The sequence below is a fragment of the Trachemys scripta genome, chromosome 1 (genome assembly GCF_013100865.1).
Source record: "Trachemys scripta elegans isolate TJP31775 chromosome 1, CAS_Tse_1.0, whole genome shotgun sequence".
In the NCBI taxonomy this organism is placed as follows: domain Eukaryota; kingdom Metazoa; phylum Chordata; order Testudines; family Emydidae; genus Trachemys; species Trachemys scripta.
Window position 1 is genome coordinate 172,434,461 of NC_048298.1, and position 72,089 is coordinate 172,506,549.

The following is a 72,089-nucleotide window of genomic DNA, read 5'->3' on the forward strand; positions in this document are numbered from 1 at the left end:
TTGTGAAATATGTATCTTTTACTGAGAGGTCCAAGTCTAGCTGGAGTTAGCTTTAAAAAGTCACAGATAGAATACAAACATCAAAGTGGCAGTGTAAATGTATTTACAATATAAAGTGTATTGGTTGCCATCTGTAAACAAGCTATAGCTGTTGGATACAAACCTGTATGGCAACTCCAGCCTCTTTATGTAAACCAGGGAACTACATTATCCTATAATATGCCCTGCAGATAAATATATATTTTAATACATCTAAAGACTATTTTGTATAGGAAGCTATAATTAAAGCTAATTAGGGTAAGGTGATGAAAATGGTCTTCTTTGTCAATGTACTTCTGAATTGACAATCTTGGAAAAACATCAATCACCTGTTTTACAGCAATATGTAGAATAAGACATGAAATATTAATCGATATTTTCCTTTGCAGTGGACATTTCAAGGATTCTATCAGTTAAAGTTACTGACTTGTTTATTATAGAAAATTTAAAATCAGAAATGGGCTTACACTGCTTTTCTAATAAATGCAAAATATTTATTTGAAATACACCAAATCACTTTACGGTGATTTGTATAGTTGGTACAATCTTACAAACCCTTAGCCACACTGCTTATAATTTATTCACTGGAGCATTCCCATTGAAGTCAATAGACTGCTTAATATAGGGAAGGCTGGTACTACTGCTTTTTAAGATTGCCGAACATGTCCCATTATAAGACCCTGTTTAAACTTGGGCGAAGCTGGGGGTCAGTCTCAGTCTGAATTGTTTTAGAAATTTCAGCCAAAACGGTTCAGCAATTTCTAAGAACACATTTTGCCTATATTAAAAAATCCTGGCAACTAGTTGAGAAGCTCTGTTGCCACCATGGTTTGGAGAAGTGACTTGAAATTTGGCAGGGAGTAGCCTTTGTGGCAGGGACGCTCCTTTTGCATTCCCTGTGAAAATCCACCTACATTTGGACAAGTTATAAATCCTTGAAAAAATTGCAGTTTGCCCGTCCTGTTTCAGCATGGGAAACATTCTAGATGACTTCCTGAGGAACCTTTCAGCCCTACATGTCTATGACTCTCTGCTCAGCAGAGACATGCTAAGGTTTAGCAGGTTAATTCCCCCAAACAATCTATCTGTACTGGGCATGCTCCAGCATGGATTAGAGATTGCTGAGCAGGATTTCCCCTGCAATGGCAGTTCCCGGCTGGCCCAGGATGTGCCAGGTCTAGGTCCAGGCACTAGAAGTGAGATCACTTCTCTCTCCTGTGTTCTCAATGGTCCCCTGCTGGACACAGGCAGTGAGAACAAGGAAACTGGCAGAATTGAACAGAGTTAGTTCAAGTAACAAGTGTGGGCAGTAGATCTAGTGGTTCTAACTTTACTGATGACCGATGTGGGTGATATTATGATACCACCTTATGAAATTTCTGTGTTGTCATTTTGCTTTTTTAAAAACCTAGGAAATTACCCAGAGAGAAAATACATTCAAAGAACATTATTAAGTTTTCCAACTGAAGCACTCAAAAAACTTAGGAAATGACAGAATTAAGATTGCCCTGCTGCATCCCCAAAGCAGGTCCTCCCGAACACTGAATACGGCAGGGGTCATGTTGAAAAAATAGTATGTGACCATGTAATTAAAGACAGTCTCAAGGGGCCTGAATTAAGATTCCACATGCAACCTTAATTCTGGCTTTTCCTAACTTTGAGTGTTCAACTTCACATAATAATGCTCTTTGAATCTATTTTTTAAAGTGTAATATCAGTAAAGATTTGCAGACTCCAATCCTATATTTAAAAGGTTCTCTTCACCCCACTGAATTGCAGCCCCCTTTTGGGTGTCAGGCTAGTTAATAGCACAGCTCAGTATATCACATAGCAGTTTAGGACAGCACACGTGACCTTAGGCAAGCACTCACTCTCAGTTTTCCTTCTGCAAAAATCTCCCTATCATAGAATCATAGGACTGGAAGGGACCTCAAGAGGGCATCTACTCCAGTCCCCTACACTCATGGCAGGACTAAGTATTATCTAGACCATCCCTAACAGGTGTTTGTCTAACCTGCTCTTAAAAATCTCCAATGATGGGGATTCCACAACCTCCCTAGGCAATTTATTCCAGTGTTTAACCATCGTGACAGTTAGGAGGTTTTCCTAATGTCCAAACTAAATCTCCCTTGCTACAATTCAACTCCACTGCTTGTCCTATCCTCAGAGGTTAAGAACAATTTTTCTCCCTCCTCCTTGTAAGGACCTTTTACGTACTTGAAAACTGTTATGTCCCCTATCTGTCTTCTCTTTTTCAGACTAAACAAATCCAATTTTTTCCAATCTTCCAATCAAAAGCTTTACTAAATTTAAGATATACCCCATCTACTGCTTCCCTCACATCCACAAGGTTTGCTACCCTGTCAAAGAAAGCTATCAGGTTGGTTGGACAAGATTTGTTCTTGGCAAATGCATGCTGTTACTTACCTTCTAGATGTTTGCAAATTCATTGTTTAATTATTTGCATCATTGTCTTTCCAGGTACAGAAGCGAGATATCCAGCAGAAACCACAGGGGAGAACTGAGGTAGGTAGCTCCCCAAAGTGGAATTTGGCCAAGACCACTCACACTGTTGTTGAACGTGGCATGAGATCTTCAATGTCCACAAGTGTCCAGGACATTATGTAACCCACACACCTCCTGGGTGTGGTGCTCTGTCCCATCTAGTGGAACCAAGACCACATAGAGAGAGATTAATAAGTCTGCTCTACAGCCTTAGCTAAGGGCTGTATGGCTTTTAGCTCATGCAGTAAGCTCCAGAGATCCCACGTTCAATCCCAACAACCAGGGTCTGTCGCTGTTACAATAACTCTTTAAATCTCATCTAAAAAATGGCTCACTGAACTGCATGCTGCCTTCCTGTGACTGTTCTCAATATTGGTTCATTATTGACTCAGCTATAGGCTTCACTCTGTATGTATGGTATGGAAGAGAGGTGAAAGGCATACAATGTGTGGAGGTTAGTCAGAGGGCCACACTGAAGGGAAAGTTCCATGAGTAGTATGCTCTGTCTCTGCATGAGTTCCTCTCCTCTTTGCAATCAGTGAAATGATGCTCCTCTTCATGCAGCTGAGGGCATCAAGTCAGTTAAGGGGTGTCAGGGACTATATTTTGCATGTTCCCCCTTTAGGTAGTCAGGATTTATAATTTATTTACCATCATGAATTACTGCTACTCAAATCAGCAACAATTCTCCTGGTGTAGCTTTTCCACAGTGAGTGGGAAGATGGGTAAAGCAGAAGGGAGAGGGGATATCTCTCTGTGTAGAAAGAAGTGCAGAAAGAAGCCATATTACTGGATGTAGGCTATGTATAGAGGCTACATCCCTCCGGTGGAAGTTCAGTAGATTTCAATCCCAGTCTCCACAATTTTGGTAAACTATGCAGTTCCCCAGACCCACTTCAGAAATGGCTCCATCTTCAATGGAGGAAACTGTGACTGAGTAATGGAAGCTTAAGAGCTGTGGATCTTTCTTTCCCTTTCCAAGGTGTTTAACTTGTTTGGTAGGGAGCCATCTGTTTCATCAACACCACCACTTCCTGAATCATGTGAGTTGTCCTCAATGTGTTCCCATTCAAGTACTGAGCAAGCCCAACCCTGCTTAGCTTATGAGGTCTCATATAGTGTAAGACCAGGTTGGTATGGCTGTAGATGAGTTAAAATATGCATTGGCTATTAGTTTTGGTAGAGTGCAGTAATGTTTAGCCAAGAGCAATATCAAGACAAGAAAAAAACTGAATTAATCTAACAAGATTTTTGACACACATTGTACCTCCAGTTTCTGCAATCACAATTCATTAATTGTGTAAAAGCCTTTAAAATATCTATAATCTACTTTTGTCACAATTTTTGACTATTTTACCTACAAAATCATATGGAATTTGCTTACTTTTTAAATGACATTTTAACAGGCATATAGGCACAAGTGTTTATATAGTAATTAAAATGATAACACGTAATGGACAACTATGGATTGTTGAGGGTCTTACACACTATTCATAACTCTCCTAGAAAAGAAAATATGCTGCAATCAAGACAGTAAAAGAACTTGGCCCCAGTGCCACCTCTTGTGGGTTGTAGCGGACAACACACTGGCCATAGAGATAAAAAAACAGTATGGATCCTGCCGACTACGCCACTGTGATGGGTTGGATCACAGAAACCCCCCTGGGAGCTGCCACCTAATGTGCAAAGACTACCCCTGCTCCTGTTTTCCCTGCCAGCTCAGGACTCCACCACCCTGTCTTGCTGAGCCAGACTCTGCCGTCTGGCTCCAGACACAGACCCAGAGTCTGAATCACTTGTCCCAAAGCTGCAAGTTTACCTGAAAACAGCTCACAGAAGTGTGCTTGTCTTTAGCACTCAGATGCCCAACTCCCAATGGGGTCTAACCCCAAATAAATCCGTTTTACCCTGCATAAAGCTTATGCAGGGCAAACTCATAAATTGTTCGCCCTCTATAACACTGATAGAGAGCTGTTTGCTCCCCCGGGTATTAATACATACTCTGAGTTAATTAATAAGTAAAAAGTGATTTTATTAAATACAGAAAGTAGGATTTAAGTGGTTCCAAGTAGTAACAGACAGAACAAAGTAAGTCACCAAGCAAAATAAAATAAAATGTGCAAATCTATGCCTAATCAAACTGAATACAGATAATCTCACCTTCAGAGATGCTTTAGTAAGTTTTTTCTCAGATTGGACACCTTCCAGGCCTGGACACAATTCTTTCCCCTGGTACAGCTCTTGTTGCAGCTCAGGTGATAGCTAGGGGATTCTTCATGATGGCTCCTTCCTCCCCTTGTTCTCTTCCACCCCTTTATATATCTTTTGCATAAGGCGGGAACCCTTTGTCCCTCTGGGTTTCCACCCCCCACCCCCTCTCACTGGAAAAGCACCAGGTTAAAGATGGATTCCAGTTCAGGTGACATGATCACACGTCACTGCAAGACTTCATTACTCACTTGCCAGCACACACATATACAGGAAGACTCACAGGTAAATACAGCCATCTGCAGACAATGGGAGTCATCAAGATTCCAAACCATCCTTAATGGCCCATACTTTACATAATTACAATAGGCCCTCAGAATTATGTTTTATATTTCTAGTTTTAGATACAAGAGTGGCACATTTCTCTAAATAGGATGATCACACTCAGTAGATTATGAGCTTTGTAATGATACCTTACAAGAGACCTTTTGCATGAAGCATATCCCAGTTACATTATTCACTTATATTTTTATAAAACCATATAGACTGCACAACATCACAGGAGGACTTTGGCTTCCTCAACCATGGGATCTTGTTCTAAGGAGGACTGCTGAGCAGAGATGGGGTTCACTTGTGAAGGAAGGGGAAGAGTACTTTAGGATACAGACTAGCTAACCTAGTGAAGAAAGCTTTAAACTAGATTCAATGAGGGCAAGGGACAAAAGCCCACAGGTAAGTCCAAGACATGGTCACTTGCGTGAAGGATCGGAATCGGGGGAGGGGGGAGAGCATAGGAAAGAACAGCATAGACAAAGGAGAGACAAGAAGGAATATAGACGGGAAATTAATAAACATTATAGATGTCTGTGTCCTAATGCAAGAAATATGGGGAATAAACAGTGAAGTACTAGAAATACTAATGAAATAATCACAAATACAACATAATTAGCATCACAGAATCTTGGTAGGAAAAATTGGAATCACAGAAACTTGGCCTGTTCAGGAAGAACGGAGGAAAAGGGAGGTGGTATTGCATTTATATCAATGATGTATACACTTTCACTGAGGTTGAGATAGAAGTGAAGGCAGACCTGTTGAAAATCTCTCGGTAAGGATAAAAGGTTAAAAAAAAAAAACCCCAAGGGTGATGTCATGTAAAGGGCTTACTTTAGACCACCTAACCAGGAAGAAAGGGTGGATGAGACTATTTAAACAACTAACAAAATCATCAAAAGCACAGGACTTGGTGATAATGGGGGACTTCAACTACCCAGACATCTGTTGAGAAAATAATACAGCAAGGCACAGACTGGAATGCATTGGAGTCTACTTTTTATTATAGAAGGCGTAGAAAGTGACTACAGGAGATGCTACTTTGTATTTGATTCTGACAAACAGGGAGGCACTAGTTGAGAATCTGAAGGTGGAAAACAGCTTGGGTGCAAATGAATAATATATTACAAGAGTTCATGATTTTAAGGAATGGTAGGAGGGAAAGCAGCAGAATAGAGACAACAGACTTCAGGAAATTCAGAGAATTGGTTGGTAAGATCCCATGGGAAGCAAGTCTAAGGGAAAAAAGAATTCAGGAGAGTTGGTAGTGTTTAAAGGGACATTATTAATGGCACAAGAGCAAACTATACCAATGCATAGGTAAGAGGCCACCCTGGCTTAACCAAGAGATCTTCAGTGATCTGAAACTCAAAAAAAAAACAAAAAACACACACACACACACATCAAGAAGGGGAAACTAGGTCAAATGATAAAGGATGAATATAAAAAGAAACAAGCATGGAATGACAAAATTAGAAACGCCAAGGCACAAAACAAGGTTAAACTAGTTAGGGACAAAGGGTAAAAAGAAATACATGGGAAGAAAAAGGAAGACCAGAGACATGGTGGGCCCATTACTAAATGAGGAGGAAAAGACAATAACAGAAAATGCAGGAATGACTGAAGTGTTAAATGCCTTTTTTGTTTCAGTTTTCACCAAAACAGTTAGCAATGATTGGATGATTAACATAGTGAATATCACTGTAAGTGGGACAGGAGCGGAGGCTAAAATAGGAAAGTAGCAAGTTAAGAATTACTTAGACAAGCTAGAGGTCTTCAAGTCATCAGGGCCTGAAGTATTCTAGGGTGTAACTGGCTGAAGAGATCTCTGAGTCATTAGCAATTATCTTTGAGAACTCATGGAGGAAGGGAGAGATACCTGAGGACTGGAATAGGACAAATGTAGTACCTATCTATAAAAAGGAGAATAAGGACAACCCTGGGGGACTTAAAGATCAATCAGTTTAACTTCGGTACCTGGAAAGATAATGGAGCAAATCAATCAATCAGTTTGTAAGTACCTAAAAGAAAATAAGGTAATAAGTAACAGTCAACACAGATTTATCAAGAACAAATCATGTCAAACCTTCTTTGACAGGGTAACAAGCCCTGTGGATGGAGGAAAGCAGTAGATGTCATATACGTCTACTTTAGTAAGGCTTTTGATCCTGTCTCATGACCTTCCGATAAACAAACTAGAGAAATGTAGTCTGGATGAACCTACTATAAGGTGGGTGTCCAACTGGCTGGAAAACCATACTCAGAGTAGTTATCAATGCTTCATAACAATCAAGCTGGAAGGGCACATTAAGTAGGATCCCACCGGGACCTGTCCTGGGTCTGGTTCTATTCAATATCTTCATAAATAATTTGAATAATGGCAGAGTGTACACACTTATAAAGTTTGCAGATGATACCAAGCTGGGAGGGGTTTCAAGCGTTTTAGAGGTTAAGATTAACATTCAAAATGATCTTGACAAACAAGAGACAAAAACGTTATTCAATAAGATGAAATTCAATAAGGAAAAATGCAGTGTACTACACTTAGGAAGGAATAATCAATTGCACAAGTATAAAATGAGAAATGACTGCCTAGGAAGGAGTACTGCATAAAAGGATCACGGGGTCATAGTGAGTCACAAACAAAATATGGATCAATGGTGTAACACTGTTGCAAAAAAATGAACATTATTATGGGATGTATTAGCAGAAGTGCTGTAAACAAAAACACAAGAAGTAATTCTTCCACTCTACTCAGCAGTGATAAGACCTCAATTGGAATATTGTGTCCAGTGCTGGGTATCACACTTCAGGAAAGATGTAGACAAATTGGAGAAAGAGAACAAAAATTCTTAAAGATCTAGAAAACATGATATCTGAGAAAAGATTGAAAAATTGGGTTTGTTTAATCTGGAGAAAAGAAAACTGAAGGGGGACATGATAATAGTCTTCAAGTAAAAGGTGTTAAAGAGAAAGATGATAAATTGTTCTCCTTTGCCACTGTGGACAGGGCTTAAATTGCAGCAAGGGAGATTTAGGTTAGACATCAGAAAAAACTTCTTAACTGCAAGGGTAGTTAAGTACCGGAACAAATTACCTAGGGAGGTTGTGGAATCTCCATCATATGGAGGTTTTTAATAACAGGTTAGACAAATACCTGTCAGGGATCATCTAGTTAATACTTAGTCCTGCCTCAGTGCAGGGGACTGGACCAGATTACCTATCGAGATCCCTTCTAGTCTTACATTTCTGTGATTCTATGATTTTGCTGGTTGGACAGAGTCCCAGGAATCACAAGTACATTTTAGTAAAAGAATGTATGATATGTTAAAAAAAAGGGAGGGTTTTTTTAGGGGAGTGGTAGAGGGAGAGTTGTCAGGGGAGGAGTGGAGTGTTCATACAAGAATTGTTTACCTCCCTAAGGAGTGCAAGACTATATTTCCCTATTTAGAAAAAGGTGGCAGTATATTGTCCTGAGAGATATGCTGAGCTGGAGTTGCAGAGAGCAGTAGCGTTTTTACAACAGAATACAAATGTCATTCATTAGAACTCCGTGACTATAACCTACAACAGTATTGGCTAAAATTGATAGTCTGCAGAAGGAAAGGTACAATACCTGTCATCCTAATAAATACAAAAAACTATGTTTCAAGAATGTTGAGCTCGTATTGACTGTAAACTCTTGAAGGCAAAGCCACGTATAGATAACTCTGAGCCCAGAGGACAAAATTTTCCATATGTTAGCTGTTTAAACAGACAGAAGTCCTGATTTCTGCAGTCTTATGAAGTAACTGCACACAAATAAGCTGTTACCAATTGCTTGATTTTTCTCAAACTTAATCAACTAGTGACATTCTTTGCAATTTCCAGGGGCTTTGTTTGTTGATGTCTCCTATTGAGAGCTAGATAATCAAAGGTAAAGGAAAGGTTGGCATTCTGCCAACCTTCCCCTAACTATCTAGAAGTAAAAATTTCTTGCAGATATAAGAAAATCCCAGGTCTCCTCCTTCACCATTTTTCCTTTAAGCAAGAGGATTTATATAGACAGTACAGTCTAAACTGCACTCTTTACCAGTCTATAGCATGCTCACCACACTAGAAAACAAAATAGAAGGTATTTCTAAACTAGCTACTCTGGCAGGGCTGGCTCCAGGCACCAGCCTGGCAAGCAGGTGCTTGGGGCGGCTGCTTCGGAGAGGGGCGGCACGTCCAGATATTCGGCGGCAATTCGGAGCTCGGAGCAAAGGACCTCCTGCCAACTTGCCGCCGCAGATCACGATCGCGGCTTCTTTTTTTTTTGGCCACTTGGAGCAGCCAAAACCCTGGAGCCTGCCCTGCACTCTGGAAAGCTGCAAAGAGAATTTAAAACGAGAGAACTGCACACTTCATTACTTCTGTAGACTAAGCTCACTGCACAAACCAGGGGCTCCTTTCATTCTTCCCCACAAGCTCCATGTGTGCCACCTTCCCATCCCCCACTATTTCAGAGGCTCCCTCCATCCCCTTTCTCCCCTCACTCAAGCCAGGGGCTCTGTGTCTCCCCCTTTTCCTCCTCCCCTCCATGCCAGAGGTTCTTTGTATCACCCATTCGCTCCTCCCATCCCCTAATACCCTGGTCCCTCATTCTCCCCTTCCCCCCATTCTAGGGTCCCCCATTGCTCCTAACATCATTATTTATTTTCTGTCTGGGAAACAGACATTTAGGATGTCAACATTTTAAGATCTATTGGGTCAGTGGGCAGAGTTTGTTTTGGGGTGGTTGTTATGCTGGAAGGTCTTAGTGACTGCAATCAACCAGTTCTTTGATCAGCTGTCGGCAATTTCGGACCTGATTGAAGCTGATGGCTATACTAACCAGATGCCAGGGGCTCCATGCGTCTCCCAATTTCCCTTTCTGGTTTTCCAATTTACCCCAAAAATCAATATAGCGTTCTGCCCTTTGAACACTCCCTGAAATTTTGGTATTGATTGAATTCAGGGGTCAGAGATTATCTATTGTGTTACATCCTAACAGACAGACTGACAAACAAACAGAGAAATGCCATCAAGTTGAGTTGTAGGATCTTGTTTTGCTTGACCAAATAAATATTCTGAATGAAAAAAAAAAGTATATATCTGAACATTTCCGTGCAAACAACCACAAACGAACTTGTCAATGGGGAACATGATTAATGACACAGGATGATATTTTAGATCCCGAAATGCTCAAGTGCTAGGCTACCATATTGACAAAAGAGATACAGTACTGATTTTCTTTCTTGTGTAGATGAACCAGTGCTTAATAGTTTGAAAGTTAATATTCAAGAAGAACCGATTTACATATGAAAGAGTTTGAGATGTCATAGAAAAATGAATGTAAAGAGTAAAGTTGGGAAGACTGTCAATCTCTCTGATATATTCTCATGCCAATTACAGGAACTGAACCTGGCAAGCAGCAAAATAAATCATGGACATTCATTTTGTGGGACAAACTCTTAATTTTCCTGGATTTTAGCCCTACCACAGTCTAGCTGGGAAGCTTTGGCCCCCATCAAAAAGAGGGCTCTGAAGAAAAGGTAGAAAAGTCCCACCAAATTGAAAATCATGCATGGGTGGAAAGGCCAGATCTTCTTTTGATAGGCTGCAGAAAATCATGTACCACAGAAGACTATAAATCAAGTGTTTTGTTGTTTTGTTTTTTAAAGCCTCAGAAAAGGAAGACTCAGAAATGTCTGATTGGCCAGCTTACCTTGGGAAACTTGTGTTGCAGCCAGAGACCCTTAATTCTGAGGCCATAGACTTCTATGTGAGACCTCAGTACTGCTTATACGGATTGTTTCAAACCTCTGCCATTACTGAAATTAGCACACTTGAAAATTGTACTAATAATGCTTTCCCACCTTTGCAAAGTATTCTCCAAATTAAAAAAATACAAAGTATAAATCATCACTATTGCACATGTTTTCTGATAGGGTAACAAAGGCCCAGGGGAGTCATTGGAGAGAGTTGGGGAGTTGCAAAGAGTTAGGTGACATCCACTATTCATTTAATTTGCTCAAGTGTTTTTAGTATATTTTACAGATGTTTTACATGAAGGAAAGCTGTCCTGCACATACATGCCTGAATAAGTTAGCTACAAAGAGCCAGACTCTAATAGATCTTTATTCATATTTCTAATTCACTGATATAAAAAAAGAGAGCTCACTTGTGTAGTAAGATGTTCTTCCACATGAGTATGGACATCAGAATTGGAGCCACAGTGAACATGAATACCTGAGCATTATTGCATTGTTCCTTCATTCTTTTACTTTAATAAATTCTGGTGACCTGTCCAACCCATTTTTAAAAAGTTGAACAAAATTATCCTGTCTGTATTTACTTACAAAATAGAAATAAAATGAAAATTGCAAAAAACAAAAAGCCTACACCAGGGGTCGGCAACATTCGGCACGCAGCTCGGGCCAGTTTATTTACCTGCTGACGCAGCAGGTTCAGCCAATCCCAGCCCCCACTGGGGTTCGCCGTCCTGGGCCAATGGGGGCGGCAAGAAGCGGCGCAGGCGAGCGATGTGCTGGCCGCAGCTTCTCGCCGCCCCCATTGGCCCAAGACGGTGAACCGCGGCCAGTGGGGGCCGCGATCGGTCGAACCTGCCACGTCAGCAGGTAAATAAACTGGCCCGGCCCGCCAGGGTGCTTACCCTGGCGAGCCGCGTGCTGAACATTGCCGACCCCCGGCCTACACACTTATGAAATTCCAACAAGAACAAAACCATAATTTCAAAAAAAAGAGTTAAGGTTGCTAAGTGACCACAATATAATCATTACATCAACCATAAAACCCAAATATCAAGGAAACGTAGGAGGGCATTACATTTTACACTGCCTAAATGAGAGAGATAAACATATCATGCTTACAAAGTAAGAATGCAAATTTCATCACAGCCACACCACCACCTTAATGTTGACCAACAATAAATACTATTCTTGTATCAGTGAATGCCAAACACCACAAAACCTAATGAATGACAAATATATGTACATACTGACACACTAATAAGTCTCAAAGTGAAGCCCACCCATACACTTACATAAATCAATAATGTTAATGTTATACACTTTCTTATTAAACTACATATGCAACATTCTCAGTAGCTATTGTGTGAGCTTGAAAATATAATTTTTGGTTAATTGCTAATCATATTAGCTGATATTTACCATTTACTTATCTCTCAAAATAAAAAGATATTGTTTATGCATGTTTACATGTATCTATACTTCATAGGTCAGAGGTTTCTGTGATGTGAAATGTGTGTTTATTTCTTCTTGACGGTATAATATGTTTATGTTAATCATGGGCAATGCAAGATGTATTATGTCATTAAGTATCCAGTTCCTTCCTGTTAACAGCATGAGTACTGGAAATAACATGATAGGTAAGTACAGTATTGTCTTTTAGTCTGAAATGTTTTTTGAAATTATGTTCTTTGGAGTAAGTTACTTGTTGTGTAGTAGCCTCTCACCCTCAAATCCTCTGTGTTATCACTTTCATGGTGTCAAGTATCAGGGGGTAGCCGTGTTAGTCTGTATCTACAAAAACAACAAGGAGTCTGGTGGCACCTTAAAGACTAACAGATTTATTTGGGCATAAGCTTTCGTGGGTAAAAACCTCACTTCTTCAGATGCATAGAGTGAAAGTTACAGATGCAGGCATTATATACTGACACAGAGAGAAAAGGGAGTTACTTCGCAAGTGGAGAACCAGTGTTGACAGGGCCAAATCAATCAGGGTGGATGTAGTCCACTCCCACTAATAGATGAGGAGGTGTCAATTCCAGGAGAGGAAAAGCTGCTTCTGTAATGAGCCAGCCACTCCCAGTCCCTATTCAAGGCCAAATTAATGGTGTTAAATTTGCAAATGAATTTTAGTTCCGCTGTTTCTCTTTGAAGTCTGTTTCTGAAGTTTTTTTGTTCAATGATAGCGACTTTTAAATCTGTAATAGAATGACCAGGGAGATTGAAGTGTTCATTTACTGGCTTTTGTATGTTAACTCTGAAGAAGTGAGGTTTTTACCCATGAAAGCTTATGCCCAAATAAATCTGTCAGTCTTTAAGGTGCCACCAGACTCCTTGTTGTTTGTTTTATCACTGGCTTCTGAAGGGTCTTCAGCTTTGTCACATTACTGCATACTATGATTTTTTCTAGGTTAAGGTCCTCAATTGTAATAATTTATTAGCTAGATCACGGATCTGGTGTGACACACTGCAGCTCCTGGTTTATGAAGATGTCAACCCCTGTGAATTTGGTCCATCAGCGTATTAGCAGCCATAACAGCATTAGAGACCCTTGCCTGGTTCTAGTGGTGGGCTGTAATCCTTGCATCAGGCAAGGATTCTTTTTTGCAATATGATGCTGTCAACACTTTTGTCATCAGTTACACATATCAGTGGATTATTAACAATATTATTTGTCAGATGTCTATATTAGTTTTGTCCCAGAGCAGCCTTGCCTCACTTCAGCAACAGAATTACTTTTTACATTGTCTCCAGAAAGGCTTTTAAATTAAAATTGATGTTTCAGTCAGATGATTTTTTTCCCATTGCTGATGTAATTTAGTTTTCTATCTAAATTTTTCATATAGCTGTAGGATTTATTTTTTAAAACATGATGCTGCTAAACAAAAATGAAGCACTACTGTACCACTACTGTGGGGAAAATTGCCTCCTGTACATGATAAACTAAACAAGTGCTCTTGACTGTAACAATTTTCCAAAGGAAACTTTCTCCTAGAGAGGAACAATCTGAAAGTTTAACCCAAACAGCAGCATAGTGGATTAAACTATTTCATTCATTCATATGTTTAAGTAAATGACCAAAAAAGTAATAAATAAAATCCAAGTACCCACAAGCTTACATACTAACTCTTTTAGTGGTTGTATTTTATAAATTCTGCAACTAAAGACTATAGAGATTTGATTGCCAAACATTTTATACACAAAGTCACTGAGCTTTTTCCAGGGAAACAGAAATAGTAGAACAGAGATTATTAGGCACAAAATTATTCTGAAAGCTACAGACATGTCATGGAGATGGAAGGGTTTGGGATATCATGTTATATTTTCCCACATACAGTTTCTTTTTCACATTAAGGGAAATGGGGGGGGAGGGGAAGAGACCTAAATTTTCATTACAAAGAACACATTGGGCAGGGCAAGTTTTTCTTTTCCTTCTGAGCTTCACTCAGTACAGGAATTGAATTTGGGAAAGGAAAGGCGAGACAAAAAGCAAGGAGGCAGTTTTGTTCCTCCTTTGTACTTCCCCATATTGTAGGGCCAACTGGAGACCTGCCTATCCCTGGCATAATTTAGAGCAGCCTTAAGGATCTTTAATTCAAGGATCTTTACAATTCAAGTTTTTCTGAAAATGTTAAATCCAAAGTAAGCAAACCAAAATATGGAGCTAAGCAATAAGTAGTTTTAAAAGCAGAAAAGGAGGGTACACAATGCATATAAAAGAGTAAAGACAACAGTTGTGTAGGGACTCTAAATGGTCTGAATGTGCGCTGGATATATCCTTTTATGGGCACTTAAAAATAAGAATTAATAGTGCATGCTAAAAATAGCATTGAATGGGTTTCTTATCTAAATGCACAGGAATTTGTGTGCAACTCCCATGAGTTCTAATGGGTCTTACACACGTAAATCCCAACACATCACGAGAATACCATAAGGCTTTTTCATTAGCATCATACCAGCCTGTGGAAGAAAACCTCATTGAAATAATGCAGTTGGCCACCCTGCAGATTTTCCCTTTGGGAGTGGTAAAGAGTCTTTGGAATGTTCTATATTCCAAAGAAAATTAACTTCATTTCTGAAATATTTTGCCCCCATCCACCACAGTCCTATAATGGGTTTGCAGGGACATAACATAATGTTGATTATTTAATCATAGCTGTCTTAGTATGGAACTCTGTATATTCTTGTGCATTGACTTTGATTTTATCCTTTGCAATAAATTTAAATTTAATGCCATATGATCTGGAAGTCGGACAGTGACTCAAAATGTGCTAATGTTAAATGAAGTTTAGATGTGTTCTATGACATATTAGTCCTCAAGCCAACATAAAACACAATGTAACGCAAATTAAAAGTTGCAACTTCGTACAAGTCAGAAAGGGCTTTGTGAAAGGAATGGATCTGATTTATTGTCCGTCAACAGTCCACAGTGTTTACCCTCCAACGACTTGATATTAAAGTATCCTAAACAATCACATTTCTGAAAGCTTATATAGTTTCACAGCCGTTCAACAATAGTCTGTAAACTTGTACAAAGAGACTTTGGCTGTACAAAAATTTTCCTTCCTATTAGGAAACCTTATTAAAAATGGCTTTATTAATATTTTTTGCAAATATAATTCTGACAGTCAGTGAGGGTAGGATGGTTGGGGGTGGAAGGTATGTTTCCTGGATCCTCAGGGCTGGATGCAGCCCCAACACCACTTAAAGCTATCATCATGCCACTGACACAGGGGCTTAGCAGAGCTCTGACACATCCTTCCCCACCATCAACATATCTGGGAGCAGGGAAAAGAGACACAAAGCCTTGCTATGACACATACGCATTAGCAGAGAGATCCCCTGTGGCAGGGATAGGATTACAGATTACAAGTGGCACAAAGGAGCTATGAGTGAGCTAGGGAAACTGTTTTAGAACAAATATAGGTGCATTAATCTCTGGATAAATCTAGATTTAGATCTACTCATTCTTTAAAGCAGAGACTGTATTTATAAACCATTATGTTTCAAATCTATGTACCCAAATAGTATAAACTGTAGTAACAAGACCATTGTGTGTGGAGATGGGGTTTCATATTATATTTTAAAACTTCAGATGTATGTTCTTGTTTCTTATTAACTTTTTAGATATTCTTTGTATTTAAAGCAAATCAGAACATTTTAAATCAATCTGCTTAATATTCTGGACTGACATGCTCATTAAGCTGAGCAGTAGGAACTCTGTCATATGCACTTCAGGTACTTACAGTAGGAAATTTTCTACTTTTAAATGCCAAATAAATGTTTTAAGGGAAATCTCTGTTGCTAAAACTGTAATTAGGTTTTTGTTTCATTGAGCAGCACTATTGTATGTCTGACATCTGAACTGTGCTGCTTTCATGGGTCTCTACAATATTCTGAAAAATTAAAGATAAAGAGAGATTTTTGAGAGTTACTATAGTATGCTACTGCATACTAGTAGCATACTAGTTGCCTGTTTTTCCAATCCATTTATAAGCTATGCTAATCTATTTCCTTCAAATACAGTTAATCACCCACTGTTACTGTATGTGTTCAGACTGGCAATATTATATAGTAATTTCTGTTTGGTCTATGCTGTTTTTCATGCCAGAAATGTCAAGCTATATCTGCAAAACTGTCTGTTTCCTGTTAAGTACATCACCTTATCAAACAGCCTTTAACAGTTATTTTATTCCGCAAGTTACCACAAACCATATAAATTAATATGTGTAATGTTGTTGTTTTAAATTATACCTGATGCATCCGAAGAAGTGAGGTTTTTACTCACGAAAGCTTATGCCCAAATAAATCTGTTAGTCTTTAAGGTGCCACCAGACTCCTTGTTGTCTTTGATTTAAGACCATTTGCTGTACCTATGTTGTATGAGATTTTATTTGGTCTTGAAACTTAGTCTGTGATGATTTTCTTGTTCCCTTGGGGCCAGATTTACAAAAGGTGTTTAGAAGCACCTAAAGAGATAGACAGACGTCTAATGGGATTTACAAAAATATGTAAGCAAGTCAATGGGAGTTACATACCTAACTCAGCTAGGCACTTCTGAAAAATCCCACTTGGTGCCTATTTGGATTTTTAGTGGCTAAATGCTGTTATGCTGGAAGGTATTAATAGCTGCCAACAAACAGATTCTAGATCTCTCATCAATCACAAACCTGTTTAAGTTGATGGGTGGGCTAAGCACCAGTCTTTCAGGCTAAATGGAAGTAGCAGTTAAGGTCCTTTGTGCATGAGATAGGTGGAAACAATAAAAGCCACTATCCAAGGCAACAGGCCATGTGGCAAGGCCTAATCAGATGCTAAACTATGTGGGCTGAGTGGTTCCCTGATTGCAAATGCAGGTACTAGATGATCATTTGTGGGTGCGTGGTGGGCACTAAAAGCCTGGAGAGGGTCAGCAAACAGGGAAAAACAGTTATGAGCAGGTGTGGCTTCAAGAGGCTGCAGAGACAAAGCTCCTTGGACACAGAATGTTCTACAAAGGCGGGTTTAGGGAATTCTGAGCAAAGAAACTGCCAGCTATTTGTTTCTATTGTCTGATTTTGTGTACATTCTTGGCGATAGCAGGATTGCACCAAAGAATATACCTGACTTGTGTCATCAATTTCTCCTCCTAACTGAAACAAACTTGCAAGGCCTGAATATTGACTAACCACTCTGGCCCTTGGTGCAAATAACATGGATTTCAGTAGCACACAACCAGCTTCTGGAAATTGCTGTCCCATCTGAAGTCCCCAATATCAAGTCCACCAAGTCTTTAAATCAAAAATTAAATTTGACTGATTTTTTCATAAAGAACAAAGCAAGAGGAGGCCATTTTGGTTTTCCAGTCCTATGCCCTGCATTTTGAAGATGCGCTCAGTAGCTCATTCTAAACACCATTTGTTAATGAATGGTGGTAATTAAAGTGCCTCTGATGTTTTAACCTTATTTGAATGATGTGAAAATTCCCCAGCATTTGCTGGTTTTGTTTGCCTCACCACCCCAGAGGCTGAGTTGAAGTTTGGAATTCACCTGAAACACTGAATTATGTTAATTTTGCTTCTTGCTCCCTCCAGTCTCCTTGGGCTGGAGGTAGAATGAGAACCATTAAGGTACTACAATATAGAACACTCTACTACAGATCAAGGCCTCATCTGATTCTGGCACATCAAACTTGTAATACTTGATTGCACGTATCAATGTCCATAATGTTGCTTTACAAATTTCCTTGTATGGTCTAAGATTTCTATGCCCATGATGCACAATTGCTCTTAGAGAATAGGCTTTGATTTTGGGTGGTAGAGAAAAGCATTTGACTCAAATCCATCCTACTACTACTACTGAGTGCATCTATCTTGTCTCAATGGGTAACTGCTGGATAAAAGAACATAAAGAGGTGATGCACTTCTGCCTCCATTTTTTTCCCCACTGTCTATATTGAAAGTTCTACCAATGCCTAGTTTATGCCATAATTTCTCTTTCAGCTAAATTTGGCTTACTTTACAGAGAGTTTACAGTATTTGAATTAATTACTGCACAATTCAGTGCATTGACTGTTTTAGACAAAGTATGAGGTAATAACCAGCTTTATAAGTTCACCATGGCAGCCAGAAATGTTTCAAACTGACTAATTTGAATGATTTTTTGAGAAGTTGTAAACATTTTTGTTTACAAAACCTTCCAGAGCATAAAGACATCCACGTTATAAAAATATATTGAGAGCCAATTCCAGGAGCACAACACCTGGCACATTTTGGGAGAAAGGCTCCCTCATACTCAGATCACCACTGTGCACTGGGTTGTTTCCAAAAAACAGCTTAGAGAGCAGCCTTAGGAGTTAGGAGTTCATCTGCTGATATGGCCCGCAAGGGACAGAGGTGCTGGAACAATTTGTAAGTGGGGATGCTGAGAGCCATTGAATCAAATTGTAAACCCTGTATATATTATGGAAACCACTTCAAGCCAGGCGGTGTGACAGCACCCATGCTAAGGGACCATCCTCATGATTGGGAGCTGCTGGAGTACAGCAGAGCTCTGGCCATGGTGCTTTTCTTCCAGCTATGTTCCTGACATGCTCTCTGCACTGGGGTCAGTTGGAAGTTATCAAAGATGGGAGAATCCCCAGCTGTCTGATTCAGACAGATTTCTGCTGGCTTTGCATGACAGAGTGGAGAAAGATTTGCAGATATCTGGTGGATAGGATCTAGCCCTTCAGTTTGTTTCTTTTTTTAATTCAAAATGTCTGGCTAGCTAAGTACTTAACACCTATTAATCTGAGATCTGAGCTTGGGAAAATGAAAGATGGATGTGATGTCATGAGTTATGTAAGTTTAATTGTGTCTGGAAAAAGAGGAAGTAGACAAGACTCACTTATCATATATATGTCATATGAGTAAGTCAAAAAGCAAGTGAGAAGGACAAGATATTAATTTGTTTTCCCCTCTCATCCAATTCATGAATACCTCAAGTTTTAACTGTGTTAGCCCTTTTACCTACTTGCCAATGATTAGAAATTTACATCGGACTCTTAAAGCCTCAAAAATCTATGTGATAGTCACACACAATATTCTGTTGTACATTTCAACCAGGCAGGAGTTATTTATGCTATTTGAACTGAAAGGTATTGAAATTGCTCAAATAGTTTCTGCATTTGTAAGCACTTTATCTGGAAGACTTGTAGCAGATAATAACATCCTATTTATGGTTCTTAAATTGTTCTTTTGATCCTGACATTCATTAAATGTTCTCTGTTTTTAGTGGGGGAGGACTTGGGATGGGAAAGAGAAGGAGTGGTAAAAAAAAAATCTTTTGATAATACGAATATTAGTTTTCCATCTACTTATTTGGATCCTTCCCTCAATTTCCAATGACTTTAAAGTCATTTCTTCTGAAAGTTCAGAAGTGAAGTCACTGACACAAATCTGATAAAATATCTTGTTGGTTGCTGCTGAAGTAGATACAATTACCATACCACCATGCTTACTTAATTCCACTGAAAAAAAAAAAGTCATCTCTTGTTTCCTTATAAATTCCTTTTATTCTTTACTTTAACATCTTCATTCTTTAGCTTCCAAATAGCAGGCAGGAAAGGAGAATGAAGGAAGAGCATCTAGGTAGTAGAGGTTCAAATCCCATTTCTCTCTCCATACCTTGATCAAGGTGTATGTCACTGCTTGTGGGAGAAGGTGTATATCAGCTCCATCAGGGAACAATAAATTCATAAGACGTACAGCTTTAACAGATGTAAGCTCTATAGGCCACAGGGAATGACTCAGCCAGTCCCTCCACAAAGTCAACAATTTAAATCCTACCAGATAGATAATTTTGCTCAGCAGCACTAATATTGTTTTGTTTAACTATATGAGAGAAGATGTACTCATAGCAGCAGATCTTCAGCTGGTCCATTGGCTTCAATGGAGCTATGACAATTTGCACACTAGCCAAGGATCTGACCCTTAATATTTGCCAGGATTGGGCTAGCTCCTGTTCTAACTAAAATAAAGATATGCCAGTGCTGGGACCTGATTCATCCCCCATTAAAGTAGAATGACTCCTATTGACTTTAATGGGAGTTTGATCATTCCTTTAGTGGCAATAAATGTTTGAATTTTGAAAATAAATATTTTTTTCTTCAAGAATGTGATTGTAATTAAACTATGCTTAGACATTCTTTTGGGGACAGAACTCAAAACTTTCTTCATTGGCCAAAATGTGAGTGGAAGCTTTCCTGTATTAGTCTAGTGTATGAGACAAACCAAAATATACTACCTAATGGGAAGAAGTTACGAGGAACTTCAGACTTGAGATTCCACAAGCTCGACTTCTCCCCTTTAACTTGGTTGCCCTTTGTTCCCTATAATAAACTAAACATGAACTATCTAGCTAAGGAGAGGAAGAAGTCCTTACATTTCATAATGTATTATCATCGGACATTGAATTTGAGACTTGGGCCTGAAGAATAAAATTTGCATAGTGTGGCTTTGATTCATGGATGGAAAAAAAGTTTAATATTGCATGATCCTTCAATGACCTTTGAAAAGATGTTCCAAGGAGACTATGAATGAAAATGGAGTATTCTGTTAATATATCATTCATAGACAAGGAAAAGATGTAATCTCTAATAGAGTATTAGCTTTCTATGTGTGAATCTCATAAATCCCAGACAAATACACAAAAGGCCTTTCGTTACAAATTAGTTATAGAGAGAGGGAGAGAAAAAGAGAGAAGGGTGACATCACCTGTAACAAACACCTAAATAATATTAATCATGTTTAAGGAAAAAAGAAATTGGCTTTAGTAAAACATTAACTAAGTCTTGTAAATTGATTTTGGCCTTCCTAGTTAATTGATTTTAAAAATTATTTCCCTAGAGCTTTCATGGTGAGCCGAATTAAAATAAATAAATAAATAAAGGCTAGTTTTCCCATTGTAGTTGTGAATCTCATCCATTTTGATCATAGATACCTAGAGCCAACTTTTCAAAGGAAGATATTTAAGCATGTCAGTAGTCCCATTCCCATCAGTGGGACTTAGTGACCATACCTGAAATATAGTCACTGACAAGAGTTCATAGTAAGAGGTCACTGACACCCAGTAGAGATTTATGAATACAACTGCTTTGTGATTCTCAGCACTTCCCTTATGTAACACAGGTAAAGTGACCAAGATACCTGAAAATGTCCCAGTTTTTCCATATAATCAATTAAAACTTGTTTTTTTAAATATAACTACAACACCTTTCATCGAAGCATATTGCTGTATCCAAGTTTTCTTTGCGTTTGCCAGAAACAACCTTCCCAATAGTACATATATTCCGTGTGATGTGTTCAGTGTATGGAGTGATTACGAAGTTGTATCTGTGCTCAAAATGAATGCTAATGACACTTTTTCCGTGCTCCACAATAAACTAATTAAAAAGACTGTTACTGGGGAAAAAGTGCACTCCAATAACAATACTAGTGCGGCTGTTGACTTGTTGAGTAGAAGCTGGTAGTAGTGACATAAGTACACAATTGAAAAAAAAAAAAAGAACAAAACAAAACAAAAACAGTTGTCCTTTTGCATTGATTTCACATGCCTAAAAACCTCTCCACAAACATGTCCTGGTTTCTATTTTGAAAATAAGTTGTGCTGCACATTTGCTGCATGTATAACAGGTGGCATTGAACATATCTGAAAGCATGTTAATATACAACATAGTGACTACATACCCTAAACTATGCACCTCTGGATTTAAACGGAAGCAATCATGTTTTCTGCCTACCTATTTTGCTTCTACTGGTGGCTTCCACAATTCCAGTTAAGTGAAATACTGTAATTACCAAAGATCAGTGAGCTTTTTTCCCCTCCCTTATAATCCCCTACTATTATACATTAGGTAGAATATAGAAGCAGTTTCTTGATTTCCTGAGTATATAATTTTAAGTATAGGATAGAAAACCTTTTATACCTACAGCTGACCGGTGCCAATACAGACAAGGTTAGTTGTGACCAAATCATTGCATTCTGATATGAATGTTAAAGGAGTTGGTGGTTTAGTTCCATACCTAAAGGACAGGCATCCTCAGCATTAAATCTGGCAGATTTTTTGGCAGCCTCAGGAGAGAGAACAAGAATGAAAGCATTGAACCTGAACTACACCTTTCTGTCTAGAACTGGTCTCTAGAGATAGTTGGAAAATGGAAAAATAATTTAGCAAAAATATCAACATTTCAATGTCTATTCAATTTTTCAGGGTTCCAAATGGAACAATTTTTCAATTAAAAAAACAGGAAATTAATTTTTTTAAATTTAGTTTCACCTGTTTCTCTTCTTTTGCCATTAAGAGTAATAAAAGAAACGATGTCCAGTTATATTCAGTGGGGGAACAGAGGGTAAAAGGTAGGAAGATAAAATAAATAAATAAATATCCTAGTAATTTGAAAATTTTGACAAAAATGAACAATATTTTTTAAAAAGGTGTTTATGGAAACTTTCCATTTCAATAAATGGTCATTTTTTCCAGTGGAAAAAAAGTTATTTTTTCATAAATTTTGACCCAGCTTTTGTGTCTGTCAAAGATAGAGCTGAGGTGAATTAGCAAAAGTGTGTTTAGAACACTAACTGCTACTGCCTATGTTGTATATATTCTATGTTCAGAGCTGGTCACTGTTTTTCAAATTGGTATTTGACAAAATTTGTCATCACAAATTTGAATTTTGACAAATTATACACCACTGGTGGACCATTACTGGAACAGTATGTCCAATTTTGAAAATCTTGGCCTATGTTCCTCTCACTGAAGCTCTACAGATTTTGAAAAACAGATCACACATGTTTTGCCCACATGTCTTTGAATAATTGATTCACTTTTTGGACCAGCTCTATTAAATATAAAGCAGCAAGGGAGTTCATGTCTGCTTTATAAGGGAACTTTCACTAAAAAAGTATAGTCAAGGAACCACTCATACGAAATTCTGTGCATATACTCTGATGTGGAGCATGCATACAACTAAGACGGTGCTTCTAAGAAACAGAAATAATATTCCTTCCTCTATGTTTATGGACAGTTTTGAAAAGGAGGGGTGGCTATACATAAAGAGACAATATGGCCTTTACAAAGCTTCTAGTTTACCAGAGAACTTTAGCTTCATTTGCCCAACACTTCAACACTCACTAACATGCTCCCCACCTAAAAGGGCTTGAGGCTTTGAGCAATCATATCACATATGTTTAATACCAGACAATGGCTCTGTGAGACTGGGAGCTAGAAGTGGTTTTCTAAAAATAGGGACATGAAAGGAAGTTGGGGGAGCTGCATGCTCAGTAGCTTTTTGAATGGACATAAAACTCAGGAATATGGTGATGCCATTATAGTTTGTTATGTGATATTATGTCAAAGACTCATGCAATGACTATCATTATTACAGTCTATCATGTGTAAAATACATTAAAAAAGAGCTTATCCCTAGGATTTGGTAATCTCCAAGTGTACCACTCAAGCCTATCTGATAAATATTTCATGTTATATTTCTAAACAATATTTTTTAAAGTACTTAAGGCTTGTGAAAGTTGTGAATTGCTGCTATTGCAGGAATTTATGGTTTGAGTGCGCCTTGGTCTCTGATTAACTTGCCAAGAGTGGTGCTACTGGTTGTCATTTATGATGGGAATTGTAACAAGGACACCTGTCTACTTCAGATTCATTTCACACTGGCCAAACAACCATCAGATTAATAAGTTTCGGTCATTACTGGTCTGAGACACAAACAGACAGTATTCCCAATATTATCTGTCTTTATCCATCAAAATCTAACAGCTCAAACAACCTTATGTGTCAGATAGCTATAGTAGGCTCTAAAAATTAGATGTGCATTCATATAACAGACTGCAGCCACTTTGATATAGTCATTACAATCCTATAAATATGAACTGGAAATATTTGTATGATACCTCAGCAGTTAGTATGATTTACTGGATCAATTCTCATTGTTAAAAGACAGTTAAGTTTGCAAAGTGAAGGACTGCAAAGATAGAAAATGACAAAGTTAAGCTTGCCCCATGTGGTGTATGAATTACACTTAAGTCTTTAATTACAAACGATAATGGATCATGCACTATTGATATGACTAGGAAGCTGGTACTATCTCTGTATACACCACTGGTGGACCATTACTGGAACAGTATGTCCAATTTTGAAAATCTTGGCTTATGTTCCTCTCACTGAATCTCTACAGATTTTGAAAAACAGATCACGTGGGAAAAAATGCATTTTCTACATTTTCTATACTTGAAATCAGATGACCTGTTTTCTAACTTCTTGACTAATAGTAAACATACCAAATTTCTGACCCAAAAGTATGAGATTTTGTGTAAATGGAAATACTGGGGAAACCTCAACTATGGGCATCTTCAAACACTGCCCTATAAACTATATAAAAGCACACCTACACTGCTCATATGCATGCACAATAGGAACACAATTCTTAGTACACTCCATTATTTACTAACACCTCCCGTGATGTTTAGGTATGATAGAGTTCTAAATCTTATGCACCAGATTCCAATTCCCTTATTTACACTGAATAATACCATTTAGCATGAGTAAGATTACCAGAATCTGGCCCTCTGTGAGTAGGTAACACATATAGATTATAAATCCTAGGCACAATTGGATCATGTGAGGATGGAATTTAAACCTTAACTCAGTTTGTCTTACATTATAAAAATGTTTATAATTTTCATATAGGTTATTAAATATCCCAGGAATGCTATTTTCTGTGTTTTGCTTTGTGACAATACTGAACTATGTGGCACACTTTAGAAGTACAGCAAAGGAGTGGGCAATATATATAAAATTCACACCTGTAGCTGTAAGAGCTTCAGAGTTATAAATATAGCTACAGTATTTGGGGTTTAAATTTATGAAAACATTATATGGTAAAATGCTCCTCAAGAAAACAATCTCTTTTTACAGTATTTGAATGAATCATCAAAATTAAATTAAAACCCATTAATGATAGAGACTTAGGAAACCCAAAACTTTCTAGGCTTTGGAGTGTTGAGAAATCCTCTCTGAAGATTTTCCAAGAGTAGGCGATACATTGTGCCTCATTTGAACATGTCTGACAGGATATACTGTTTTTTTTAATTGAAGATCAGGTTCCCACTGTGGTTTGAAACGTTTCCATTGTAATAATCAGAGAACTATTTTTAGTATTTGTGGAATGATGCTTCAGAGTCCATTGTAAATTCAGAGCATATGTTCAGTGACAAGAAACAGCAGAATCCCCTCCATTTTATGAACTGTTAATGAGTCTATAAACTGATTGTTTGGTAGCCAGAACTCTGTTACTACTGTCGTCCAACATTCCAGTCTGGATTTCTGCTGGCAAAAGTAATTGTTTCCAAAGTTAGAACTCTGTTCTTGTCTTACTTTTAGCCACATAGAAGATTTTTTGTTTTTGTTCTTTAAAAAAAAAAAAAAAGAAAGAAATTAGACAATTCAAATAGAAGTGCAGTGCTGTGCTGTTTTACCACTCAGATGAGATGAAGTCTGTGTTCTCCCTTTCAGAGTTTGTGAGAATCTCTGAAGACTTATAAGGATACAAGTGGAAGCTGGAGTGGGGGGAAGGAGGCACATTTGCTAAATGAGTTTTTGCCCTCCAGTTCCCATTGATTTTAATGGGATCAGCGCAGCTAAAACAGCACTGAATGCTTTGTAAACAGATATGTACAATAGTTGTCCAAAACATGGTGAAAAAAGCAGAAATGAGCCAACAAAAATTAATATGCTGCATAGATTTCTTCTTCTCTCTATTATATATATAGTTACACCAGTTGTATCCAAAGGAATGGGATAAGACCACATTATCTAAAAACCCAACCAACTTTAATTCAATGAGAAATCTCACACAGCAATACCCGTCTCCCCTAGAGCAGGCAACAGATGGCATCGTGCACCACCAGAACACACACTTTCAGTTTCCCATTTCCCTAGTCTCTCTCTCAAACCACACCCCCAGCCACTGGGGGGAGAGGAAGTCCATTACAATGTTTCTTAAAGGCATACTTGATGTGTTCTGAGATGGATGCCACATACAAATATCAAAGTCACCCACCTATCTTGATAACCAGTTGAATCTGTCATTCTGTGAAGTTGCTTGACCAAACCTACTAATTTTTTTTTAAACGGTCATTTAAACAGCTCACATTCAAGAAAGGTATTTGTGAGACAATCCTAATTAATTGTGTCATGAACTTTTATAAGGTAGCTGCGCACTAAAGGAATACATGCTAATCCGTACATTCTTGGTCATCCAATTCTGCCACTAAGTCTTAAGCAGACATATTCTTTTGTGTAATTTATTGTAAAGGAGACTATAGATCATCACTTAACTGGACTGTGATAGCACCTATAATGTGCTGTGCACCACACAGACATGCAGGAAAAGATAATCCTGCTTGCAATCTAAAAGACAACTGCAGGCAAAATGATAGGGGTAAGGGAAAACATAGAACCAAAGTGCTCAGGGTAGTGTTTAGTATGCGTCTTATTTCCATATTGTTCCATTCATTTTTATTATAGGGGCACAGTTGGGATGAGAGAGAATGGCAGAAAGAAGGTGTGAATAAATAGGAGAAAGGAAGAAGAGGAGGGCTTTAGGGAGAAAAGGCAGGAAAGGCAAAGGAGGAAAACAGAATGTGGAGAAGTATGGAGGGCAGGGAAAGTCAGGCAGGCAGTTGGATAGTAGAAAGTTGGGAAAACAATCCATCAGCAGACAGAGCAGAATGTCTAGCATACAAATTGTGAAATGTAATCCTCTTCTGACATCACCAGCATCACTGATGGTGGTGATGAAATCAAGAGATCAAGCTGGGCCTCTGCCTGCTCATCTGCTACTGCTACCCTGGTTCCTGCTGGTGGACAACTCCTGTATGCCTGGTAGATAGATTCATCCTTGGGAGCTTCTGCTCTGCCGCCCTACCCCATGTGAGTAAAGGAATGGGGGTTGCTTGCAATGGAGTTCTCATTGACATCCTCTCCCTTGCTACTGTCTCAGCTTCTGTCGGGTTATATCAACTTCACCAAATTTTTTCTGCCCAGCCACAAAGATCTGTGTGTCTGCCCTTTACTATTAAACTGATCATGTAAAACTAAGGATATCTTGCTCACCCATCTTTAAATGTTACTCGCCCTGAGCATATGGGCAAGGAAACAATTTGAAAAATACAGCCATTTGTTGGACAGACTTTTACCACATCATTTTGATCTGCTACTTCATTTTACTGGGGAGAAGCACAGTATTCAAAGATGTGGATATCAATATAGCCAGTAGTTAAGACAGATTGACAGTGAGCCTCTACTCAAGTGCTGACAGGACACTGTCTATCAGTGGCATTTCAACAAAGAGGCCAAAGCTGTTGAAACAACCACTGGAGATTGAACCAGTGGTACATCATAATGATAGGATACCAGTAGCTTTTTAAGTGTGCAGCAAGTAGTGTCCCACCACCCTCTCCCAACACTGATGAATGAGGCAGAAGCATCTTGGGATGCCATAGTTCCTTAAGGGCTGAGACAGTCAGGACTACAAGTGCCATGGCTACTTGCAAAGTATAGTTAGCAAGCTGCAGTCTGTCCACAAAACTGACTGGTAAAGTCACAACTCATGCAAAGAAAAAAAAAATCAAGATAATCCAGCTCAAACATGGCAACTGCCTCTCCTTTATCTGTTAACATCAAGTAAAATTCACCCCGATGCTGAGTGCTATGAACAAGTTTATGACCCACTTAAGTCCTACGTAAGCCCTGAAAACAGAGGAATGCCCTATACTAATACTGTGATTTATTTTCTTGGTAGTTGCCACAGCTATATCTGCCCTTGAAAATGTGCTGTTTCTTCATATGGTCAGAAAAGGGTATCTCTATGTTATTTTAGGTAAAGTATACTATTGATTTCCCTTGAAGCAAATGCAGGACAACATGTTATGCATGTTCATTTTTTAAGAGGACTTTGCAGGGCAGACCTCTATGATGGTATGCCTAAGATCCACCCCCATCAGTTAATAAAAGACATGAATGTGTTGAAATAAGTTAAATGCATTTGTTTAATTTAGGAGACAGTATTGTTTCTCATTAAGACAATCACCTGCAATTTATTATATTTTAAACATTAAACTTTTCCAAACACTGTTCACTAAAGATTGTATTGAACTCACTTATAAATGGTTAAGTAATAGCCTGATGGAAATATTTGTCACATGCAACTGCAAAAGTTTTAATATCCTTCGTTCTAAAGTGATATTCATCTTAAGGTGCAGGAAATTAAGCATCAACCACAATTTAACCCACATCCACATCTACATCTACATGGTAATGTTGTACCCACAAGCCCTCCAAATATGCTGTTTTAGGGTACTGTCACCTAGGGACATGTACACAAATCAGTGGAAATTTTTAATTTATCATGAAAAATTCTTTTTTCCAAAAAACTGTGTGGGATACAAATGTACCACACTGTTATCCTATATTTTTAGTATTTATATGGGCATATGTTTGCTTCTAGTGAGAGTATCTTATATTGTAATAGTGGTGAATGTCTCCCCTCACTAAGCTAACTTGTCTTTTTTTTTTTTATTATTTTTTAAAACACACAAATGTAATTTGCCTATACTAACTGATAACACATTTGTGGTGTAATGTTGTACCCCACGAGGATATATGATGCAATAACTCATGAACTAGTGACCATCCAATTATGTTGTTTTAGGACATTGCATATGCTAATTGATAATGCATTGCCGTGACAGTGGTTGATAGAGTCACCCTAAGATAGAAGGTACTCCAGGGATGTGTGAAAATTGCATTTCAAAGGTTCACACAGAATGAGACTTCTGCTAGTTCTTTCAGTTTGCTAGAAGTTTTTTTCACCTAAAACATTCCAAAAAATTCTATGTTTCTGAATGCATTTAGGGGACAATAGTCCCCCATGATACAGTTAAATAAACTTTTTTCTTGATGCTGGATGAAGGTTAAGGCTTAATGGGTATTAAATCTGTAAATCCCTACACGTTAAAGTGAGATAATACATCTACATTTGCACTTCATAACAGCACAGAGTGTTTGTTCATAAGTCTAATAATATGAATAGTAATATAGTACTAACCCTATATAACTTCAGATTAAATAGCATCTAAGTCAAGCACAGGCCTTGTGTGGGGTTCGCTGCACAGGGATAAATTTGGCCCTTAGACTGGCAATCGTATGGGCATCTCACAGTGAAATCTGTTTTATATAAACATTCCAGAAACTAAAAAAAGCACTTGAATGGAAGTTGTCTTCTAACAAAGGCAAAGTGGAAGACAGGAGACTGACTGACCCCACTGTGGTCTCTAGTACACATTTCATTGTCTAGCACTGGGCAGAGGGAGGCAGTGCTATGCTGGAGAGCAGACAGTGAGGAATACCTAACGTGGTGCTTTGCTTTGAAGATGCTGAAAAGATTAAAACTTTTAAGCTGAAGGACTAAGATTAGTGTCCATGATAGCAGACACTGGGGTGATAGCCTGACCCCATTGAAGTCACTGGAAGTTTTGCCAGGGATTTCGGTGGGGCAGAATTTCACCTTAGAAGTCCTGCAAAGTTTCTTTTACGTAGTTGTCATGGGAAGAGGATATGTCCTATCAAGTAGATGGGGCAATGATTTCAATGGTAAGAGATTTGTTTTGTATTTACCTTTTTCATGAAGTTGTTAATTCATTGAAAAGGTGTGAGCAAACCCCTCACTCTGCTGAACTTAAAATAAATGTGAATGGCCCTAATAACAAAGCAATTTATTTTTCAGATTTCTATTGCAACGATAACTCCAGTTAAAATTCCACAAATACTATTTTATATGCATTATCTGGCTGTCTCTTTAACATATAAATGAAAAGATTATGTAAGAGTCTGTGTTTAATCTCCTCCAATGTGTGTTAAACATTGCAGAAAAAGAAGCCATTTTTTCTTGAAACAAGGAGGTTATTGACCTAGGTAGCGTAAACCTCACATCTACAATGTCAACAGAAAAAAAATCACTGCTGAAAGCTTGAAAGTACTATTTGCCCACGTAAATTCAAAGGCATGGCCCCTTTTTATCTGTATATTTTTCATGCTCACTGCAATGTGAATGTCCGATTAAAAGCTTCTGCAAATAATCTGAGTGTGTAATTAGGGGCACACAGCTCCCAGACTGGGGTTAATACCCTCACAAATATGCAGATCTAGCTGGGAACAAATTCAGTTTCACTGTATTTTTCCTTGTATTTAAAATCTTCCTGTGTTTTGAACAATGATAAACTAAAAATGGATGTATCAACTTTTAGAGCATCAGTAGTTGCCGAGATATGCATGTTACACATAGAAATAGGTTAACATTGCATATTAATATAACGTCTTGTTCATTTTTATCTCAATAAAAATGATCAATAATATTTCACCCAAGAGTTATTTTTATCTACATAGCTTGACATTACTGCACTGAAAAGTCCCATGAATAAAGTGATATCAGGCATTACTAAGCCATGATTTATACAACATTTATAAAGTATGTTTTAGGAAAACTAAGTGGATGATATAAAGAATCAACAGGATTCCATTTTAATTGGTCTTGTTGGATTCTGAGGAGGTGGGCAGGCGCAAGCCCAGCCATGGCTAAAGGACCCTCCCCCAGCCTACTGGGAGGATCCACTGAGCCCAGGAACTTAATTACAGGGGACAACCGAAAAATATAACAAGGACAGGTGTGAAGGTCAAAAGATCAAAAAAAGGGAACCTGAATGGGTTAATTGATGCAGGTGGCCATTCATTCCACAGAAGTTGTATAATAGATAAATATATTGCAGAGAATTACATTGACAGTACAAAATATTTGTATTTTAATTGATGCAAGTGAGCAACAACCTGAGATGACTTGCATAAATTGCAGATGATTTTTTTTTACCATAGGAAACAAGAGCATCTGATTATCAAGAGATCTTTTTTGGGTTACCTGATGATCATGTCACTATGTGTGTCTCATTGCTGTGTGAGGAAGTTATTGGTTTTGAACTATAATGCTTTGATGTAATGAAACTGGACATCCCAGGGATTACTGTGTAAGTATAAATTCTGTCCCTCAATTAAAGACAGTCTGAGTCCCTCTACTTAACTACACACACACACACACACACACACCCCATCTTCTGAGTCGATGCCTTGGGTATAGAATGTCCTGCAGATACAGCTTGATCTTGCAAAGTGGTGAGCACTCTATCCCCAGTCCAGCACAGCATTTAACTTTAAGCTTGGGCATGGAAGTACACCTCTACCTCGATATAACGCTGTCTTCGGGAGCCAAAAAATCTTACCGAGTTATAGGTAAAACTGTGTTATATTGAACTTGCTTTGATCCGCCGGAGTGTGCAGCCCCGCCCCTCCCCCCCGGAGCACTGCTTTACCGTGTTATATCTGAATTCATGTTATATTGGGATAGAGGTGTAATGTTAAGCATGTGCTTAAGTGCTTTGCTGGATTGGGGCCAGAGTGCTCAGCACCTTGCAGGATTCCATATGTAGCACTAGTGATGCAAGGAGAGGATTTTGTCAGATGTGAACTACAATATAACATGTGGATACTGGGGACAATTAATTCCTCTAACCATATCAAGACAGAAGTCTGCATTCCAGAAAGGAATTATAGTTTAGTTAATTCTGCAAAACAGAGGAAGGAATGCACCATCAGAAAAATATTAATTCAACAAATGACCACATTAAAAAAATTCTGAGATGTAAGGCGTAGTCAAAGAAATACGTAGTTATCCTTGATAGCCATATTTGTTCTCATAATGTGTAGGGATTTAAACCATTCCTTGAGAGGGTAGCCATGAATACTCATTTTACAAATCCAGACAATGATTCCAGGATTAAAAAAATTATTCAGCCAATGACCTGCTTTGAACCATGAAAGATAGGACATTGGCTACAGCTCATTTAACTGTATTTTAACTGCCATCTATATTTTTCTGAATTTCCTTTTCCATCGGTACTGATTACCACAATATTTGTATCTGAATAGAAATTTTTGCCTGTCTAATTTAGCCTGTTCATCTCTCTTGAGTCTTTCAGAGGTTAGGACATCAGTATCTTTAGAAGATAGAGAACTTTGGTGCATGCAAAAACTGGATTGTAACATGAAGCTAGGAAAGAGAAGCAATAGTAAAGGGTAAATTGGTAGATTAAGGTCCCCAACTGTGAATGCAATGCTGATTTCAAGATGACAGTTATTCTAGATGTAAGCCTCAGAGGTAGAAGGTTAAAAGGGAAAAGAAATTCACAGTTCCCCCTATAGGAAAAAGGGAAAATGCTAGCTCCTGCAGGCTTAATTTACATGCAATTTCTCTGCAGTGTGGGTCTGTACAAATTTATGTTATATTTTATGGAATTTGTGTTCTGCTTTTGAAAATTATATTAATGGTGCGTGTAAATGTATTTGTGAAAGTTGAGAGAAATTATTACAGGGAAAAGCAGGCTGAACGGACAGGTAGTGGACTCTGGCTACTGAGCTCAAATTGAGCAAGAAGAGATCAGGGACTCTGTTGCTTTGCTTTGGATTTCCTGCCCTTGGATCCTGAAGGCTGTGTGAAACTGACTTGATAGGACTAACCTGGTAGAAGTGGAGCTGACTTTGTGGGGCTAAACTTACTAGCATCCAAGCTGGTAGAGCTGAGTTTGCTGAACTGTCCTGGCTCAGCTGCTACACAGGACAGTTGAATTCGCTGAACCCAACCTGGCCCGCTGGAGCTCACATTGTGGAATCCAAACTGGCAGTCACAGATTGGAGTGGGGCTTGGTGGTGTTGACATCACTGCACTGGAGCAGCCAGGCTGAAGAATCGTCCCTGCACCTACTTGACCCCTCTGGAGGCTGATCAGGTTTGTGACTGAGGTTTAGATAGGAGGGGATTGTATTTTATTAAGAGTTCTGGGGCCCCCAACAAGTGAGCAGAGAACGCTATGGGTTTGGCCAGACCACTCAAACTGAGTTTTGCCAATTCCATTTTACTCTGTAAATAGATGTTTCTCATTTTCCAAAAAAAGAAATTTGTGGTTTCATAGTCCCAAGGATTTCAGAGGTCTTGAAGCAGGGAAGAAACCCTTGTATCAGCGACCAGGGGAGTTAAATGTTAAGTTTCTGAAATGTCAGAATGGATAAGGTTTTAGATGGGACCTTGAGCCAATTATTTTAAACAGAACCCCTAGACATCATTTGAGCTCAGTGCCTACCTCTTGCTAATGAAACATGGCAGAAGAGTTGCATAATTTGAGATGGCAATGTTTATGTATTGTAATAGAAGTAAACTGCATCACAAACCTCAGGTTTTTAAAGTTTGTGTTGGTTCTGTTACTTCTTTTCAAAGTGTTCATACTGCTTTCTTCTGTCCAGAATTTATTGATTTTGGTAAAGTGAGAAACAGTGCAAGATAAGCTTCTTCAGCACTCTTTCCTTTCTGAACACACATGAGGAGCTCTCTTCAGTTATATCCAACCCTTGTATTAATTCCTTACTATGAGACTCTTGCCCACTGGCTATTTAACACAATCTCAATAACTGGCTTGCCTCATTGTGCAGTAATAAACCTACTAGCCACAGCAAAAAAACCAAAGCTATGTAGAGTTATTGTTTCTGAACTTCAGATGTAGGATGGACAGATATCTCCCTAACACTACAGATATATATGAACTATAGGCAACTTATTTAAAAGCAAAGAATTGATACTTCCAATTAATCAGTTTTGGTCTTCTGTTATTCTGCCACAGTTGGTAGACAAGTAGTGTGTTTTTGACGTTTCCATCTAGACAGAAGATCAGACACTGTGAAAGTAAGTGACAGTAAAGCTAATTAAAATACTTGGGTTCAGTTACATGAAATTTCAAAAGGGGGAAGAATGGGATGCTGCTCACCAACCATGGTGACCTTTTGCTCCTATAGCTAGTGCTGGACTAAGTCATAAGAGGGGTGTAGGTGTGTGTGTGTGCGTGCGCAGGGGGTGGACAGGGGAACGACGACAACATTTGTTTAATATTTATATTGTGTACTAAATACAAAACTGCAAAGAAATATTTAATCTTGAAATAATTTCATATATAATGTATCAGACAACTACACTGAGGTCAAACTGTGTCTGAATTTGGCCCCAATATCCTGCACCCCTCACTGATTGTCAGGAGTTTTGCCTGAGTAAGGATTCAGAGCTAGGCCTTAAGAAAATAATCCCCTTTACACAGATACACGGTAAGGAGCAGCAGCGCAGAAATGATTCTACATCTAATGTTCCACCTGGGGGGAAGTGGCAGGATAAGGCACATTCCCTCTTCCTACCTATTCCCCAGCTGCCACCAGATTCATTAGGGTCTTTACAAGGCAGGGTACCAATTAGTACAGACTTCAAGGCTTCTCCCAATCTGCCATAATCAGCCCCAATGCCCATGATTAAGGAGTATGGGTTTAAACTGCTGCTTCCCTATCCTGCATTGGCACAAAATATCCCTACTAAGATAACAGAATGATATGTGAATTGATTGTACAGTGGTAAACTGTAGATTGGAAAGTACTGACTTATGCAGTTAATGCAGAAATTGCTGTGCTACTAAATGCCAAAAAGGGAACAATAGATGACTAAGCAGTTTTTCTGTTGTCCATAAAGGCAAAAACACCAACCACAAACAATGATTAAGAGTTTCATCAAGGAGAAAAGGCAAACAGTTGGAAGAAATGGCTTCTTTTCTTTCCCTTGGCCTTTACGTTGCTTGGTGTACAGTAGAGCTGTTTAACAAAATGAATAGCACAAATAATGCTGTGAACACATGTTCTTTGTAAGTGGTCAAGATCTCTAGAGGACAGTGTATTAAATTGCAGATATTATCTATCTAAACCAAAAATCATAAAAGCATGAAATTAGTAATTGACTCAATTTACCTCGTTTATTAGTGGCATAGACCTCTGTTTGAATTAATATTGCCCAATGGAATTTCAAGTGGTAGTGACATGGCGTATCATGACACGAATTAGCGCCTGCTTCTATTACTGTACTTCAAGCCACCCATATCCCCCAATTAGGTTGGGTCTAATCTAATATGCATGCTTTCAGAATTTCTATTGACAATAAAATGTGACTGCTTTCCCCCCCTGTAATGTCATGTTCATTTTACATAACAGTTAATTTCCTCAGCATTATGTTGGCACTGGATAGTGGGTTACTGGTTATATTCTACCACAAAAAGTTATATGCACTGTTACTGTGAGCCATACTGCATGTTCTATTCAGTCACAATTAAGTTAATTAAAAGATAAAAAGTTATTTTATACATAAGACATACAAGTAGCTTGAACAGAATTTCACTGCAGCATGCTGGCCACCATGTTATAACAACAATTTCTCAGCTCATCACAACTGCATTTTATTATGGCGTGAATAAAAAGCAGGATGTTTAACTTTGTAGAATGATAGCTCAATTGTTTTGAAGGAGATTAGATAATTTACTAACAAAGATTTGTATATGACTGACTCTCTCTGACTATCAGAAAGGACTAATGATGTCTGCAATAGGACTACTAATTAATCCTTGTTATAATGTTTTCCACATTCAATGGTCTATAGAAATATTAACTAATTTGTCCTAAAAAATATTCCCATGATGGCCTCTATTTTACAGATGGGGAAACTAAGGAACAGACAAATTAATTGGCTTCCCTAGTCACAGATGAAATAATGAGTCAGTCACAGAGCTCAGATTAGAACCTATGATGACCTCCCATTTTTCATCTGGATCACATTGCCTCACTTCAACCAACCATAAACCAAATGTCATAGTGTCAAAAGAAAATAGCTGATAGTTATGTAAGGATTCTAAAGTAACCTAACCTAAAAATATAAATACACATGTCTCAAAGTGCATAAGTCTCCAGCCCTACCCCTTTTCCCTCACTATAGCCTCCACACTGAGGGCATTGAAGACAGCTGGCCACATTGGGATTCCATTCCACTTAGGGAAGATTCAGCTGGGTTGATTAAAGGTGGATGTCCAGAGCTGCTGAGTAGATGGGGAAGTGTCATCTGGCATGTCTGCTTCCATTTATTCTTTTCCATTTACACTTCTGATGAACATGCCCATTCTAGAGAAGATGCCCATCCAAATACCACGCTCTGAGGTGAAGCTACTAGTTCCCCATGTCAATTACTGCTGGGAAGTGGGCCTGGTCTTGCTGTGGTAGGTTGTTAGCAAAGTCCTCCTATTTGCTGTAATTCAGGAAGTCATATTTGGCAAGCAATGCTTGGTAATTCAAAACCCTAAATTGCAAACTGGGGGAAGAGAAAATCTTGTGGCCTAAAAGGTTCAGTCGCTTGCCCTCCCTGTCATATGGGGTGTAGCGTGGATGATGTTGTCTAGTCCATTCTGTGGCTGCCTGTACCACAAGTGACTTTGGAGGGGGTGTAGGAACAGAAACTCAGATCCCTTGGTTGGTGCATAGTATTTTTTTTGCCCCTTTTGGGGTAGGCGTACATGTGGCTGGCATATGCCAAACTATTCTAGTTGGCTTAAGAATGGCATCATTGATTGGTAGAGTGACTCTGCTTGGCACTGATAAGTGAAATATATCCCAGCAGTTTATATTGAGCATCTTGGATCGCTTCCGGGGGAATGTGAAGTTCTCCTGCCACTCTACATAGGAGATCCTTAACTTGGTGATAGTCATCAGGGTATGGGGGGAGGTCAAAGCCACTTCTACATCAGGTGAGGATGATGGGAATCTCTTCTGTTCTGGTGGTAGCATTGGAGTCAGGCTGTGCAGCTCATCTTCCATTACTGGTTCGAAGCATCTACTTGAAGGCAGTGAAATAGGAGATGCCTCCCTGACAGAACAGATGGGTTCCAAAGCTGGATATTGGGGCCAGGCTCCCTCAAAAGGCAGCATGACTGATCCAAAGGGTGTGTGGAGGGCCCCACCGTGCCAGGAACCAGTGACTCCATGTTGGCTGGAGTGGAGAATACTGCCACTATGTAGAAGGCTGCCATTGGTACTTGTAGTGGTGAGACAAGATGGATGGTCTCTGATTCCCACCCAATTCCTTTGAAGACAAAATCTCTGAGACCAGTTCCATCGATGGTACTGTGAGCCAGCAGAAGAGCATGCCTCACCAGAGTGGTGGGAGGGGAGTGTCTCAGGTGCAGCATATCTGGTGCCGGAGATAATGTCTCCCTTGATTTAAACATCCTCAGAAGTTATGAGGTGTTGGTCTCCCAGGGCAAACACTTCCTGGTGCTCAGCACTTTTCGCAACCTCCCTGGGGTCCAGCACACTTTTTTAGTCCCCAGACTCGTACGGAAGCAATAGTCTTCCCTGGAGTGGATGGCTCTTTAGCTGTGAAGGGCACCGATGTTGACTGTGTGTGTGGGCCCGCACTTGGTACCAGTGGATCTGTCTCTTTATGTGGCTTCTTCTCACGTCTGTGCACTTTAGTGTGTTCCATCCCTATGATGAACTCATGGAAGGAGTCATTCCCTTCTTAGGTCTAGAGGAAGACTTACTGCCATGCTTATGTTCATGCTTCTTTACTTCCCAACTAGGCCTCAGTGCAGGATCCATAATAATGGTAATGCTGGAACTGGCCTCAGACTTCTCAGCTGGAGGCACACTTCAGGCAGCCTCTAGCCTGTGTCCGGGATAGAGGGATTGCTCAGCCAGGATCTGAATGAGGTCTCATGGCGACTTCTATGAGGTGCTTCTGGAGAGCCTGGCCTTCTTGGGTATGGCTCGGGAAGGACTGGCAGATAGTGCACCTGGATGAAATGTGGGCTTCTCCCAAGCAGCAGAGGCCACTATGATGTTCATTGCTGACTGAGAAGGAACGCGGGCAGGAGGTGCAGATTTTAAAGCCGGGTTTTTTGGCATGGTCCAGTATCTGCATGCCAGTGTAAGAAGCAGGAGGAGGGTTCACAGTGAACCAAAAAAGGATGCCCAGTCTTATTCCTAAAACTAGCAAACTACTAATAATTACTATATAAACACTAAAAATAATAAAAATTGTAAATTAGTTATGTACAATCGTAATTTTTTTTTTAAGTGCGACATGCAGGAGGACAAGTAGTACCAACCCGGACCATATAGTGGTGAGAAGGAACTGGAGACATGGTTGGTCCGTTCCACCCCCTTTATCACCTCAGACGAAACCACGAGGGGAACCAAGAGTGCATGTGTGGACCAACAGACACTGCTACTTTCAAAATCTCCGGGCACATAGTGTGCATGCATAAACCCTCAGTGGAATACAATAGGGACCATCACTCAAAGAAGAGCTCTCAATATCTTTACTATAACTTTACATTTTAGAGAAAAGAAAAAATGGGGGAGCTCACTTTGGTGGGAAAAGCAGCCCGCTGCCTATAACTGTACCTTAATGTGAATGTTTGCAGTTTCTATTAAAAAATCCTTAACCCTGACAGCGTGTTCGAAATTGAAACAGCATTTCTTATCATAGACTGTACTGGGCATTAAGGACCTGATCCATAGAAGTGAATGGGAGACTTTCCACTGACTTCGGCTCAGACCCCAATTCCCTAGTGATGCCCAGATAGCACTAATGCTATTGAACTAACTTTTCTTACAGTATTTTGAAAGTGTAATACTGTAAAGGATAAAACAAGGTAAAACTTTTTTTAAAAGAAAGTTGTAATAGCAATAATGACCTTGGCATAGGGCAATCCCTGGGGAATTAATGACTGGCTGGGCTAATGGCCTTTGGCTTTGCCTCAGGTCATCAGCTTTCCCCGCTGGTTATTAATCCTCAGGAAATGCCCTATACCTCAATTATAAATATTTAACTTGTGCCATAGCCATAATCAACAATGTTTTTCTTGGTGCTATAAAAATGGCTGCAGAATCTTGTAAAATGCTTCATTATACATAATATTACATATGATATTACTCTATTAATACACATAATATTATAATGCATTAACTATTGATGGCTCCATTGACTTCAGTGGGCTTTGGATCAGGCCCAGCTCCTACATTATCTGTATGCAATGATTTACTATATAGTAATTTATTGTCTATAGAGTTCCTAAGAGCAGGACAAATTGTCAGTTCATGTGCTCATATTTCTTCACTACAGTTCTTTAAAAATATATTCCTTTACTATTGGAAAATATAAACTCAGAGAAAACCCATCCTCAATACATTTCTTTTTTTTTTTTTTTTTTTAAGTTAGCTATCTCAGTTTTGTGAATGTTCAAGTAGGTTTACTAAAGAAATGGAGAGCTGAATGTAATTTATCTACACTGAATTGGATTCAAATTTTGATACAAGCAGAAAAAAACCTTTGACAGAGCACAGTTTATTGATTAAAATGCATTTCATTAATGTAAAGGCCTTTGAGCAATAGAGAAAGAAAGTAGTAAGAAGCACAGAAAAGGTGTATTTTTATGTCAGCTAATAACCCTCCTACCTCCTCTGGCTATATAACAAATTGATTTGTGGCTGCAATGGCTTATTCATTTAGTTTAATGTAAAATTAAAGAAGCTACTGTGGTAAATAATCAAGATTTTACTTAACATTTCTAATCTAACAGCAGCAATTTTAAATGTGTACACATCTTGAGGTATTTTTCTTCAACTGTGGTATAAAAGGAGGCATTTTATGGATTGTGTACCTCCAAGTTTTAGTATTGTATATGATGATTTGACGTAAGCCAGTTTTAAAAATAGGATATAAATCACTTATTAGTTTTTATTTTATTTTTTTTAAAGCAAACTACTAAAATGGTGCCATGATACTCCATTTATTGTATGCGTTTTATAATTAATCAATACCATGAAAGAGGGAGTGTTTCTGTGTGATTATAAAACATCCCTTGTCGTGTTATAAGGAACAAAGTCATATCTAGAATTACTTTAATCATCCAAGTATAATAATTGCCTGGAAATACACTCCCTGCAGTGTCTTATTGCTAATAGAATTATAGTTGGATCACATAGCAGCAGTGATATTTAAGGCTGCCTAAGTAGCCCCAATATGAAGGCACTTTTTCTGTTACTTGTAACTTTTACACTTTCACCTGATATTTCAGCTGAATATGGTTTTGAAAGTTTAAGCAAAAACTCACTGTTTTTGAGAGCAACAGTGAGTATGGGATTTATTCCATTTGAGTATTGAACATAGATAAGGAATGGAACCCTTTAAGACTAGGTCTACATTTGGAGCGGGATTCCCAGCTCCCATTCAGACCCTTGTGCTAGCTGTTGTTGAGCTAGTGCTCTAAAAATAAATGTAGCAGGAGTAGCATGGGCAGTGGTGAATGGCAGAACAGGTTAGCTGTACTGTGCTGAGCACAAACCTGCCTGGGCCCCATGGGTAGGTACATACTGGGCATGGCTACCTCCCCAACACTACTAATTTTAGAGTGCTAGTACTATGAACACTAATATGAGTATGTCTATGCGAGCTGGGTAATCATACCCCTTGCTCCAAATGTAGACAGAGTGAAATTCATCCCTATGTGGAGGCCCAGCAGAAGGCCTATGTGCCTTAAGGCCTATTTTGAGGGTTTAAATAGTGTATGTACTTTGTGCTACCCCCATGCACTGTGGTGAATTTCAATCAAAGTGGAAGGGCTCTTTTGGCAACTTGCCCTAGACTTTAAAGAGAAATACAATAGTATAAAAGAGAAGTGCAGTAAAGAGAGGTATTCTTGCAATATGTGAAGATGTTTGGCTTACAAATATAAAAAGTTATAAATAGTTGAAAATTGTGCATTGGCCATATATATGAGTTTGCTTTTTTAATAATTTGATTACTAAATGAAATTATAAATTTCTTCAGGTTGGTGTTAGAGTTCAGGATTCTATGAGTGTGCTTGTGTAAAATTCTCTCTTTGAAACTTTTCAAAGTAGAAATGCATTTGCCAGACCTAGTGAGGATGTTTAACCACTGACAACTGACCTGAGAACCTGGATTAAGTTATGTTCTTAAACTTTGATAGAACCTATTTCATGAGCATCTAAGCACTGTGATACAAAATATGTAACTAACTAACTAACTAGATAAATAAAAATATTATGCTACTCTTAGTAAGTAGCACAAAAACAACTCAATACACAATATATCCAAACTGCAAGGACCAAAAAGATAAAATAGCAAACCAGAACAAACCAATTAGTTTTATTTTGTACTTTCAAGTCCCCCACAGTACTAACTCTATAGAATTCCCTCTGTCTGGCGGGGTAAATTCCATTGACTATCGCTGAATTCGTGTAAAAATCCATTCCCTTACTGAGAATAGGGTAACTTTTAGGAAGTGGGTTTCTCTATTCAGGCTCCTTTAACCAAAATCAAAAAGGCAAAAGTGATGTTACAGAGAGAGCTCTGCTAATAAACCTAGAGAATGCAACTTCAGGGACTGACATCAAGAGCATCCCAACTGAGTATAACTTTTATTTATAGGTTATTTTATCGTGAGAGGCAGTCTCTCAGGTACCACATAATTCAAGGCTTAAAGAGATTGTCTCTGATATCTTGAATGACACCTGTAAGTCAAATGGAAGTTAGTACAGAACTCTGAGGTATCATGTGTGTAAGAGCATAGAAGGCTAGCACGCAGTTTGTGCACTAGCTAAAGCTCCTGGATGGTTTTAAATGGCATTGCTATTTAGAGTGAATTACAGTAGACTAAACAAAGAGAAAAAGGAGAGGATGACCATTACAACACTTCTCAATTGAAGAAAATTGCAACCCTTATCTGGCATATTTGTGGGGGGAAAAAATGCACCGTGGACCGCCATTTCTGCCTAGGAATCCTGAAGCAGTAATGGAATTAATATGATCCAGGCACTGCAAGCTATCTTGTCAGTCTGCTTGAATATATGGCATGTAGACTGCCTTTACTAATTCTTCTTAATGCTTACTTCTGTCAGAAAACACTGCTCTAGTTTTATTTTGGTCAAGTTGCAGCCAATTCACTGTCATACAGATCTCTATCTCCAGCAGAGTAAGGAGACCATAGAACAGTATGTCAATTCCTATGCAGAGCTGTGAATGTTAGCATATAGAACTGCAAGATTTTACAAAAACAGGCTTGCTTTTAAAAATTCAATACAAGATAAAAATTAGAAGACATGCAATGAATACTGAACCATAGGCTCAAGGCAGCAAAAACAAAATCAGAAAAACTATAGTCTCTAGAGTTTTGCAATCTGAAAAACTGGGTACAGAAACTGCTGACACAATGGACAGCTATGTGATGGAAACTAACTGCCTCTTCCTTTCCTTCAAAACACACAAAACCAGCTGTGAGGTAATGTCCTCATAGGGTCCCTGTGTGGGACAGATAGGCATTAAGATTGGCCTCTGGATGGGGAACGTTTCATTTCCTTTAGAGAGAAATAATGATAGCAAAAAATGTGTGTTACTGATGGATTACGTGTAAAGTTTAAAATTCACACAGTTCAGGAAATAGGCCCAGAACCTCATCTGTTGTAAATCGGTGTAATTCCATTGAAATCCATGGAGCTGTGTTGGTTTATACTACCTGAGGTTCTGGTACTCATTGTCAAGGCTCTCACAGCACAAATTCCCTTTCATAAAAATATTATCACCTTTCACATACTGTAACACTGAGTAACGAGACATACTATGTGGGTATATTAGGCCAAATTCCCAGGTGGCATGAACAGATTTGTTGAAATTAATAGAATTGCACGAGTTTAGGCAAGCAAGGCATACAACCACATGCTTGCACTTCCCATAGGATTAACAGTGGCTTTTAAAAAAGTATTATCGTTATATAAACAATGAAGCAGCTTCTAGGAACTCCTTGGGAATCTCACAATCACAAGGCACATGAGAATCTGTATCAAGGGGGGAAAAGCTTGCTCTCTCTTCTGTAAGGTGACAGGTATAATCGTTTTGGTTCAACTCACATGGTTAGCACTGTCCCAAAATGCTCAGGCCACTCTCAATATTTGTATGGGATTCAAACCGTCAATTGAAAAAAGGTCATAAGCCAAACTGATGTTTAGCCCAGGAAGGAACTAACCACAAACATTCAAACTTATTTGAGCAATGGGATATTATTTTGCTTGCAGCCATTACATAAAGGTGTCTTGTTTTCATTCCCCATCCAGCAAGCTAATCATATTACGAACTCTTCATTAAGTAGTTAGACCTTAGGGATGCCCGCCTCACCTGCATCTAATTCTCTGGCAAATGGGTTAGCATTTTCTTCTGTGCCAGCCCTTTCAAGCAGAAAAAGCTTCCAGTCTAAATTTGTTAAGGCACCTTCAAGCCCCTACAAGAAACTGCTGTCTGATAATGGATAGGCAGGTGGCAATTTGTGATTAATTCTCCATATTGGTGAAGAATTATGCATATCTTATTATTTTTGTCATCAACAAATATCCTTTTTTATGGTCAGAGGGAGAAAATATCTCCTTGGTCCAGTAAGTGTGAATTAGATAGTAACAATCCTATTCTCAGTGGCAGGATTCAAAGATTTGAATGGTTGTTGATATTTTTTCTTTATTAGTTATGGGGTAGAACGTAATCCTTCGCTATCACATATTTCCGTGGTAAATGCTCTAGTTTAACAAAATATTTTTAAACAAAAAAAAAAAATCTTAATTTTAAAATTAACCTGCAATTATGCCATCAGATTATTTTTAAATTGATTTTACTGCATATAATCTAAATATATTTTATCCTAAAAGTCCAGAATTGCTTTACATTTTTAAGATTATTGGAAAAGTTTAATAAATGACAAAACCAAGAAACTTCATCTGTTATGAATCCAAAATTTAATATTTTGGACTAAAAAAAATCCATTCTTTCTAAAATTGTTATTTTCCATTGCTTTTTTTTTTTTTTTTTTTTGTTAAATAGATGCTTTGGGAGAACAAGTACTCCTTTAGGTTTCAATGTCTTTTTGGCTCCTAACGCAACTTTCATCTTTGCCCCAGCATAGGATTTAACAAACTATAGCTTGTTCCCAGCTTGTATACCTAAAAGCTTTCCACTGAATTCCTTCCAATAAAATCTATTTACCTCAATACTGGATTTGCTGTCCTAATATAGTTATAAATAACATCCATGAGGATGTCAGTTTAATGGCTGTGGAACTGACATGCCTGAAGTTGGCAGCTACACTGCGGGCATTCCTACACTGTTCTGCCGCTTAAACTGTGTTCAAGGCAGGCAGAACCCCTGTAGCAGAATCAAAGTGTGTCATTTTCCATGCTAATTTAGTTCAGTCTTTCTGAGAGAACCATCGCCAAATCCAGCTACTAAGTAGTACGTACAGCAAGTGTCAATTGAACTTCAGAAACCTGAACTGCTGTCCTCAGACACATGCCATTTTGTTCTCTTTGTAGACAGTGTTTAATTACAATTTGATTGGAATGCAGAGAAACAGAAGCAGAAAAAATGCAGTTAGGCATACTATTAACTTATAAACCTAGGATTTTCAAAAATGACTAGTGATTTCTTGTGCCTAAATTGTCTAGTGCTTGAAAATCCTTAAAGGGGCCTGATTTTTCAGAGGGCAGGTGTTCAGCGCTTTATGAAAATCAAGCACCTTTAAAGCATCAAGTTGAGAACCCAACTTTGTGGCATCCATAATTACCAGCTAGCTATTTCTGAAAATTTGGCCATTAAGTATTTCTTATAAAAAAGACATGATACTTTTTAGTGACACTTAACTTGTCACCAAGTAACCAGCTCATCTGAAGGCATTAAAAGGAATCAGGTTTGTAAAAGATTGCCCGCTACACAATTAATATTAATGTCATCCTTTTCTAGGTCCACCAAAGAAAACAGATGGAAAGTCAAGTGGAGTTACAGCAGGTTGAAAGTACCTACTACTGAATGTCTGTGAACTCTGCTGAAATGATGCCATTTGAAACCAATTAACCACCTCGTCTATACATCTCTCCCCAAAGCCTTGAAATAGTAATGTCTCTTTTTGTATTGATTTCCATCAACTCTCATATACTTCCCTGTCATGTAAGCTATTTAAGTAAATGGTTTCTTCCAAGATGTACTTTAATATGCTCAAAAGTGTAAACTAAAGCAGCATGTCTATTAAACAAAAACATCCTATCTATAATAGTGATCTTACATAGAGCAGCACAGAAGGTATGTTTTCCCGTGATTCTCTGAATATTATTTCTTCTGAGCATAAATGATCAGCTCTCCATTATACACCTGGGAAAGAACATGCAATATATGCTGTAATTACCAATAAAATGGAAACACTCAAGATGAGCATGCCTACATATTCAAATACAACAGAGCAAAGAACTACTCCTACTCCCTATTACTGATGCATTTATGAAGAGGATGGAACAGTAGTGGGGAAAAAAACCTTATTTTTAAAGCAGGAAAGAGACCAGGTTTTCTAAAATAAAATTTGCTGGACTTTTGTCCTATAAAACCTATCTAGAAGGCCTCCAGACACCAGCTCTATTTCCCTGTCTGCATATAGTCACATATCTCTGTAATCCTTCAAATTACCCACTGGCCACCTTTGAAGATGGTTCTTAATCCCTTAACCCATGAAATTAAGTCCTCAGCACAGTAATTTCAATTGTTATTAAATGTAAGATTTTAAAGGGATTATTGTTACTCCTGATTAATAGTATTTGTGTAGCACTGTTAGTGTTCATGTTGCTGAAGCAAAGGGAAGAGGAGCCAAGTGACATATTGCCTACCTGGAACATCTAATACTTCTGAGGCCTGAGTCCAGAACAGGCGATACAAAAATATGATGATAGGTGGGAAATATAAAATGGAATTAGTTACTGAACACATGGGTTGTAAAGATCTTCTGCAAAAGGGAAAAATGTATTAATGTTTTAAAAGGAGACTATGTTTTTTTCAAAAGCCTTTTTTCTCCTTGTTTTTTATTTTACTAATAAAAAAAATCTTGTCTACTCTATTTCCTAGAGTATGCTATATATGCTATACATATATTTGGAAACACAGATATTATAACAATGAGAATATAACATCACAAAGAGATTGAAACCTAAGCAATTGAGAGAGGAAGGAAATTTTATCCAGACTGTTTTGTTATTATTTTGTTTTTGGTGGACACAGAGTGATCAGTGATAAACACAGTACTGACAAATGGATCAAAATGTAACTTTCCAAATGGACTAAAGATGTAAAAATCAGCCAAAATTTTGTTCTCAAGATTTTTCTTATACCTCAGCAGATTAACTGGGTTATAGAAATGACAGACTTTTCTTCCTTTATATGGAATATTTTATGCCCAATGTGTCCCCTGGAACGGTAAATAATATAAAAATGTGAGGGGAATAGCTACCTGTCAGCTTCCCTAAATTGCTGTTTATAATCACTGAATAATCAAAATCTGTATCAAACAAAGCTGCAACTGTTCATTAAGTAACTTTAATGAGCCAATGTGTAGATATCATTTGTAATGTCCAGTAGGGTTCAGACTGCAACGGATCTCAGGAGTGAAAATGCACATTTATCTTGTATACATTTGTATATATATGCTTTTCATTATATAGCATATCACCTATAAAAACACATTAATTTTCTGAGGTATGCCCAAATGTGTGACTAAACTCAGGCAGGGAGCATAAGGTTAGTTTATGCAAGTATTAAGTAGATCAGTTTATGTGGCCTAAGATATTTTTTGTTTTGCTTTGAAAATTCTGACTGGAACTGCTGATATATTTTTTCTGGAATGCACATTTTTTAACATATATTTTTTGTCTGTCTTTCATTCTAGGAAAATATCAGTCTCTGTTGCCTTTCCTCTGTGTGCTTGTGTGTGTGGAAGGGCAGGGGGAAAGGAAGGAGACAGATCTAAAGCCCTTGAGAAATTAACTGTGGATTCCAAAATACCGCAGGATGCACACTCAAAAAAGATTGACTTTAGAAAGTGAGTAAAAAAAATCCTAATCATCTCTATTTAAATGAAATTGTCACATTTTGCTAATGAATATGCTCAAAAGTGCTTATAAAACATTTTATGTGAAGTAAGAATATTAAATTTTTATAGATTATAAACATATTAGTGCAAGAAGCTACCACAAGGGGATTTCCTCTACTTCCATAAGTCTCTTCCTCTTATACCAGTGCCAGAGCTTTAATCTTTTTATGCTGAAAAACAAGTACCCCAAAAATACTAAAGACAACTTATGGCAATTTTCTCCCTTTCATCTGAGGTAAAAAATCCCTACTTCTATGAAAGGGAAAAAATGGTTAAAATTAAATAGTTTTCTTCCTTAAACAGATATTCAAGCACCACATTTATTGCATTAGCTACGCATCAGCTGCACAAGCCAGCCTTGCTTCCTGGAAGGAATAGTCACTGTCAGTTTGCATTTAGCGGTTATCTTGATCCTATGGATTTAAGCTAGTTAAAATGGTAGTAGATGGAAAAGCTGACATTTAGGCATCCCACACAGCCTAACCCCTCCTGTATTCCATGAAGAATAGGAGAGAACTGGTCATGGCTGCAGTTCTTCTGATAATATTTACCCTCTATGGCTATGACATTTAACAGTATCTGTCCTCTACAGTGCATTAAATAGTTACGTGTCTTGTCTCCACTGGCAATCCCACCTCTCCCTCCACCCCCAATTTCAGTGATTAATGGCAAACCACCACATGTAGACAGAGAAAGCAATGATTTATACCAGTGAAGCTTACCTTTGCTTGAACCTAGGTTGAGTACAAATCATGGGTTTCCTTGTTTGCTATCTCAATTGTTAGCTACTGATTGCTAAAATCAGGGCCAATTTGAAATGTAGACAAGGCCAGACTTGTGATGAAATAAACTCCTGAAAACTTTGTAAAAGCTAGAATTTATTTTTACATGCTACATCTCCACACAGCAATAGGTTGTTCGAAACAAACAAAACTACAAACTTCTTTGCCAAAATGGAGTGCTGCAGAGGGAGCACACCGAGCACTGAAATGGTGAGGCTTAGGGCATCTCATCTTACTTGAGCAACCACTTCCAACAGCCTAGGAAGTTGTATTAAAGGCTCTTGGAGACTCCATGGGCAGCCTTCATCAGCATGAAGGGGTGAGACACAAATTTTCATATGCGTGTCTGCGTGCACACACACACACACACACACACACACACACAAAAAGAGAAGCTCCAAAGGATCTCACTTTCTCCAGCCCACTCATCCCATTATCTTCAAAATTTTACACTCCAATTTTTAACAATTACATGGTACGTTAGCCATATGGCTTCCTTGGACTTTCATCGGAGGCACTGATAACTCCATGTAGGGGTGGATTCTCCCTATTACTCATCTGAATGTGAAGAAACAAGGTTTTCATTGAAAAAAATATATTTCTAGCCATCATGATAGCAAATATACCTTTTGAATGTAACACCTGCTGTGCTACCAGAATCTGCAGACTATTGTAAAATAAATCTAAACTCCCCTATTCATCTCAATGGGGCCTTAAATCTCAATACTAATTCTGAAGAACAATTTGTCAACATTGTTAACTATTTATTTCATAGAAAGGGGCTGTGGTTCATGTGACACACACTCTTTCTCTCCAAATTCCAGTTTGACATATTCAGAGTCCTACAGCATCTGATAAGTGCCCCTCTAATGCAAACCTAACCCATTTAAGAAATGCTTAGGATAGGTTGCATCCAATTTTACAACTAGGCCAACTGACAAACCTGACCAATTGACACAAGAAAACAGATCTGGCAAAGGATTTCCTAGTGTGCATTAATGGAAGATTTGTTATTTGCAGTCAGCTTATTCAATCAGTCTTAATAAGGCTGATAAGACTAGTCAGCTCCTGTACAATATCTATACTTGCTCTGGAATACTGTGAAGCCCCATTTTGTGGTCAGAGACTGACCGCTCAGAATGATAGAACCCTGCATGAGATTCTTCTGAGCATTTATTAATAGAGATGAGTTTTGGAGAACCATAGAACATTGACTTCACTGAGCTTACTAGGTCAGAAAAAGGAGATCCTCATGAGACACATCAACAATTGGAAGACTGGGAGATTAAAGAACTGACAAAGGAATGATCCCTTTCTTAGCTTACTTGCACATCATCATCAGAGAGGATTTCCTCTACTTTACTGAATTGATTATAGAAATGGAAGAGGCATAGAAAAGAAGATATTGACTGAGCTGTGAATTCGATCAGTGGATCTCAGTGGGTTTGAGAATTAGGGCTTTGAAGGCATAAATGCAATAAATGGATTGAGCTCAAGCACTCATTCACAACTGCACTGTGTATCTGTTGTATATGGCAATCAGTAAATCTAGCATGGCTCTGACAATTCACAGTTGTTGGAATACATTTGCAAAAACAACATTAATCAATAATCCATCCAAAAAGGTAATCTGAGCCCATGTGCTCAACCATCTTTTATAAAGCTGCAGCTAGGTAGTATACTGTTCCCTCCCCGCCACTGTAAAATTCTGGCCATGCCATTGTATCACCATTCATTGGTTTTGCAGAACTCAAAAATATGGTAGGTACTTCACAAACTCAGAAAGAGATAATGTCCTGCCTTGACAAGATTACTTCAAAAAATAAACACAAAATTAATGTTTGTAATGAAAATGGTCATCAAAACCTGGTGTGGTTTTAAAGTTTACAGAAATCCATTCGCTGAGTGAAAATAGGAAAAGAGTGGAGGTTGGACCTAGATTCTGTTTTGTCCATTACATTAAAATCTTGAATAATGGAGGTTGTATAAGTGTTTTATTTTCACTAGTTTAAAAGTAAAATATTTGTGAATATAGCTGTAAACCATAATATCAGCTCCCACATGGTAGGATGCAACATTGGCTGCAAAATATAGAACAAAACCATGCACCTTTACAGCAGCATTTCTCTCAGGTTTGAGGGAATACATATTTCTGTATAGATCCTATCTTCTTTTGATTGGTTAAGGTGTGTGCACATCTGTGTGTCATCTGCATACTTTCACAGGGAAATTAAGCCTTGCAGAAACATTCTTCAGCTCCAGGTAGGCTGTTTTTCCTTTTAAAAACAGAGCATTTGAAATGCCCCAGGAAAAACTATTCCTATAGGTGCTCTTGATGCTTCTGAGCATTAAATTAGCATCTTCCTATCTTTTTAAAAAAAAATTGAAAATTAACATTCAAACTGTGTTAATAATAATAGACTTTCAACATGCTCTAATAATTTTAGAGACTGCAATTGTTTGCTATTTATTAAATGGGCCATTTACCAGTGATGAGGTTTTCACGACACTGTTAGTGGTAGCCTGGATAACTTTTCTTCAGGAAACCCTTGTTAATCCGTTTATGCTCAGTAATTTACAGTATATTCTGTTCAACTAAAAAGTGCAAGATAAAGAAAGCCATTATCAGAGACTAAGGCTTGGTCTACACTACCCCCCCCAATTCGAACTAAGGTACGCAACTTCAGCTACGTGAATAACGTAGCTGAAGTCGAAGTACCTTAGTTCGAACTTACCTTGGTCCACACGCGGCAGGCAGGCTCCCCCGTCGACTCCGCGGTACTCCTCTCGCCGAGCTGGAGTACCGCAGTCGACGGCAAGCACTTCCGGGTTCGACTTATCGCGTCCAGACTAGACGCGATAAGTCGAACCCAGAACTTCGATTTCCAGCCGTCGAACTAGCTGGTAAGTGTAGCCAAGGCCTAAAATATTCTTTTGGATACCAGAACGGAGCTATGAAGTGAAGACTGAAAAGGGCAGAAATGAAGAGATGAGAACGAACCAGCATGTGGCCGACAGCGGATATGAAATTGCTGTTGAATATTCTTCAGACTTTTTTTTTTTTTTTAAATTTCAGTTCAATTTATGAACCAGCAAAAAGCCTCCTGGTAACAGCCTTCCCCCACACCCCCAGGTTAAGCTGGTACTTCGGCATTACAAGCCAGACACTGCAGCCTTGCATTCTCTGAAGCTATTCAAATTAGGTTATTGGCACAATTCACTCAAATGTGAGTCTCCTGTGAGGGCACTCTGACTTCCTGATACTCTTCATGTACATAATTTCTCTTTTATATATTCTGTAATTAGAATCACAGCTACTTGTACAAATGTGGATTAATATTTCTGGGGTGAAATGCTGCCCCCCCTTTTTTTAGGAAATGGGAACTTAGTCATTGATTTCAATGGGGCAGAATTTCACACCTGGAGCATCTAGAACCTTGATGCAGGACGCTGCTGAGCACCGCCTCTGACTGTCCTCAACTCCCATTGATAAGCTATAGGAGTTGAAAGCTCAGCTCTTCGTAGGCTCAGACCCTATTCAATTTTTATTAGGGATTTCTTTTCAGACAGAAAACATCTTTTTCTGGAAGTTTGGGCATGATGAAAGGATTAATTTAGAAACTTATAAACATTTAGTTAACTCTGATTCCAATCCTGAATTCCTTGTACACCAGGAAATGTCAGTGAGAGTTGAAGATACATGAGGCATTCAAAGTTAGATAGGGATTCACCAAGGGCAAGTCATGCCTGACCAACCTGATTTCTTTCTATGATGAGATAATTGGCTCTATGGATATGGGGAAACTGGTGGACATGATATATCTTGACTTTAGCAAACCTTTTGATACGGTCTTCCAGTGTTCTTGCCAGCAAGTTAAAGAAGTATGGATTGGATGAATGGACTAGAAGGTGGATAGAAAGCTGGCTCAATCATCTGGCTCGAGTAGTGATCAAAGATTCGATGGTTAGTTGGCAGCCGGTATCAAGCGGAGTGTCCCAGGGGTCGGTCCTGGGGCCAGTTTTGTTCAACATCTTCATTGATGATGGGATGGATTGCATCTTCAGCAAGTTTGCTGGCAGGGGGAGAGGTAGATACACTGGAGGGTAGGTGAGGCCACATCTGGAGCACTGTGTCCAGTTTTGGGCCCCCACTCCCCTCCACTACAGAAAGGATGTGGAGAAATTGGAGAGAGTCGAGAGGAGGGCAACAAAAGTGATTAGAGGGCTGGGGCACATGACTTATGAGGAGAAGCTGAGAGAACTGGGCTTATTTAGTCTGAAGAAAAAAGAGTGAGGGGGAATTTGATAGCAACCTTCAACTACCTGAAGGGGGAGTTCCAAAGAGGATGGCGCTAGGCTGTTCTCAGTGGTGGCAGATGACAGAACAAGGAGCAATGGTCTCAAGTTGCAGTGGGGGAGGTCTAGTTTGGATATTAGGAAACACTGTTTCACTAGGAGGGTGTTGAAGCACTGGAATGGATTACCTAGGGAGGTGGTGGAATCTCCATCTTTAGAGGTTTTTAAGGCCCAGCTTGACAAAACCCTGGCTGGGATGATTTAGTTGGGGTTGGTCCTGCCTTGAGCAGGGGGTTGGACTATGTGACCTCCTGAGGTCTCTTCCACCTCTAATCTTTTAGGATTCTATGATAATTAGGGCCTGAAAGTTCAGTAGGAACCATGCAAGCATGCTCTTGCACTTGTGTTTTGTCCCATTAAGTACACTGTGGGCTTGTCTTCACTATGGGGATAAATTGACTAAAGTTACTCTACTCCAGCTACATTATTCATGTAGCTGGAGTGGAGGTAGCTTAGGTTACTTACCCTGGTGTCTTCACAGTGCTGAGTCCATGGGAGATGCTTTCCAGTCAACCTCTCTTACTCTTCTCAGAGAGGAGGAGTACCGGGGTCAACCCGAGGGCGTTCTGCCATCGATTTAGCAGGTCTTCACCAGACCTGCTAAAATGGATCTCTGCTGCATTGATTGCAGTAGCGTCTATCTCCCCAGTAGTGGAGACCAGCCCTCCGGTTCTGCATGGACACTAACTTGACTCCAGATCTTTCATCTTATTTATCTTGTAACTAGTAACAGTTTCATTGTTACTGAGTTATTGACATTGATCCATTTCTGAGATTTATTTTCAGACTGATACATTCATTTATATCTTTAAAAGATCAGACTTACCAATTTTTTCAACAACCATTAATAAAACATAGTGAGCTGATTTAGCAAAGGTGATTATTCACTTCACAGAAACGGTCACCACTTAGATCAAACATGCCATAACGTGGAGCATACATTGTTAACATTATTGTATTCCAATTTAGTAAGTCATATTTTATGAGGAAGGCTGTCTAGCTGGTAGGATGTAGTCTTACAAGATGACCTTAATCAGGTAAGCAAAGCTGTCTATTACATTTCATATTAAAACAAAAAACGTATACTGTAGATACTGAAGATATAAAATGATTATGCTTTCAAGAAGTGAGCCGGCTAACATGATTCAGCTAATTTAAGGGTTTCCAGTAAAGTGTATTAAACAATTTCCTAGAAGATTGTTTGCAAATTTACATTTTAAGGTATCTGGAATATCACTCAGTAGCTTCAATCACTACACATGGAGTTTTAGACGAATGATGACTGCAGAACAAGGAGGGGGCGGGGGGAGGGGGAAAAGAGACAAAGTATGTGATTAAGGGAGAAACTAAAAGGAAATAGAAAACCACCCATAGTGGTGCATTTGGCATGTGTTGCACTGCCAAGCATAATACAGGAATCATAACACGCTCAGCAGGGTGCAAAATAGTGTGTGCTGGTCTCTCTGGGAAGGATATTATCCACATTATAGATTATTATGCATTTTCTGCTGGTCGGCACTGGCTGCCTTACAAAACCAGGGAAAGAGCATCTGGCTGGGAATTGGGAAACAAAACAAAGAGAAAATAGCACCAAAATATGTGTTATAAAATGTTGGCAGTCAGATTGTGGGGAAGGCGAGGGGGAATAAAAGTGACTGAGTTAGTTTGTAGTAAACCTCAGCTTCTTTGATTTCCATCAGCTTTGCTCTTATCCTTGCTACTTCTACATTGTGCTTTTAACAGCCTAACCTTACTTTTAAAGCCAACAATTTTCAAATTTGGGAGTCTAAATATTCTTCTTTTATAAAGCTGGTGCTTGATCCAGTATTTTTTGTACATCCCCAAACTCAGAGTTTGGGTTGCACAAAAGACACAATACTTGGACCATGGAATCTAGTCTGAATGTACACCCCATTAGGCTAAAGAGACAGTTAGAGGGAAAGAGAAAGTCTTGGCAAATGAGAATTAAACTAAAATCATAAAGGAGTTGGACAAATTGAACTTGTTTCTCACATGGCTATGGAATATGGCTAAAAAGCGTATGTGTGATTTATAATCCACCTGTTTGCTCATGCCAAATAGCACTGTGGTGAAACCTGAAGCACACAGAGCTTCTAAAATTGTTAACCCAACCTGGATAGGCATCAGCAGAAGACAGCAGATGATGTACATTTAATATACTGAGGGTCATATTATTCCCTGGTCTTAGGCACTTTACAACAAGACTCCTCAAGTGGCATAAAAAGTTCCACCTTATGGAACACAATTAAAGTTTCAGACATAATTACATTAACTATTATTTTAGAAGGAGAGATTTATGACATATTCAAGGAGATTAACTGGCAATTTGCATATAAGAATAAGATAACTTTGAGATAGAGAAAAAAACAGGTTGGCACATCATACTTATGTCTATTACTGTAAAATTAAGTGCTCTATATTCTATAAAAAAGTTATAATTACTGTCAGCATGGGAATTCAGAAGTCGTCAATGGAGTGAATTTCTGCAGAGTTTGTGAGTATGTATTGACAGTAACATACTGAAACCAGACCTGTAGAATAGAAGAATCCTTCTCTCAGCCCCTTGGATGGAATGATACTTTTTTTTTAGCCTCATCTCATCATAGGAGACATAATTGAAATATGTAAAGGTTTTGTTTGATTGCATGTAGATCAAAACTAAGAAAAGGTTCACATAAAAATTATTTGCAATTACATGCCAGTAAGCCTAACTTCAGTACTGGGCAAACTGGTTGAAACTATAGTAAAGAACAGAATTATCAGACACAGATGAACACAATTTGTTGGGGAAGAGTCAACATGGCTTTTGCAAAGGGAAATCATACCTCACCTATCTACTAGAATTCTTTGAGGGGGTCAACAAGCATGTGGACAAGGTTGATCCAGTGGACTTAGGTTTTCAGAAAGCATTTGACAAGTTCCCTCATCAAAGGCTCTTAAGCAAAGTAAGCAGTCATGGGATAAGAGGGAAGGTCCTCTCATGGATCAGTAACTGGTTAAAAGATAGGAAGCAAAGGAATAAATGGTCAGTTTTCAGAAGGGTGACCAGATAGCAAGTGTGAAAAATCGGGACAAGTGGTGTGAGGTAATAGGAAACCATATTAAAAAAAAGCCCCAAATATCAGGACTGTCCCTATAAAATTGGGACATCTGGTTACCCTAGTTTTCAGGATGGAGAAAGATAAATAGTGGTGTCCCCCAGGGGTCTGTACTGGGACCAGTACTGTTCAACATATTCATAAACAACCTAGAAAAAGGAGTAAACAGTGAGATGGCAACATTTGCAGATGATACAAAACTATTCAAGAGAGTTAAGTCCAAAGGAGACTGCGAAGAGTTACAAAGGGATCTCACAAAACTGGGTGACTGGGCAACAAAATGGCAGATGAAATTCACTGTTGGTAAATACAAAGTAATACACATTGGAAAATGTAATCCCAACTACACATATAAAATGATGGGGTCTAAACTGGATGTTACCACTCAAGAAAGATCTTGGAGTCATAGTGGATAGTTCTTGTAAAACTTCTGCTCAATGTGCAGCAATAGTCAAAAAAGCTAACAGAATATTGGGAATCACCAAGAAAGGGATAGAAAACATATTGCCTTTATATAAATCCATGGTATGGCCACACCTTGAATATTGTGTGCAGATGTGTTCAGCCCATCTCAAAAAAAAATGTGTGTTGGAATTGAAAAAGGTTCAGAAAAGGGCAACAAAAATTATTAGGGGTATGGAACAGCTGCCGTACGAGGAAAGATGAATAAGACTCAGACTTTTCAGTATGGAAAAGAGACAACTAAGGGGGGATATGATAGAGGTCTATAAAATCATGACTGGTGTAGAGAAAGTCAATAAGGAAGTGATATTTACTCCTTTTCCTAACACAAGAATGAGGGGTCACCAAATGAAATTAATAGGCAGCAGGTTTAAAACAAACAAAAGGAAGTATTTCTGAACACAAAGCACAGTCAACCTGTGGAATTCTTTGCCAGAAGATGTTGTGAAGGCCAAGACTATAATAGTGTTCCAAAATTCATGGCGGATAGGTCCATAAATGGCTATTAGCCAGGATGGGCAGGGATGGTGTTCCTAGCCTCAATTTTGCCAGAAGCTGGGAATGGGCAACAGGGATGGATCACTTCATGATTACCTGTTCTGTTCATTCCCTCTGGGGCACCTGGCACTGACCACTGTTGGAAGAGAGGATACTGGGCTAGATGGACATTTGGTCTGACCCAGTATGGTCGTTCTTATGTTCTAAAATCTTGAAGTAAATATGTCCTGCTGCTTTTATTATCAACCAGATTCAATACCTTAAGGTCCATGTTCTCATTACATGGAGAGAGATGAAGTGGGATGGGAAGGAAGACTGGAAATAGAATAGATGGAATTCTTTTAAAATCTTATTTTGGATTAAATGTAGTAATTACTCCAGCGGTTCACTAGCAGACATCATAGATAGCTTTAATCATGCCTGTGGTAGAAGTCTAAAGAAACAGATAACATCCTATTTGCACTCAGGTCACAAAGTTATTAAAATGAAAGGTATGAGAGAAAGATCAATTTCAAAGACAATTAAAAGTAAATAGAAAAAGCTGACGTTATAGCCCCATGTAATGCATGACTCCAATTATAATGCATGTCCTCAGCAGTACCCCCACTAGCACATCCAGTTCTCTTTAAACTATAATCTTTTGCCATTTTCATTGTTTTTATGTTCTCACTATTGGCATCCAGCATGCATGCACCTAATGTACAGTGTCTGAGGCCTGGTCTACACTAGTAGGTTATGTCGAATTTAGCAGCATTAACTCGAATTAACCCTGCACCCATCCACACAACGAAGCTATTTATTTCGACATAGAGGTCTCTTTAAATCGATTTCTGTACTCCTCCCCGACGAGGGAGTAGCGCTAAATTCAACATGGCCATATCAAATTAGGGTAGGTGTGGATGGAATTCGATGCTAATAGCTCCTGGAGCTATCCCACAGTGCACCACTCTGTTGACGCTCTGGACAGCAGTCCGAGCTCGGATGCTCTGACCTGCCACACAGGAAAAGCCCCGGGGAAAATTTGAATTCCTTTTCCTGTCTGGCCAGTTTGAATCTCATTTCCTGTTTGGACATCGTGGCGAGCTCAGCAGTACTGGCAATGATGCAGAGCTCTCCAGCAGAGGTGACCATGCAATCTCAGAATAGAAAGAGGGCCCCACCATGGGCTGATCAGGAAGTCTTGGATCTGATCGCTGTGGGGGGCGATGAGTCCGTGTTTTCGGAGCTGCGATCAAAAAAATGGAATGCAAAGATCTACGAGAAGATCTCCAAAGCCATGACGGAGAGAGGGTACAGCCGGGATACAATGCAGTGCCATTTGAAAATCAAGGAGCTGAGACAAGCGTACCAGAAGACCAAAGAGTCAAACGGATGCTCCAGATCCCAGCCCCAGACATGCCGTTTCTATGAGGCACTGCATTCCATTCTAGGTGTGGCCGCCACCACTACCCCACCACTGTCCGTGGACTATGACGATGGGGTATTGTCAACGGCCGCTTCCTCAGAGATGTTCGCGGACGGGGAAGATGAGGAAGGAGATGAGGAGGACGAGGCAGTCGACAGCGCTTTCAACGCTGATTTCCCCGACAGCCCGGATCTCTTCATCACCTCACGGAGATCCCCTCCAACCCTCCCAAGGCCGTAACCCGGACCGTGAATCAGGGGAAGGATCAGTAGGTAAGTGTTTTAAACATTTATTTTGAACAGAATAGGAATGGTATCTTAACAATGAGTTTTTCATGATTAGTTTGCCCTAGGCACTTTAGTTTTTAGTCCTTGCCAGTGCAGCTACTGGAAAATTCTGTCAATATGTCTGGGGATAGAGCAGAAATCCTCCTGGGACATCTCCATGAAGCTCTCCTGGAGGTATTGTGAAAGCCTTTGCATGAGGTTCCTGGGGAGAGCGGCCTTATTGCCTCCTCCATGGTAGGAAACTTTTCCATGCCAGGCTAGCAGCAGGTACTCCGGGATCATTGCCTCGCAAAGCATGGTGGCATACGGCCCTGGTGCTTGCTGGCATTCACGCAGCATGCAGTCTTTCTCTGTCTCCATAATCCTCATCAGAGTGATATCACTCATGGTGACCTGGTTTGAATTAGGGGAATTTTAGTATGGGGACTGATTGCCTGTTCCTTTAAATAACTGTAACCGGTGGTTTACAGCCACTCGGTGGAGGTGGGACAGGGGCAGAATGCAGGGATCTTTCCAGAGGACAGCCGCGAGGAGGGTGGGACAGGGGCAGAGTTCATGCTGGCTGGATTGCCGGCAGCAGGAACTGGCCAATGCTAGGAGCATTGCTTGGAATGTGAAAGGAGGGCACTGCTATAAATTAAGCTTTAAGTAGCCAAAAGTCTACGGCTTACCATGTCTGCCTGCTAGCCGAATTCCGTTGTCCGGCCCCGCTTTTGTGATCTGTACAGCAAGACTCCAGGCACTCAATGGGAAGGCTGAAAATTCGACCTTGTACTGAGTGCGCATGTGATAGGTACTGTGCATGGTCTTGTTCACAGAGAAAGACTGTATGTTCGCAAAACTGTATCTTTGTGAGGAATTCACTCCCTTTTTCCCATCCCACAGCTGCGAGTGTCTCCCGAGCTACCCCGGCATCCCCCTCCCAGATGCTGGCGCAGATCAGGCGACGAAAGAGAAAGACACGGGACGAGATGTTCTCAGAACTTATGGGCTGCTCCTGAGCCGAGGCGGCACAGCAGACCCAGTGGAGGAAGAACATGTCGCAATACCAGCGATCACACAACGAACGGGAGGACAGGTGGCGGTAGAAAGACCAGCAGGCGACTCAAACGCTGCTTGGTCTAATGAGGGAGCAAATGGACATGCTCCGGCACCTTGTAGATGTTCTGCAGGACCGGAGGCAGGAGGACAGAGCCCCGCTGCATTCTATCTCTAACCACCCTCCCCCGCCACAAAGTCCCATCCTCCCCTCACCCAAAGTCCAAAGAAGGAGGGGCAGCAGGGGCTGTGAAAACAGTCACTCCACCCCTGCCGACTGCTCAAGTAGCAGAAGGCTCTCATTCCCAAAGATCTGATAAGTCCTTTCCTTCACTCCAAAAGCACCTCACCCAAGCCCCTGTCCCAGTTTCATCCCCTGTGTAGTTGTTAATAAAAAATACGTTTCTGTTAATTACTGTTTCCGTCATGTTCTTTTAGAGGAGAGTGTGTTTGAAGGGGTGGGGGAAGGGGTTGGTAATTGGAGAGGACAGACACCTTTACCAGAGTACAGACATGGGGGCAGATTCAGCAGAAGGTCTCACACACATTGCAGTCACTAGGCACCCTGGTCAGTCTGGGAGGTGGTTTTCATGTTCTGTGTGGGGGGGCTATGTGAGTTTGTGGCAGGGGAGGGTGGTTACAGATCTTATGCAGCGGTCCTTAGCCTGGATGACAGAGCCACGCAGCATGGGATCTGTAACCGCCCTCCCCCACCACAAAGTCACATAGCCCCCACACACAGAGTCCCAAAAAGGAGGGGTAGGAGGCTCCGTTGAAACAACCAGTCCACCACTGCAGACCACTCTAGAGCAGGAGCCTGTCATTCCTTGAGTTTAGAAGCGTCCTTTCCATCACTACACCCGCTCCCCACCACAGTCTGTGTCCCATTTTCAACACTTTACCACAAAATCCTTAATAAAGAAAACGGTGTTAATGAACAAAGTTTCATTTATTTTATTTTTTAAAGGTGAGTTGGAAGGGGAGGGGGAAGGGGGTTGGTAACTGGAGAGGATAGTCAACATTAACTGGGTAAAGAAACGGGGGCAGGTTCAGCTTCTGTTTAAACAAACTTAATAGTCACAGGTTACCCTGCTCACTCTGGAACCTAGCTTTCAAAGCTTCCCGGATGCACAGCGCGTCCCACTGGGTTCTTCTAATTGCCCGGGTGTCTGGCTGGGGGTAATCAGCAGCCAGGCGATTTGCCTCAACCTCCCACCCCGCCATAAACGTCTCCCCCTTGCTCTCAGAGACTGTGGAGCACACAGCAAGCTGCAATAACAATGGGGATATTGGTTTCGTTGAGATCAGAGTGAGTCAGTAAGCTTCTCCATCTCCCCTTCAGATGTCCAAAAGCACACTCCACCACCATTCTGCACTTGCTCAGCCGGTAGTTGAAGAGTTCTTTTTCACTGTCCAGGGCGCCTGTATAGGGCTTCATGAGCCAGGGCATTAGCGGGTAGGCTGGGTCCCCGAGGATCATTATAGGCATCTCCACCTCCCCAACAGTTATTTTGTGGTCCGGGAAATAAATACCTGCCTGCAGCCATCTAAACAGACCAGAGTTCCTGAAAACGCGAGCATCATGAACCTTGCCTGGCCATCCGACCTTGATGTTGGTAAAACGTCCCTTATGGTCCACCAGTGCTTGCAGCACCATTGAAAAGTAGCCCTTTCGGTTAATATACTGGGTGGCCTGGTGGTCCAGTCCCAGGATAAGGATGTGAGTTATATAGCTATAGCCCCACCGCAGTTTGGGAATCCCATCGCAGCGAAGCCATCTATGATCACCTGCACGTTTCCCAGGGTCACTATCTTTGAGACCAGTAGCTCAACGATTGCGTTGGCTACTTGCATCACAGCAACCCCCACAGTAGATTTGCCCACTCCAAATTGGTTCGCGACTGACCGGTAGCTGTCTGGCGTTGCAAGCTTCCAGAGGGCTATGGCCACTCGCTTCTGGACAGTCAGGGCTGCTCGCATCCGGGTGTCCTTGCACTTCAGGGCAGGAGACAGCAACTCACAAAGTTCCAGGAAAGTTCCCTTACGCATCCAAAAGTTTTGCAATCACTGTGATTCATCCCAGACCTGCAGCACTATGCGGTCCCACCAGTCCGTGCTTGTTTCCCGGGCCCAGAATCGCCATTCCACAGTATCAACATGACCCATTGCCAACATGATGTCCACGGCGCGGGGTCCCGTGCTTTGTGAGAGGTCTGTGCCCCTCTCAGACTTAATGTCCTCACCGCGCTGCCGTAGCCTCCTCACCCGAGTTCTCAGCATCTGCCTCTGAAAAAGGTGGATGATACGGTGCGAGGTATTGACAACGGCCATAACTGCAGCGATGATCGCAGCAGGATCCATGCTCGCAGTGCTGTGGCGTCCGCGCTGTCAATCACCAGAAAAGTGCGTGAACTGATTGCCCGCCGGTGCTTTCATGGAGGGAGGGCGGGAGAGAGGGTTGAATGACGACAGTTATCCAAAACCACCCTTGACACATTTTTTGCCCCAGCAGGCATTGGGGGCTCGACCCAGAATTCCAGTGGGCAGCGGGGACTGCGGGAAGTGTGGGATAGCTGCCCACAGTGCACCACTTCCAATGTCTATGCTTGCCCCGTTAGTGTGGACTCACAAAGTTGAATTACTGTCCTTAGTGTGGATACACACGTTCGACTTTGTAATATCAGTTCCACAAATTCACTTTAAGTAAAATCGAACAACTCTCGTAGTGTAGACATACCCTGAGACTTAAGTACTCAACTTTCTTGAATTAGATCTGATCAAATATATTAAGTATTGTTCCTATTATAGAGATTTTATGTTTTGATCTTTTCTAAAAATACTTCATGTATATTTCACTTTTTAAACATGTTTTTATTAGATTTTGAATGACCCGTATTAACTTTGAGTCCTGTAAAACCTTTATAGATTTTTTTAACCATATCACTCTGCAGTGCAATATTAACTAATTAGTAGATCCAGGAATAAAGCTAGCTAATATTTCAGAAGTCTGCTCATTCCTTCTTTCAGTATCAGGTCTGTAGTAATGGAACCATTCACAATGGATCTGAATGCAGCTCTATTTCATGTTCAAAAAGAATGCCAAAATAACTATGTAATTTCATTTTTTAATTTAATTAATTCCCTTGAGGAAAGGTTGGTTTCAGTGACCAGTATAGTCTAAGAAATGGAGATCAGAAAAACAATATTTTATTGATTTACTTACACAAAAAGTATAGATCCAATTGTGAACAAGTTCTTCTTCCATTGACTGGTTCAGTAATACAAATAGATTTACTGTTTTAGGCTCCAGTTTTCACTCAAAATTAAATCAAATTATACATGTCCCCTCTCCTTGAAAACGCAGATTTTGTTCATGTATTCATCCCTGTATAAAGTGTTTTCTATATGGCTTTACTTTGACCTGAAAAGTAGAGCATATGAAAAGAAACCTGAAAATAATGTCATCAACAGGAGAAATATTCCATTCCTGGCATCTAAGTTAAAGATCTTATTTTGCACTATTGTCTCCCTATAGCCTATAATGAATATAAAAAGAACCAAAATGATCAGGAAGATTCTGGGACCTTCAGTGGGTTTAAATTAATAGTTCTATTGAGGTGAATAGAGTTATGAAAATTTATATCAGCTGACCTTTATTTTCCAGTTATGCCAGGAGATCTTAGACCTCACTAGTCTTAAAAAAGGGGGGGAAATGCCACATTGGAAGCTGTAAGAAATGACATTCTGAACTTTCACAGAACAGCATAAATCTGACTCGTCATAACAGTGTAAAGACTGAAAATAGGTAGAGTTCTTGTTCTCTGCTGCTGAAGGCAGAACAATGGCAAACTTCAGATCTAGGCCAAATTCTCTTTTCAGCTACATTAAAGGAACCAAGTTGTCATCAATGGATTACACTAGAGTACTAGAGAAAAAAATTGTCTCAGATGTAAGCTAATGCAATTCAGAAGGCTCTGGATCAAATTCTACATGGATATAAATTACACCTTGCGTACACAAGTCAATCAGAAACACCTGCTCAAGTCACTTGTAACACACACAATTGCCATTCAGTATGTGTAAACTGTCTTGCATACCAAAGGGGAGCAAGGGAAGGTAGAGGAGAATGTATAGTAAAACAGGCTTTCCTACTGTACCTTACACCTTCATGTTATTTGCTTTTTAGGCTGTAGTTTACATGAAAGTTGCTGTTCAAGAGTGTAAGAGTACAGGGTCAAGCCCTTAAATTAGTAAGCTTATAATAAAAAACTCTTGGTTATTACTTATTTGGGTCAGATATGAACCAGTAACTGATACCAGAAACTCAAAGAACAAAGATATTTAGTCATTGAGAGCATCTGCCAAGACCACTGTCCACCCACTACCCATCATTCATATGAATCAATAACTTTTCCTTTTCTTTGCTATGCGCATATACGAAAAAAACCCTGTGTGAAACTTACCTAGACACAAGCAAAGCTAAAAACATATGTCTGGTTTAAGGTTTTCTTATAAATCCCAAACTCAGTCCAGGTTTATGAATCTTTTTGGTGAATCTGGGCCAAGTTTTGGATAGAGAGAGAATGAATGAATATAAATGGTTTTGGCATTCTTAGTTTTGGGTGAATTATAACAAGCTTCAAAGCAAAATTCAAGGGCTGTATAACAAAAATACAAGGTGCACAGGAATGCCTTACAAAGCTCTAGTACATAATGTGAAGTTTTCAGGTACTCTGTATGATGGTTCAGCAAGGAGTTAATAGACATACAACTGACTCAGGGTAATGAAGCCAAAAAAAACTCAAGCCCTCCATTTGTCTAACCCTTGGAAATATGCAAACAGGCAGAATATTATACATAGTGAAGAATGCTTGCTCAGCTGTAAAGTATTTTCATATATGTAAAGGGAAATAAGATGTTATTAACATTTTGGGTGAAATCCAGGGCCGCCTGGGGGGGGGGGGGGGCATGGGGCAAGTGGGGCAATTTGCCCCAGGCCCTGGGCCCCACAGCGGCCCCCACGAGGATATAGTATTCTATAGTATTACAACTTTTTTTTATGGAAGGGGCCCCCGAAATTGCATTGCCCCAGGCCCCCTGAATCCTCTGGGCTGCCCTGGTGAAATCTTGATCGCATTGAATGTTTCTGTTCCAGAAACACTTGCAATTAAGTAAAAACAAAACAAAAACCCAGAAGAGATAGAATTTGATCTTACCCATTGTGTGGAGGGGTGGGGTGGGGTGGGGTGGGGAGGGGGATCAACATGCAGCTATTATGAGAGTTCATAATTCTGAGCTAGAAAATGGATGTTTGTACAATGCTGTGAAACTAATCTTAGAAATTAACTGTATTTTTTTCCCCTTAGTATAAATGGTGGAGAATGAGGCCCCTGAAAAATTAGAAGAGTCTTTGTCATTAGCCTTTGTAAAGAATGATATTTTTAGAGACAGAGGGATATGATGGCTAGAACTCAAATGAAATATGAATTTGGCTTTAACAGTATTTTCAATAGAAGTGTTGGGGGGAGGGGGAGAATACAAAATAATGCAGGAAATAGTTGTGTTTGACACCTTGCTCCATCAGCAGAATCACTGAAAATGCTTTCTGCAGTCAGAGGGATAGACTAAGGCAATGGATATGATGTAATTGACAAATAATATGCATATTAAATATTAAGTGTAAATCCCAAGTGCAACTCTTACTACAAATAAATATCTTGCGAATCTAAACTGTTCAAGAAAGGTCTCCCTCCAGTTGCAAAGTCCAAATTAAGTTAGGATGACTTCTTATAACTAAAAAATTGACACACATGTTCTTGTCTGTCAGATAAAGCTTCTGGAGTGTATACCAAGAGCTGTGTGTGTAGATAAGGAAAATAAGAACCTGAAATTATTGCTCTTTTGAGTTTACTTTGGTCATCTCTCTCTCTCTCTCTCTCAATAGAGCCATTCCTTGCTATAGTATTTACACTTAACTAATGTAAGGAGATACAAGACAAGTGTGTATGTGCATGTGCTTGAATATCTTGTTTGTTTTCACATCTTGCAGCTTACACCAACAGTCTGACTGTTGGAACTCAATGAACCAGCCACTAAATTTGTCCTCTAGAATGGACCTGGATCAATAACTAATTTTGAAAAGTGATTAGTTTGCAGCAGGGAAGTAGACACAGTCCCGAATCTTGCCGGGGGATATAATCAGCCAGTAAATAGCAATATTAGTGCACTAGGTAAGAGGCTGCTAATATCAGAGGAAGGGAATATGGCCCAATTCTCTTACAAAGGCCTTCTTCACAAAGGATGATTCAAATCCTTTTTTAAAGGAACATAAATTGTAAATTGAACTTTTTTTTTGATGTTGAAATAAAGCTTAGTTTTATCACATTCTATACTTGGTTAATAAGAAATGTCTGTAAATGCAGCCTAATAAAGCTTGCAAGTGAAGCCTTGGGTGATTATTAAAAAGCCACAGACATTTTTACACGTCTTTGCTGGTTGTGAATTCCAGATGTTTCCAACATGAAAAATGTTATGTTCTAACAGTTAATGTTGTATCATCAGCCATTCAGAAGACGTATCTTCCTATTAGAGCTGGAATGCTGCTATGGTGATAATTGTAAAATTCTAACCTAGAAGGGAGAAAACAAATGTGTATAGTACAAAGAGGGCAAAGGTATCTATTAAGCCAATAAATGGGAAGACAACAAAAGGTAATAGGAAATTAAGGAAGGATGCACAAATTTATACTGGATGCTTTGAGATATACTGTAATTAACAGTTTTTATTTTTACATGCAACGTGCACAGACTAACTTCTGGATAGATAATAGCCTTTTTGCATGTGGGGAGATGTGTGCTGTGTCTGGGACTATAGAGCTCTTCCTGAATGAAAGCACTTAAATCAATCTGTATTCAGGACAACATTTAAGCATGTGCTTAACTTTAAGCATGCATTGGGATTTACAGCACATGCTTAAGTGTTTTCCTGAATAGGAATGCTTTTCCTAAGCCATGGCCCAGACGCACTAAGGATGAAAGTCAGTGCTGTGAAAAAGACTAGCCAAAAGCCTACACTCCATTAAAAGTCTCATTTAAATCCCATGCAAAACCAAAACAGACTAAGTTGTGCACCTGCTGTGTATTGGTCCTCTGTTCAAGGGTGATTTTCATCTTAAGTCTAGCTATTGAAGCATGTATCTGCATTATTGACAGAACCAAACAATGAGCATCAATCAAGCTTGAACTAAAACTCCTAAAGTTCTACCAGAGCATGCCCTGGGTCTCGTGTAAAACTAGAGATGGGTTATTTGGAGATTAGTTTCTTTATGGACTGCTCCTTAGTCCTGATGCAATTAGAGTGGATCTTCCTAGGGTATTGTCTCTCTAATATCCTGGGAGCAACATGGCTACACCACCACTGCGTACGAAAGATAGTATCACATTCAGAATGAAACCACCATATCGTTCATCTCATCATTCTGATCAGGAACTTTCTAGTTTTTATTTACTTTAATGCGCATTAGCCCAGGTATGAGCATTGGGGAGAATGAAAGCTGGGGAGGAGAACAAAGGGAGAGTCATGGCACTGATTTTTAAACTTCATGGGGATTCCCCTCTCCTCTTTTAATCACCAGAAAAATGGAAGGAAACAGAAAGTAGATGGCATTATTCATTTTTTTTTTTTTTACAATAGTGCCTACATTATTTTAAAAAATTAAAAAATGACATTTCTGAACACTGAGGGTGATAAACCATTGGAACAAACTACCAAGAGATTCGCGATCACCTGATGTCTTCCAACCAAGATGCAATACCTTTCTGGTTGATAGATTACTGAGCTCAGTGCAGGGGTGACTGGATGTAATCCTATAACCTATGTAATGTTAAAGTCTATGAAGAGATTCTAACCAAACTTAGGATCCCATTGAGCTAGGTGAAGTTGTGAGTGACTAAATTATTTGGGGCTATCTAAACAGACAAGACAGAGTAAATGATGGATTCTCCATAAATTCAAGTCTTTCAATCAAGATTTGAGGACTTCACTCATTTAGAGGTTATGGGCCTATTGCAGGACTGAGTGGGAGATGAAGGTCTGTGGATTGTGATGTGCATGAGGTCAGACTAGATGATCATGATGGTCCCTTATGGCCTATGAGTCTATCACACTTAGCTTCAAATGTTAGCCTGCACCTTGACAGCATTTGACAATCATGAAAAGCTGTGTTTTGAAGCCATGTTAGTGTTGTGTTTTAGCCAATTCCATCCCTCCAGGCTAAAACACAGCCAGATAACACATTTTGAACCATGTTAAACGGCATCTTTTGGGGAATTTTCAATTAACATGACTGAAAAGCATACCCTTCACTCCCCCTCCCCAGCCCCCATCAGCAAAGGTAGAGGCTGGGAGAGGGAACAAAGGTACACAGAACTGATATGACTCATGGCAGGTTACACAGCAGGTCAGTAGCAGAAGTAGGAATGCAACCAATGTCTCTAGAATTCCATCAGCAGAACACACTGCTTCCATTTGTTTAGACTGAACCTAGAGAAAGCTGTGAAACCCTTCATTTTTATTTTAAGGTTTAAGAAAAGCTATATTTCATATGGACATTCAACAGCATGATGCTAAGGAGGACATGATAGGCAAACCCAGTTATCAATGACACCACTGAAGTACTGAAGCATTGAAATACCACTGCATCTCTCTCAGCTGGTCCAAAATGTTAATTCCCAAGATAGAGCCCTCATTGAACAGATTTGAATAAGCATTAAACTGATGGTTCCAAGGAAGGAAGTAAACTATGCAACAAAAGGGTTCAAAAAAATGAAAAAGGTTGAACAAAAGTCTCAGGAGACTTAAGTTGCATAAGAATTTTTAAAAGTATGAGATAGTTATTTCTTTTCTCAGCAAGTGGTAGTGACTGGCATGAAAGTACAGCTATATAAGGTAAAGTGAACGGTCAGGGTAATGGTGTTGACAAACCATTGTGCAAAGATCACTTGAATTTGACAGCAAAACCTGAGTCATTTAATGAACATACATTTTTCACATTTCACATGGAAAATTTATAGAAAATGCAGACTCTGCTGAAAACAGGAGCTAAGAGAAGTAGTCTTTGATTTTTGTTCATATTGATGAGAAAGGACTGTCCAAGCAAATTGTGCCGTGAATATATCTGGCCAAAAAACCAACGAGTTATGGAAAATTGGAGCTTGGAATATTCATGTAGCTTCTGCTGTAGAAGCAATAAATGCCATAGGTATGTACGGAATGATCCTGCCTGTTGTAGGTCTGACATTCAAATTTCCGTCTTCATTTCCCCCAGTTTCAATGAGATGAAGAGTATACATATACTTTTGCTTGTATTGAGAATACCTCGCCATGTGTTTCTAATTACCTCCTCATTGTTTCTTTTTGGTAAATGCTGTGCATTTTGCACATGCATGCATATAGGTAACTATACATACTTTGTCTCCACACACACATATATTGGTATTTTGATGCTATAGGGGGTGCTTTGCTTGCAATTCATTCATTGGATTATATATCCCAAACACTTTACAGTCTCCCCTTCTCCTCATCTTTTTGTGAATGCAGGGCCGCCCAGAGGATTCAGGGGGCCTGGGGTCTTTGGCGGCGGGGGCCCCTCGCCGCCGAATTGCTGCCAAATTGCTGCTGAAGACCTGGCACTTCGGCAGTGGGTCCCGGAGCGGAAGGACCCCCCGCCGCCAAATTGCTGCCGAATTGCCACCGAAGACCCGGAGTGGAAGAAGCTCCGGGGGCCCAGGCCCCAGGAGAGTTTTCCGGGGCCCCCGGAGCGAGTTAAGGACCCCGCTTCAGGGGCCCCGGAAAACTCTCATGGGGGCCCCTGCAGGGCCCGGGGCAAATTGCCCCACTTGCCCCCCCCCTCTGGGCGGCCCTGTGTGAATAGCATCTAAGCCCCTTTAAGAACTTAGTCTGAAAAAAAAATGGTGTCTCAAATTATTTGATGAATTCATGTCAAATTTGCAAAGTTTCAGGTCAAACAAAACTTTGCATCTTCCAGTGAATGAACTATTTGTCTGAAATTTTTTCCCCAGGGTTAGACGGAGTTTTTTTAGGAGATCTCAACCCACCTACCACATTGTACTGGCCTACACGATCCAAACTAGTTTAATGAGGCCTGATTTCTGTACACTTATTTGTCTTCCCAATTTCCTCCATCTCATCTCAGCATACACTTGTATTCTATCAAAGAGAGCAATGTCTCTTACCCTAGAGAAGGGATCAAGTAGCATGCAAACATTGTAATACAGCCCTGGGTAGTCCTATTAAATGTTGAGTCATTGATTTGCTTTTCAGTCCTCTGGAAGTCTGCAATTACTACTCAGTTTTTGTAAGGGAAACTGAAGAAAGCAAAAAGAACAGTAGTACTTGTGGCACCTTAGAGACTAACAAATTAATTTGAGCGTAAACGTTCGTGGGATACAGCCCACTTCATCAGATACATAGAATGAAACATATAATAAGGAGATATATATATACATACAGAGAACATGAAAAGGTCGGAGTTGTCCTACCAACTCTAGGAGGCTAATTAATTATCACTACAAACGTTTTTTTTTCCCTCTTAATCAAGATAGCCCATTACAGACAGTTTGACAAGAGGTGTGTGAATACTTAACATGGGGAAATAGATTCAATGTGTGTAATGGCTCAGCCATTCCTAGTCTCTATTCAAGCCTAAGTTGTTGGCTTGAATCTATTTCCCCATGTTAAGTATTCACACACCTCTTGTCAAACTGTCTGTAATGGGCCATCTTGATTATCACTACAAAAGTTTTTTTCTCTTAATTAGCCTCTTAAAGTTGGTAGGACAACTCCCACCTTTTCATGTTCTCTGTATGTGTGTGTATATATATATATATATATATATATATATATATATATAGGGCTGTAGCCCACGAAAGCTTGTGCTCAAATAAAGTTGTTAATCTCTAAGGTGCCACAAGTACTCCTGTTCTTTTTGTGGATACAGACTAACACAGCTGCTACTCTGAAACCTGAAGAAAGTGAGATCTTTTTAAAGACAGTCAGAATTGTGGGCACAGCCAATGAGGCAAACAACCTCTTCCTATCTTTCAAGCACTCACACAATTCTAGTATGATTTGACTCCCAGAGACCTAGAATCAGTAAAGCAACAGCAGGTATAAGTAGTTGAGAATAAGAAGTGAGAACCCACACATCCATCCACTAGGGACTAATGTGCTATAAAGCATAGATGCAGCAAGTAGTGAAAATGTACTTAAATATATAGAATAGTCAACTAAAATGTCAGATAAAAGTGATTTATAATACTGAGATGGTGAGACAAAAGAGGCAAAATAAAAACAACAAAGAAAAGGATAATAAAGGCATTAAGAAATAGCAAACTGAACAAAATGAGTAGCAGGGCCGGCTCCAAGTGGCGAGGAAAAAAAAAAAAAGCCGATTGAGCTGCCGATAAGTGAAGAGAGGGAGCGAAGGACCCGCTGCCGAATTGCCGCTGAAGACCCGGACGTGCCGCCCCAGCAATGGACAGAGTGCCGCCTCTTTCTATTAGCCGCCCCAGGCACCTGCTTCCTTCGCTGGTGCCTGGAGCCGGACCTGATGAGTAGTAAAGGAGAACGGTCAGACACACACCATAGCTAGATGAAAAAGGGAAGGCAGGGAAAGCCCAGGCACACAGTTTGTTTCCTTTTAATGAAATGTATTACTGCTAGTAATTCCATAGTCCCATTTATTTAGTACTTTGCAAACAATCAATCAAGTCTCACAACAAGCCCGTGAAGTATTGTTATACCTCATTTACAGATGGATAAGCAGATACAGTGGGTTGGTGTGGCTTGTCCAAGGTCACATATGAATCATTAGTGAGCTGGGAATAACCCAGGAGTCCTGATTCCCAGTCTTTTGCTTTAACAGGCAGAAATTCTGCTTCTCCGGTTTAAATAAAAGAAACTAACTCCAATTTCTGCCCCAGAATACTGCATTTAAATCACACAATGAATTGGGGAACTTGTCAGGCAGTGTAACTGGCAGAATGGGTGAAGCTGTCTTTTCCCTCAGCCAACATCCTCAGCTCTGTTTATGAAACAGAATACTTTTAGCATGTGAGTTGGACAGAGAATTACAAGCAAAGCAGCCAATGTAGCATCAAAGTCTCAATAAATATGTGGATTACCCTCACCTAAAGGTTTACCCCCTCCCTCTTTGGTTTTTATCAATGTCAATTAAATGAACTGTCAGATGAGCACAACATGGCAAATTTGCACATGTGCTATGTTTTGCAGACAGTCAGAACCTGCTAATGTACAGTCTTAGTAGGAATGACAGTTTTTATTAAACATCAGTGGACAGAAGTGAATTGCATCAATTTTCGTCAAGCAATAATGAACTATAAAATTGGTAGAGAACTGCAGGAGGAAAAACAAAAACAATCTGCTGTTGCATGAGTTAAAGTAGCAAGTGAATCCAATAGAATTCTTAGTTTCATATCCTGAAAAACCTGGTACAGCAGCCAAGTCTGTACTTGCTGACAGAGGAGTCTTGCGTACATAGGAGGTATAGGGAGATGTGTTTTCCTAGCCCTGGGGAGGAGAGGGCAATCTTTGCAACTGCAACCATTGCAGGAGGCCAAATGTGGTATCAGTTAAAACAGGCTTTTATAGGTCACATTGCACTCTTTATCCAAAAACACACTGAATACTTTAAAAAGAGGCAATGTCAAATTTCACCCTCCAGCCCTAAAATGT

General features: G+C 39.5%; 1 long non-coding RNA gene across 1 annotated transcript; it reads left to right on the forward strand.

The window, feature by feature from the left end:
* Window positions 1-28,195: 28,195 nt before the first annotated feature.
* LOC117871112 lies at window positions 28,196-47,311 on the forward strand. Its single transcript, XR_004644154.1, has 5 exons — window positions 28,196-28,273; window positions 31,321-31,469; window positions 32,870-33,283; window positions 45,202-45,351; window positions 47,165-47,311. It is a non-coding gene; the product is annotated as an uncharacterized LOC117871112 (long non-coding RNA).
* Window positions 47,312-72,089: the final 24,778 nt, after the last annotated feature.